The 64,722-nt window shown below is 42.6% G+C and overlaps 2 protein-coding genes across 2 annotated transcripts; both read right to left on the bottom strand.

Annotated features, from left to right (window-relative positions):
* Positions 1-27,509: 27,509 nt before the first annotated feature.
* On the bottom strand, positions 27,510-28,954 carry WFIKKN2 (WAP, follistatin/kazal, immunoglobulin, kunitz and netrin domain containing 2). Its single transcript, XM_075348003.1, is given in 2 exon segments — positions 27,510-28,759; positions 28,762-28,954. Coding segments are annotated over 2 exon segments (1,428 nt in total). The 5' UTR covers positions 28,940-28,954.
* A 13,588-nt stretch (positions 28,955-42,542) lies between these two features.
* LUC7L3 (LUC7 like 3 pre-mRNA splicing factor) lies at positions 42,543-51,850 on the bottom strand (the record flags this gene model as incomplete). The annotated part of the gene is made up of 10 exons (XM_075351482.1): positions 42,543-43,141; positions 44,090-44,268; positions 45,034-45,185; positions 45,303-45,583; positions 46,342-46,503; positions 46,767-46,871; positions 48,001-48,075; positions 48,194-48,338; positions 48,718-48,757; positions 51,778-51,850. Coding segments are annotated over 9 exons (1,179 nt in total), but the record flags the coding sequence as incomplete, so codon positions are not given.
* Positions 51,851-64,722: the final 12,872 nt, after the last annotated feature.

The raw sequence follows: 64,722 nt of genomic DNA, 5'->3' as shown, positions 1-64,722 counted from the left end.
CTGCTGATCTGTGTATCTAATCCTCTCCTGTGTGATACTGTCTGCTGAGCTGTGTATCTAATCCTCTCCTGTGTGATACTGTCTGCTGAGCCATGTATCTAATCCTCTCCTGTGTGATACTGTCTGCTGAGCTGTGTATCTAATCCTCTCCTGTGTGATACTGTCTGCTGAGCCATGTATCTAATCCTCTCCTGTGTGATACTGTCTGCTGAGCTGTGTATCTAATCCTCTCCTGTGTGATACTGTCTGCTGAGCTGTGTATCTAATCCTCTCCTGTGTGATACTGTCTGCTGAGCTGTTTATCTAATCCTCTCCTGTGTGATACTGTCTGCTGAGCCATGTATCTAATCCTCTCCTGTGTGATACTGTCTGCTGAGCCATGTATCTAATCCTCTCCTGTGTGATACTGTCTGCTGAGCTGTGTATCTAATCCTCTCCTGTGTAATACTGTCTTCTGAGCTGTGTATCTAATCCTCTCCTGTGTGATACTGTCTGCTGAGCTGTGTATCTAATCCTCTCCTGTGTGATACTGTCTTCTGAGCTGTGTATCTAATCCTATCCTGTGTGATACTGTCTGCTGAGCTGTGTATCTAATCCTATCCTGTGTGATACTGTCTGCTGAGTTGTGTATCTAATCCTCTCCTGTGTGATACTGTCTGCTGAGCTGTGTATCTAATCCTCTCCTGTGTGATACTGTCTGCTGAGCTGTGTATCTAATCCTCTCCTGTGTGGTACTGTCTGCTGAGCTGTGTATCTAATCCTCTCCTGTGTGATACTGTCTGCTGAGATGTGCATCTAATCCTCTCCTGTGTGATACTGTCTGCTGAGCTGTGTATCTAATCCTCTCCTGTGTGATACTGTCTGCTGAGCTGTGTATCCGATCTCTCCATGTTGACACCTCCAGTGTTTGGCTGTGTATCTAATCCTCTCCTGTGTGATACTGTCTGCTGAGCTGTGTATCTAATCCTCTCCTGTGTGATACTGTCTGCTGAGCTGTGTATCTAATCCTCTCCTGTGTGATACTGTCTGCTGAGCTGTGTATCTAATCCTCTCCTGTGTGATACTGTCTGCTGATCTGTGTATCTAATCCTCTCCTGTGTGATACTGTCTGCTGAGCTGTGTATCTAATCCTCTCCTGTGTGATACTGTCTGCTGAGCCATGTATCTAATCCTCTCCTGTGTGATACTGTCTGCTGAGCTGTGTATCTAATCCTCTCCTGTGTGATACTGTCTGCTGAGCCATGTATCTAATCCTCTCCTGTGTGATACTGTCTGCTGAGCTGTGTATCTAATCCTCTCCTGTGTGATACTGTCTGCTGAGCTGTGTATCTAATCCTCTCCTGTGTGATACTGTCTGCTGAGCTGTTTATCTAATCCTCTCCTGTGTGATACTGTCTGCTGAGCCATGTATCTAATCCTCTCCTGTGTGATACTGTCTGCTGAGCCATGTATCTAATCCTCTCCTGTGTGATACTGTCTGCTGAGCTGTGTATCTAATCCTCTCCTGTGTAATACTGTCTTCTGAGCTGTGTATCTAATCCTCTCCTGTGTGATACTGTCTGCTGAGCTGTGTATCTAATCCTCTCCTGTGTGATACTGTCTTCTGAGCTGTGTATCTAATCCTATCCTGTGTGATACTGTCTGCTGAGCTGTGTATCTAATCTTATCCTGTGTGATACTGTCTGCTGAGTTGTGTATCTAATCCTCTCCTGTGTGATACTGTCTGCTGAGCTGTGTATCTAATCCTCTCCTGTGTGGTACTGTCTGCTGAGCTGTGTATCTAATCTTCTCCTGTGTGATACTGTCTGCTGAGATGTGTATCTAATCCTCTCCTGTGTGATACTGTCTGCTGAGCTGTGTATCCGATCTCTCCATGTTGACACCTCCAGTGTTTGGCTGTGTATCTAGTCCTCTCCTGTGTGATACTGTCTGCTGAGCTGTGTATCTAATCCTCTCCTGTGTGATACTGTCTGCTGAGCTGTGTATCTAATCCTCTCCTGTGTGGTACTGTCTGCTGACCCATGTATCTAATCCTCTCCTGTGTGATACTGTCTGCTGAGCTGTGTATCTAATCCTCTCCTGTGTGATACTGTCTGCTGAGCTGTGTATCTAATCCTCTCCTGTGTGATACTGTCTGCTGAGCTGTGTATCTAATCCTCTCCTGTGTGATACTGTCTGCTGATCTGTATATCTAATCCTCTCCTGTGTGATACTGTCTGCTGAGCTGTGTATCTAATCCTCTCCTGTGTGATACTGTCTGCTGAGCCATGTATCTAATCCTCTCCTGTGTGATACTGTCTGCTGAGCTGTGTATCTAATCCTCTCCTGTGTGATACTGTCTGCTGAGCCATGTATCTAATCCTCTCCTGTGTGATACTGTCTGCTGAGATGTGTATCTAATCCTCTCCTGTGTGATACTGTCTGCTGAGCTGTGTATCTAATCCTCTCCTGTGTGATACTGTCTGCTGAGCTGTTTATCTAATCCTCTCCTGTGTGATACTGTCTGCTGAGCCATGTATCTAATCCTCTCCTGTGTGATACTGTCTGCTGAGCCATGTATCTAATCCTCTCCTGTGTGATACTGTCTGCTGAGCTGTGTATCTAATCCTCTCCTGTGTAATACTGTCTTCTGAGCTGTGTATCTAATCCTCTCCTGTGTGATACTGTCTGCTGAGCTGTGTATCTAATCCTCTCCTGTGTGATACTGTCTTCTGAGCTGTGTATCTAATCCTATCCTGTGTGATACTGTCTGCTGAGCTGTGTATCTAATCCTATCCTGTGTGATACTGTCTGCTGAGTTGTGTATCTAATCCTCTCCTGTGTGATACTGTCTGCTGAGCTGTGTATCTAATCCTCTCCTGTGTGGTACTGTCTGCTGAGCTGTGTATCTAATCCTCTCCTGTGTGATACTGTCTGCTGAGATGTGCATCTAATCCTCTCCTGTGTGATACTGTCTGCTGAGCTGTGTATCTAATCCTCTCCTGTGTGATACTGTCTGCTGAGCTGTGTATCCGATCTCTCCATGTTGACACCTCCAGTGTTTGGCTGTGTATCTAATCCTCTCCTGTGTGATACTGTCTGCTGAGCTGTGTATCTAATCCTCTCCTGTGTGATACTGTCTGCTGAGCTGTGTATCTAATCCTCTCCTGTGTGATACTGTCTGCTGAGCTGTGTATCTAATCCTCTCCTGTGTGATACTGTCTGCTGATCTGTGTATCTAATCCTCTCCTGTGTGATACTGTCTGCTGAGCTGTGTATCTAATCCTCTCCTGTGTGATACTGTCTGCTGAGCCATGTATCTAATCCTCTCCTGTGTGATACTGTCTGCTGAGCTGTGTATCTAATCCTCTCCTGTGTGATACTGTCTGCTGAGCTGTGTATCTAATCCTCTCCTGTGTGATACTGTCTGCTGAGCTGTTTATCTAATCCTCTCCTGTGTGATACTGTGTGCTGAGCCATGTATCTAATCCTCTCCTGTGTGATACTGTCTGCTGAGCCATGTATCTAATCCTCTCCTGTGTGATACTGTCTGCTGAGCTGTGTATCTAATCCTCTCCTGTGTAATACTGTCTTCTGAGCTGTGTATCTAATCCTCTCCTGTGTGATACTGTCTGCTGAGCTGTGTATCTAATCCTCTCCTGTGTGATACTGTCTTCTGAGCTGTGTATCTAATCCTATCCTGTGTGATACTGTCTGCTGAGCTGTGTATCTAATCCTATCCTGTGTGATACTGTCTGCTGAGTTGTGTATCTAATCCTCTCCTGTGTGATACTGTCTGCTGAGCTGTGTATCTAATCCTCTCCTGTGTGGTACTGTCTGCTGAGCTGTGTATCTAATCCTCTCCTGTGTGATACTGTCTGCTGAGATGTGCATCTAATCCTCTCCTGTGTGATACTGTCTGCTGAGCTGTGTATCTAATCCTCTCCTGTGTGATACTGTCTGCTGAGCTGTGTATCCGATCTCTCCATGTTGACACCTCCAGTGTTTGGCTGTGTATCTAATCCTCTCCTGTGTGACACTGTCTGCTGAGCTGTGTATCTAATCCTCTCCTGTGTGATACTGTCTGCTGAGCTGTGTATCTAATCCTCTCCTGTGTGATACTGTCTGCTGAGCTGTGTATCTAATCCTCTCCTGTGTGATACTGTCTGCTGAGCTGTGTATCCGATCTCTCCATGTTGTCACCTCCAGTGTTTGGCTGTTTCTCCCTCACATGTCTCTGGGTGAAGCCCGCACACAGCTAGGAGCAGCGAAAACATGAAAACGATTCTGGAGAACGGACTCAGTGACCTCCAGAAATGTCCGGACTGTGACTGACAGAACGCGTGACTGTGACTGACAGAACGCGTGACTGTGACTGACAGAACGCGTGACTGTGACTGACAGAACGTATGACTGTGACTGACAGAACGCGTGACTGTGACTGACAGAACGCGTGACTGTGACTGACAGAACGCGTGACTGTGACTGACAGAACGCGTGACTGTGACTGACAGAACGCGTGACTGTGACTGACAGAACGCGAGACTGTGACTGACAGAACGCGTGACTGTGACTGACAGAACGCGTGACTGTGACTGACAGAACGCGTGACTGTGACTGACAGAACGCGTGACTGTGACTGACAGAACGCGTGACTGTGACTGACAGAACGCGTGACTGTGACTGACAGAACGCGTGACTGTGACTGACAGAACGCGTGACTGTGACTGACAGAACGTGTGACTGTGACTGACAGAACGCGTGACTGTGACTGACAGAACGTATAACTGTGACTGACAGAACACGTGACTGTGAGTGACAGAACGCGTGACTGTGACTGACAGAACGTATAACTGTGACTGACAGAACGTGTGACTGTGACTGACAGAACGTATAACTGTGACTGACAGAACGTATAACTGTGACTGACAGAACGTGTGACTGTGACTGACAGAACGCGAGACTGTGACTGACAGAACGCGTGACTGTGACTGACAGAACGTGTGACTGTGACTGACAGAACGTGTGACTGTGACTGACAGAACGTGTGACTGTGACTGACAGAACGCGAGACTGTGACTGACAGAACGCGTGACTGTGACTGACAGAACGTGTGACTGTGACTGACAGAACGTGTGACTGTGACTGACAGAACGTGTCACTGTGACTGACAGAACGCGTGACTGTGACTGACAGAACGCGTGACTGTGACTGACAGAACGCGTGACTGTGACTGACAGAACGCGTGACTGTGACTGACAGAACGTGTGACTGTGACTGACAGAACGTGTGACTATGACTGACAGAACGCGAGACTGTGACTGACAGAACGCGTGACTGTGACTGACAGAACGCGAGACTGTGACTGACAGAACGCGTGACTGTGACTGACAGAACGCGTGACTGTGACTGACAGAACGCGTGACTGTGACTGACAGAACGCGAGACTGTGACTGACAGAACGCGTGACTGTGACTGACAGAACGCGTGACTGTGACTGACAGAACGCGTGACTGTGACTGACAGAACGCGTGACTGTGACTGACAGAACGCGTGACTGTGACTGACAGAACGCGTGACTGTGACTGACAGAACGCGTGACTGTGACTGACAGAACGCGTGACTGTGACTGACAGAACGCGTGACTGTGACTGACAGAACGTGTGACTGTGACTGACAGAACGTGTGACTGTGACTGACAGAACGTGTGACTGTGACTGACAGAACGCGTGACTGTGACTGACAGAACGTGTGACTGTGACTGACAGAATGTGTGACTGTGACTGACAGAACGTGTCACTGTGACTGACAGAACGCGTGACTGTGACTGACAGAACGTGTGACTGTGACTGACAGAACGCGTGACTGTGACTGACAGAACGCGTGACTGTGACTGACAGAACGTGTGACTGTGACTGACAGAACGTGTGACTGTGACTGACAGAACGCGAGACTGTGACTGACAGAACGCGTGACTGTGACTGACAGAACGCGTGACTGTGACTGACAGAACGCGTGACTGTGACTGACAGAACGCGTGACTGTGACTGACAGAACGCGTGACTGTGACTGACAGAACGCGAGACTGTGACTGACAGAACGCGTGACTGTGACTGACAGAACGCGTGACTGTGACTGACAGAACGCATGACTGTGACTGACAGAACGCGAGACTGTGACTGACAGAACGTGTGACTGTGACTGACAGAACGCGTGACTGTGACTGACAGAACGCGTGACTGACAGAACGCGAGACTGTGACTGACAGAACGCGTGACTGTGACTGACAGAACGTGTGACTGTGACTGACAGAACGCGTGACTGTGACTGACAGAACATGTGACTGTGACTGACAGAACGTGTGACTGTGACTGACAGAACGCGTGACTGTGACTGACAGAACGCGTGACTGTGACTGACAGAACGTGTGACTGTGACTGACAGAACGCGTGACTGTGACTGACAGAACGTGTGACTGTGACTGACAGAACGCGTGACTGTGACTGACAGAACATGTGACTGTGACTGACAGAACGCGTGACTGTGACTGACAGAACGTATAACTGTGACTGACAGAACGCGTGACTGTGACTGACAGAACGTGTGACTGTGACTGACAGAACGCGAGACTGTGACTGACAGAACGCGTGACTGTCACTGACAGAACGCGTGACTGTGACTGACAGAACGTGTGACTGTGACTGACAGAACGCGTGACTGTGACTGACAGAACGTGTGACTGTGACTGACAGAACGCGTGACTGTGACTGACAGAACGCGTGACTGTGAGTGACAGAACGTGTGACTGTGACTGACAGAACGTGTGACTGTGACTGACAGAACGTGTGACTGTGACTGACAGAACGTGTGACTGTGACTGACAGAACGTGTGACTGTGACTGACAGAACGCGTGACTGTGACTGACAGAACGTGTGACTCAGACATTTCGGTCGATCTCTCATAATCAATCAGATCTGTGACTTCTGTTATAGAAGCAATGAGATTTCTGTTCTTAATATTATACTGGAAACTTTACCTGGCAGCTGTGAACATTCCCCCGGCAGCTGTGAATATTCCCCCGGCAGCTGTGAACATTCCCCCGGCAGCTGTAAACATTCTCCCGGCAGCTGTGAACATTCCCCCGGCAGCTGTGAGCATTCCCTTGGCAGCTGTGAACATCCACCCGGCAGCTGTGAACATTCCCCCGGCAGCTGTGAGCATTCCCCCGGCAGCTGTGAACATTCACCCGGCAGCTGTGAACATTCCCCTGGCAGCTGCGAACATTCCCCCGGAAGCTGTGAACATTCCCCCGGCAGCTGTGAACATTCCCCCGGCAGCTGTGAACATCCACCCGGCAGCTGTGAACATTCCCCCGGCAGCTGTGAACATCCACCCGGCAGCTGTGAACATTCCCCGGCAGCTGTGAACATTCCCCCAGCAGCTGTGAACATCCACCCGGCAGCTGTGAACATTCCCCCGGCAGCTGTGAACATTCCCCCGGCAGCTGTGAACATTCCCCCGGCAGCTGTGAACATTCCCCCGGCAGCTGTGAACATTCCCCCGGCAGCTGTGAACATTCCCCCGGCAGCTGTGAACATTCCCCCGGCAGCTGTGAGCATTCCCCTGGCAGCTGTGAACATTCCTCGGCAGCTGTGAACATTCCCCCGGCAGCTGTGAACATTCCCTCGGCAGCTGTGAACATTCCCCCGGCAGCTGTGATCATTCCCCCGGCAGCTGTGAATATTCCCCCGGCAGCTGTGAACATTCCCCCGGCAGCTGTGAACATTCACCCGGCAGCTGTGAACATTCCCCCGGCAGCTGTGAACATTCCCCCGGCAGCTGTGAACATTCCCCCGGCAGCTGTGAACATTCCCCCGGCAGCTGTGAACATTCCCCCGGCAGCTGCGAACATTCCCCCGGCAGCTGTGAACATTCCCCCGGCAGCTGTGAACAGCTATTGATTGATAAAATAGAAATTAAAATAAAGGTTAAGTCCTGACTAGTGATGGCCAAACCCGGACTGTAAATTTTGGGGTCCGTACCGGATACCTAATATCCGTGCACGGACCCCAGGCCCGGAGTCCTCAGGGAAGTCTGTTACTTTTCAGGTTAAATCATTTTAAAAAACGGTGTGTGGTTCCACCCCCCTCAATTTTGATACCCACCCATGATAAAGCCAAAAGCTGGGAGCTAGTATACTCAGGCTGGTGAAGCACATGGTTATTGGGCCCCCCCCAGCCTAAAAATAGCAGCCTGCAGCTGCCCGGAAATGTCATATCCAATAAATGCGACAATCCTGGCACTTTACCCAGCTCTTCCCGATTACTCTGGTGCGGTGGCAATTGGGGTAATATTAAGGGTTAATGACAGCTCACAGCTGCCACTAAGCACTAGATTAGTAATGCGAGGCAAATATTAGACCCACCCCTATTACTATTACACACCTTCTTTTACCCCTTTATTAACCCCCAAAACACTCAGGTCTGAAATAATCCACACGAGGTTCCACAACGATCCCAGATCAGCTACATCCCGCAGACGCACAGAACATGACCGCCCACTGCGGCTGCAAGCAAAGAGTGACTGAACCACAGCTGACAGCGGTGACGTGACTCAGTTTATCTGCAGTTACAGCTGGGGGTTCCCAGGTAAACTGACCTCAGGTGACCTCATTGAACTCAGTGACCTCACCTTAGGTGTACAGAGTTCAATCAAACCTGTATCTCCTAGCAGAAAATCGTGTTTTTTTTGTGACCAAATACAGATTTGGAGCTGAAATTTCTACACCAAATTGCTACATCAAATCTGCATCTTCAGCATCAAAACTGCCTCGCATCTAGATGTGTTTTTTGTCAGAAGATGCAGATTTGGTGCAGGAATTTGGTGTATAAATTTCAGCACCATATCTGCATCTCTTGACAAAAAAAAAAATAGAATTTTTCTGCCAGGAGATGCAGGTCTTATGAAACTCAGTTCACCTAAGGTGAGGTCACTGAGTTCAATGAGGTCACCTCAGGTGAGTTCACCTGCAGTCACAGGTGGGGTACTGTTGGAACCTCTATCTGTGATCGCAGATAAACTGAGTGATGTCACCGCTTGCAGTTGTGGCTCAGTCAGTCTTTGCCTGAAGTCACAACGTGCGGTCATGTTCTGTGCCAGTGTACTGTGAATGCAGGATGTAGCAGAGCAGGGATCGTTGTGGGATCTCATGTGTATTACGTCAGAACTGGGTGTTTGGAGTTGATAAATTGGAGAAGGAGGGGTTTTTTTTCGTATTTTATTTCAAATAAAGGATTTTTTTGGTGTTTGTGTTTATTTATTTTCAGTGGGTGGTCCTCATAGATCCCTCACCATTACTAATCTAGGGCTTAGTGGCAGCTGTGAGCTAGCATTAATCCCTTATATTACCCCAATTGCCACAGCACTAGGGCAATTGGGATGAGCCAGGCAAATTGCCGGGATTGTCGCATCTAATAGATGTGACAATTCTGGTCAGTTGAAGGCTGATATTTTTAGGCTGAGGGAGCCCAATAACCATGGGCCTACCCAGACTGAGAATACCAGCCTCCAGCTGGCGACTTTATCATGGATGGTTATCAAAATTAGGAAGGACCGCTCGCCGTTTACTTTTTTTAAAAAAAAGAAAAGCTGCATAGCATTTTCTACCATCATTTCAAAGCACAATGTTCACGTCCCTATAGACTTATATAAAGGGGGATCAGCATTCGGTCCAGAACCAGATTTTTTTTGTTTAAATTTGAGCCACATAACCCGAATATCTGCAGATTCACCCCACTATAGTCCCTGACATTACAAAGAGTGCACATAAGGAGAAAAATCATCACGTATGGCAGCAAAGTAAACAGCTAAGAGGAAAGTCACATGTAACTATTCCTCCTATGTACAAGAATATAACTACTATAATACTGCCCCTATATACAAGAATATAACTGCTATAATACTGCCCCTATATACAAGAATATAACTACTATAATACTGCCCCCTATATACAAGAATATAACTAATATAATACTGCCCCTATTACAAGAATATAACTACTATAATACTGCCCCCTATATACAAGAATATAACTAATATAATACTGCCCCTATTACAAGAATATAACTACTATAATACTGCTCCTATGTACAAGAATATAACTACTATAATACTGCCCCTATGTACAAGAATATAACTACTATAATACTGCCCCTATGTACAAGAATATAACTACTATAATACTGCCCCTATGTACAAGAATATAACTACTATAATACTGCCCCTATATACAAGAATATAACTACTATAATACTGCCCCTATGTACAAGAATATAACTACTATAATACTGCCCCTATGTACAAGAATATAACTACTATAATACTGCCCCTATATACAAGAATATAACTGCTATAATACTGCCCCTATATACAAGAATATAACTACTATAATACTGCCCCCTATATACAAGAATATAACTAATATAATACTGCCCCTATTACAAGAATATAACTACTATAATACTGCCCCCTATATACAAGAATATAACTAATATAATACTGCCCCTATTACAAGAATATAACTACTATAATACTGCCCCTATATACAAGAATATAACTACTATAATACTGCCCCTATGTACAAGAATATAACTACTATAATACTGCCCCCTATATACAAGAATATAACTACTATAATACTGCCCCAATATACAAGAATATAACTACTATAATACTGCCCCTATATACAAGAATATAACTACTATAATACTGCCCCTATATACAAGAATATAACTACTATAATACTGCCCCCTATATACAAGAATATAACTAATATAATACTGCCCCTATTACAAGAATATAACTACGATAATACTGCCCCCTATGTACAAGAATATAACTACTATAATACTGCCCCTATATACAAGAATTTAACTACTATAATACTGTACCTATGTACAAGAATATAACTACTATAATACTGCCCCATATGTACAAGAATATAACTACTATAATACTGTCCCTATGTACAAGAATATAACTACTATAATACTGCCCCTATGTACAAGAATATAACTACTATAATACTGCCCCCTATGTACAAGAATATAACTACTATAATACTGCCCCTATATACAAGAATATAACTACTATAATACTGCCCCATATGTACAAGAATATAACTACTATAATACTGTCCCTATGTACAAGAATATAACTACTATAATACTGCCCCTATGTACAAGAATATAACTACTATAATACTGCCCCCTATGTACAAGAATATAACTACTATAATACTGCCCCTATATACAAGAATATAACTACTATAATACTGCCCCCTATATACAAGAATATAACTACTATAATACTGCCCCTATATACAAGAATATAACTACTATAATACTGCCCCTATGTACAAGAATATAACTACTATAATACTGCCCCTATGTACAAGAATATATCTACTATAATACTGCCCCTATATTCAAGAATATAACTACTATAATACTGCCCCCTATGTACAAGAATATAACTACTATAATACTGCTCCTATATACAAGAATATAACTACTATAATACTGCCCCTATGTACAAGAATATAACTACTATAATACTGCCCCAATGTACAAGAATATAACTACTATAATACTGCCCCCTATGTACAAGAATATAACTACTATAATACTGCCCCCTATGTACAAGAATCTAACTACTATAATACTGTCCCTATGTACAAGAATATAACTACTATAATACTGCCCCTATGTACAAGAATATAACTACTATAATACTGCCCCCTATGTACAAGAATATAACTACTATAATACTGCCCCTATGTACAAGAATATAACTACTATAATACTGCCCCCTATGTACAAGAATATAACTACTATAATACTGCCCCCTATGTACAAGAATATAACTACTATAATACTGCCCCTATATACAAGAATATAACTACTATAATACTGCCCCTATGTACAAGAATATAACTAGTATAATACTGCCCCTATGTACAAGAATATAACTACTATAATACTGCCCCTATGTACAAGAATATAACTACTATAATACTGCCCCCTATGTACAAGAATATAACTACTATAATACTGCCCCTATGTACAAGAATATAACTACTATAATACTGCCCCTATGTACAAGAATATAACTACTATAATACTGCCCCCTATGTACAAGAATATAACTACTATAATACTGCCCCTATGTACAAGAATATAACTACTATAATACTGCCCCTATGTACAAGAATATAACTACTATAATACTGCCCCTATGTACAAGAATATAACTACTATAATACTGCCCCCTATGTACAAGAATATAACTACTATAATACTGCCCCTAGGTACAAGAATATAACTACTATAATACTGCCCCTATGTACAAGAATATAACTACTATAATACTGCCCCCTATGTACAAGAATATAACTACTATAATACTGCTCCTATATACAAGAATATAACTACTATAATACTGCCCCTATATACAAGAATATAACTACTATAATACTGCCCCTATATACAAGAATATAACTACTATAATACTGCCCCTATATACAAGAATATAACTACTATAATACTGCCCCTATGTACAAGAATATAACTACTATAATACTGCCCCTATGTACAAGAATATAACTACTATAATACTGCCCCTATATACAAGAATATAACTACTATAATACTGCCCCCTATATACAAGAATATAACTACTATAATACTGCCCCTATGTACAAGAATATAACTACTATAATACTGCCCCTATATACAAGAATATAACTACTATAATACTGCCCCCTATGTACAAGAATATAACTACTATAATACTGCCCCTATGTACAAGAATATAACTACTATAATACTGCCCCTATATACAAGAATATAACTACTATAATACTGCCCCCTATATACAAGAATATAACTACTATAATACTGCCCCTATGTACAAGAATATAACTACTATAATACTGCCCCTATATACAAGAATATAACTACTATAATACTGCCCCTATGTACAAGAATATAACTACTATAATACTGCCCCTATATACAAGAATATAACTACTATAATACTGCCCCCTATGTACAAGAATATAACTACTATAATACTGCCCCTATATACAAGAATATAACTACTATAATACTGCCCCCTATATACAAGAATATAACTACTATAATACTGCCCCTATGTACAAGAATATAACTATTATAATACTGCCTCTATGTACAAGAATATATCTACTATAATACTGCCCCTATATTCAAGAATATAACTACTATAATACTGCCCCCTATGTACAAGAATATATCTACTATAATACTGCCCCTATATTCAAGAATATAACTATTATAATACTGCCCCTATGTACAAGAATATATCTACTATAATACTGCCCCTATATACAAGAATATAACTACTATAATACTGCCCCTATATTCAAGAATATAACTACTATAATACTGCCCCCTATGTACAAGAATATAACTACTATAATACTGCTCCTATATACAAGAATATAACTACTATAATACTGCCCCTATGTGCAAGAATATAACTACTATAATACTTCCCCTATGTACAAGAATATAACTACTATAATACTGCCCCCTATGTACAAGAATATAACTACTATAATACTGCCCACTATGTACAAGAATATAACTACTATAATACTGCCCCTATGTACAAGAATATAACTACTATAATACTGCCCCTATGTACAAGAATATAACTAGTATAATACTGCCCCCTATGTACAAGAATATAACTACTATAATACTGCCCCTATGTACAAGAATATAACTAGTATAATACTGCCTCTATGTACAAGAATATAACTACTATAATACTGCCCCTATGTACAAGAATATAACTACTATAATACTGCCCCTATGTACAAGAATATAACTACTATAATACTGCCCCCTATGTACAAGAATATAACTACTATAATACTGCCCCTATATACAAGAATATAACTACTATAATACTGCCCCCTATATACAAGAATATAACTACTATAATACTGCCCCTATGTACAAGAATATAACTACTATAATACTGCCCCCTATGTACAAGAATATAACTGCTATAATACTGCCCCTATGTACAAGAATATAACTACTATAATACTGCCCCCTATGTACAAGAATATAACTACTATAATACTGTCCCTAGGTACAAGAATATAACTACTATAATACTGCCCCTATGTACAAGAATATAACTACTATAATACTGCCCCCTATGTACAAGAATATAACTACTATAATACTGCCCCTATATACAAGAATATAACTACTATAATACTGCCCCCTATATACAAGAATATAACTACTATAATACTGCCCCTATATACAAGAATATAACTACTATAATACTGCCCCTATGTACAAGAATATAACTACTATAATACTGCCCCCTATATACAAGAATATAACTACTATAATACTGCCCCCTATGTACAAGAATATAACTAGTATAATACTGCCCCTATATACAAGAATATAACTAGTATAATACTGCCCCCTATATACAAGAATATAACTACTATAATACTGCCCCTATGTACAAGAATATAACTAGTATAATACTGCCCCCTATGTACAAGAATATAACTACTATAATACTGCCCCTATGTACAAGAATATAACTACTATAATACTGCCCCTATATACAAGAATATAACTACTATAATACTGCCCCCTATATACAAGAATATAACTACTATAATACTGCCCCTATGTACAAGAATATAACTACTATAATACTGCCCCTATGTACAAGAATATAACTACTATAATACTGCCCCCTATATACAAGAATATAACTACTATAATACTGCCCCTATGTACAAGAATATAACTACTATAATACTGCCCCTATGTACAAGAATATATCTACTATAATACTGCCCCTATATTCAAGAATATAACTACTATAATACTGCCCCCTATGTACAAGAATATAACTACTATAATACTGCTCCTATATACAAGAATATAACTACTATAATACTGCCCCTATATACAAGAATATAACTACTATAATACTGCCCCTATATACAAGAATATAACTACTATAATACTGCCCCTATATACAGGAATATAACTACTATAATACTGCCCCTATGTACAAGAATATAACTACTATAATACTGCTCCTATATACAAGAATATAACTACTATAATACTGCCCCTATATACAAGAATATAACTACTATAATACTGCCCCTATGTACAAGAATATAACTACTATAATACTGCCCCCTATGTACAAGAATATAACTACTATAATACTGCCCCTATGTACAAGAATATAACTACTATAATACTGCCCCTATGTACAAGAATATATCTACTATAATACTGCCCCTATATTCAAGAATATAACTACTATAATACTGCCCCCTATGTACAAGAATATAACTACTATAATACTGCTCCTATATACAAGAATATAACTACTATAATACTGCCCCTATGTACAAGAATATAACTACTATAATACTGCCCCTATATACAAGAATATAACTACTATAATACTGCCCCTATGTACAAGAATATAACTACTATAATACTGCTCCTATATACAAGAATATAACTACTATAATACTGCCCCTATGTACAAGAATATAACTACTATAATACTGTCCCCTATATACAAGAATATAACTACTATAATACCGCCCCTATATACAAGAATATAACTACTATAATACTGCCCCCTATATACAAGAATATAACTACTATAATACTGCCCCTATATACAAGAATATAACTACGATAATACTGCCTCTATGTACAAGAATATAACTACTATAATACTGCCCCCTATATACAAGAAAATAACTACTATAATACTGCCCCTATATACAAGAATATAACTACGATAATACTGCCTCTATGTACAAGAATATAAATACTATAATACTGCCCCTATATACAAGAATATAACTACGATAATACTGCTCCTATATACAAGAATATAACTACTATAATACCGCCCCTATATACAAGAATATAACTACTATAATACTGCCCCCTATATACAAGAATATAACTACTATAATACTGCCCCTATGTACAAGAATATAACTACTATAATACTGTCCCTATATACAAGAATGTAACTGCTATAATACTGCCCCCTATGTACAAGAATATAACTACTATAATACTGCACCTATATACAAGAATATAACTACTATAATACTGCCCCCTATGTACAAGAATATAACTACTATAATACTGCCCCCTATGTACAAGAATATAACTACTATAATACTGCCCTTATATACAAGAATATAACTACTATAATACTGCTCCTATATACAAGAATATAACTACTATAATACTGCCCCCTATCTACAAGAATATAACTACTATAATACTGCTCCTATATACAAGAATATAGCTACTATAATACTGCCTCTATGTACAAGAATATAACTACTATAATACTGTCCCTATATACAAGAATATAACTACTATAATACTGCTCCTATATACAAGAATATAACTACTATAATACTGCCTCTATGTACAAGAATATAACTACTATAATACTGCCCCTACGTACAAGAATATAACTACTATAATACTGCTCCTATATACAAGAATATAGCTACTATAATACTGCCTCTATGTACAAGAATATAACTACTATAATACTGCCCACTATGTACAAGAATATAACTACTATAATACTGTCCCTATGTACAAGAATATAACTACTATAATACTGCCCCTATATACAAGAATATAACTACTATAATACTGTCCCTATGTACAAGAATATAACTACTATAATACTGCCCCCTGTGTACAAGAATATAACTACTATAATACTGCCCCTATATACAAGAATATAACTACTATAATACTGCCCCCTGTGTACAAGAATATAACTACTATAATACTGCCCCTATATACAAGAATATAACTACTATAATACTTCCCCTATATACAAGAATATAACTACTATAATACTTCCCCTATATACAAGAATATAGCTACTATAATACTGCCTCTATGTACAAGAATATACCTACTATAATACTGCCCCTATATACAAGAATATAACTACTATAATACTGCCCCTATGTACAAGAATATAACTACTATAATACTGCCCCTATATACAAGAATATAACTACTATAATACTGCCCCCATGTACAAGAATATAACTACTATAATACTGCCCCCTGTGTACAAGAATATAACTACTATAATACTGCCCCCTATATACAAGAATATAACTTCTATAATACTGCCCCTATGTACAAGAATATAACTACTATAATACTGCTCCTATATACAAGAATATAACTACTATAATACTGCCCCTATATACAAGAATATAACTACTATAATACTGCTCCTATATACAAGAATATAGCTACTATAATACTGCCCCTATGTACAAGAATATAACTACTATAATACTGCCCCTATATACAAGAATATAACTACTATAATACTGCCTCTATGTACAAGAATATAACTACTATAATACTGCCTCTATGTACAAGAATATAACTACTATAATACTGCCCCTATGTACAAGAATATAACTACTATAATACTGCTCCTATGTACAAGAATATAACTACTATAATACTGCTCCTATGTACAAGAATATAACTACTATAATACTGCCCCTATATACAAGAATATAACTACTATAATACTGCTCCTATATACAAGAATATAACTGCTATAATACTGCTCCTATATACAAGAATATAACTGCTATAATACTGCTCCTATATACAAGAATATAACTGCTATAATACTGCTCCTATATACAAGAATATAACTACTATAATACTGCCCCTATATACAAGAATATATCTACTATAATACTGCCTCTATGTACAAGAATATAACTACTATAATACTGTCCCTATGTACAAGAATATAACTACTATAATACTGCCCCCTGTGTACAAGAATATAACTACTATAATACTGCTCCTATATACAAGAATATAACTACTATAATACTGCCCCCTGTGTACAAGAATATAACTACTATAATACTGCTCCTATATACAAGAATATAACTGCTATAATACTGCTCCTATATACAAGAATATAACTGCTATAATACTGCTCCTATATACAAGAATATAACTGCTATAATACTGCTCCTATATACAAGAATATAACTACTATAATACTGCCTCTATGTACAAGAATATAACTACTATAATACTGCCTCTATGTACAAGAATATAACTACTATAATACTGCTCCTATATACAAGAATATAACTACTATAATACTGCTCCTATATGCAAGAATATAACTGCTATAATACTGCTCCTATATACAAGAATATAGCTACTATAATACTGCTCCTATATACAAGAATATAGCTACTATAATACTGCCTCTATGTACAAGAATATAATTACTATAATACTGCTCCTATGTACAAGAATATAATTACTATAATACTGCCCCCTATGTACAAGAATATAACTACTATAATACTGCCCCTATATACAAGAATATAACTACTATAATACTGCTCCTATATACAAGAATATAACTGCTATAATACTGCTCCTATATACAAGAATATAACTGCTATAATACTGCTCCTATATACAAGAATATAACTACTATAATACTGCCCCTATATACAAGAATATATCTACTATAATACTGCCTCTATGTACAAGAATATAACTACTATAATACTGTCCCTATGTACAAGAATATAACTACTATAATACTGCCCCCTGTGTACAAGAATATAACTACTATAATACTGCTCCTATATACAAGAATATAACTACTATAATACTGCCCCCTGTGTACAAGAATATAACTACTATAATACTGCTCCTATATACAAGAATATAACTGCTATAATACTGCTCCTATATACAAGAATATAACTGCTATAATACTGCTCCTATATACAAGAATATAACTGCTATAATACTGCTCCTATGTACAAGAATATAACTACTATAATACTGCTCCTATATACAAGAATATAACTACTATAATACTGCTCCTATATGCAAGAATATAACTGCTATAATACTGCTCCTATATACAAGAATATAGCTACTATAATACTGCTCCTATATACAAGAATATAGCTACTATAATACTGCCTCTATGTACAAGAATATAATTACTATAATACTGCTCCTATGTACAAGAATATAACTACTATAATACTGCCCCTATATACAAGAATATAACTACTATAATACTGCCCCCTATATACAAGAATATAACTACTATAATACTGCTCCTATGTACAAGAATATAACTACTATAATACTGCCCCTATATACAAGAATATAACTACTATAATACTGCTCTTATATACAAGAATGTAACTGCTATAATACTGCTCCTATATACAAGAATATAACTGCTATAATACTGCCTCTATGTACAAGAATATAACTACTATAATACTGCCCCTATGTACAAGAATATAACTACTATAATACTGTCCCTATGTACAAGAATATAACTACTATAATACTGCTCCTATGTACAAGAATATAACTACTATAATACTGCCCCTATATACAAGAATATAACTACTATAATACTGCCCCTATGTACAAGAATATAACTAATATAATACTGTCCCTATATACAAGAATATAACTACTATAATACTGCCCCTATATACAAGAATATAACTACTATAATACTGCTCCTATATACAAGAATATAACTACTATAATACTGCCCCTATATACAAGAATATAACTACTATAATACTGCCCCTATATACAAGAATATAACTACTATAATACTGCCCCTATGTACAAGAATATAACTACTATAATACTGTCCCTATATACAAGAATATAACTGCTATAATACTGCCCCTATGTACAAGAATATAACTACTATAATACTGTCCCTATATACAAGAATATAACTGCTATAATACTGCCCCTATGTACAAGAATATAACTACTATAATACTGCCCCTATATACAAGAATATAACTACTATAATACTGCCCCTATGTACAAGAATATAACTACTATAATACTGTCCCTATATACAAGAATATAACTGCTATAATACTGCCCCCTATGTACAAGAATATAACTACTATAATACTGCCCCTATATACAAGAATATAACTACTATAATACTGCCCCTATGTACAAGAATATAACTACTATAATACTGTCCCTATATACAAGAATATAACTGCTATAATACTGCCCCCTATGTACAAGAATATAACTACTATAATACTGCACCTATATACAAGAATATAACTACTATAATACTGCCCCCTATATACAAGAATATAACTACTATAATACTGCCCCTATATACAAGAATATACTACTATAATACTGCTCCTATGTACAAGAATATAACTACTATAATACTGCCCCCTATGTACAAGAATATAACTACTATAATACTGCCCCCTATGTACAAGAATATAACTACTATAATACTGCCCTTATATACAAGAATATAACTTCTATAATACTGCTCCTATATACAAGAATATAACTACTATAATACTGCCCCCTATGTACAAGAATATAACTACTATAATACTGCCCTTATATACAAGAATATAACTACTATAATACTGCCCCTATGTACAAGAATATAACTACTATAATACTGCCCCCTATGTACAAGAATATAACTACTATAATACTGCCCCCTATGTACAAGAATATAACTACTATAATACTGCCCCTATGTACAAGAATATAACTACTATAATACTGCCCCTATATACAAGAATATAACTAGTATAATACTGCCCCTATATACAAGAATATAACTACTATAATACTGCCCCTATATACAAGAATATAACTACTATAATACTGCTCCTATATACAAGAATATAACTACTATAATACTGCCCCCTATGTACAAGAATATAACTACTATAATACTGCCCTTATATACAAGAATATAACTACTATAATACTGCCCCTATGTACAAGAATATAACTACTATAATACTGCCCCTATGTACAAGAATATAACTACTATAATACTGCCCCCTATGTACAAGAATATAACTACTATAATACTGCCCTTATATACAAGAATATAACTACTATAATACTGCTCCTATATACAAGAATATAACTACTATAATACTGCCCCCTATCTACAAGAATATAACTACTATAATACTGCTCCTATATACAAGAATATAGCTACTATAATACTGCCTCTATGTACAAGAATATAACTACTATAATACTGCCTCTATGTACAAGAATATAACTACTATAATACTGTCCTTATATACAAGAATATAACTACTATAATACTGCTCCTATATACAAGAATATAACTACTATAATACTGCCTCTATGTACAAGAATATAACTACTATAATACTGCCCCTATGTACAAGAATATAACTACTATAATACTGCTCCTATATACAAGAATATAGCTACTATAATACTGCCTCTATGTACAAGAATATAACTACTATAATACTGCCCCTATGTACAAGAATATAACTACTATAATACTGTCCCTATGTACAAGAATATAACTACTATAATACTGCCCCTATATACAAGAATATAACTACTATAATACTGTCCCTATGTACAAGAATATAACTACTATAATACTGCCCCCTGTGTACAAGAATATAACTACTATAATACTGCCCCTATATACAAGAATATAACTACTATAATACTGCCCCCTGTGTACAAGAATATAACTACTATAATACTGCCCCTATATACAAGAATATAACTACTATAATACTTCCCCTATATACAAGAATATAACTACTATAATACTTCCCCTATATACAAGAATATAGCTACTATAATACTGCCCCCTATGTACAAGAATATAACTACTATAATACTGCCCCTATATACAAGAATATAACTACTATAATACTGCCCCTATGTACAAGAATATAACTACTATAATACTGCTCCTATATACAAGAATATAACTACTATAATACTGCCCCTATATACAAGAATATACCTACTATAATACTGCCCCTATATACAAGAATATAACTACTATAATACTGCCCCTATGTACAAGAATATAACTACTATAATACTGCTCCTATATACAAGAATATAACTACTATAATACTGCCCCTATATACAAGAATATAACTACTATAATACTGCTCCTATATACAAGAATATAGCTACTATAATACTGCCCCTATGTACAAGAATATAACTACTATAATACTGCCCCTATATACAAGAATATAACTACTATAATACTGCCTCTATGTACAAGAATATAACTACTATAATACTGCCCCCTGTGTACAAGAATATAACTACTATAATACTGCCCCCTATATACAAGAATATAACTTCTATAATACTGCCCCTATGTACAAGAATATAACTACTATAATACTGCTCCTATATACAAGAATATAACTACTGTAATACTGCCCCTATATACAAGAATATAACTACTATAATACTGCTCCTATATACAAGAATATAGCTACTATAATACTGCCCCTATGTACAAGAATATAACTACTATAATACTGCCCCTATATACAAGAATATAACTACTATAATACTGCCTCTATGTACAAGAATATAACTACTATAATACTGCCTCTATGTACAAGAATATAACTACTATAATACTGCCCCTATGTACAAGAATATAACTACTATAATACTGCTCCTATGTACAAGAATATAACTACTATAATACTGCCCCCTATGTACAAGAATATAACTACTATAATACTGCCCCTATATACAAGAATATAACTACTATAATACTGCTCCTATATACAAGAATATAACTGCTATAATACTGCTCCTATATACAAGAATATAACTGCTATAATACTGCTCCTATATACAAGAATATAACTGCTATAATACTGCTCCTATATACAAGAATATAACTACTATAATACTGCCCCTATATACAAGAATATAACTGCTATAATACTGCTCCTATATACAAGAATATAACTGCTATAATACTGCTCCTATATACAAGAATATAACTACTATAATACTGCCTCTATGTACAAGAATATAACTACTATAATACTGCCTCTATGTACAAGAATATAACTACTATAATACTGCCCCTATATACAAGAATATAACTACTATAATACTGCTCCTATATACAAGAATATAACTGCTATAATACTGCTCCTATATACAAGAATATAACTGCTATAATACTGCTCCTATATACAAGAATATAACTGCTATAATACTGCTCCTATATACAAGAATATAACTACTATAATACTGCCCCTATATACAAGAATATAACTGCTATAATACTGCTCCTATATACAAGAATATAACTGCTATAATACTGCTCCTATATACAAGAATATAACTACTATAATACTGCCTCTATGTACAAGAATATAACTACTATAATACTGCCTCTATGTACAAGAATATAACTACTATAATACTGCTCCTATATACAAGAATATAACTACTATAATACTGCCCCTATATACAAGAATATAACTACTATAATACTGCTCCTATATACAAGAATATAGCTACTATAATACTGCCCCTATGTACAAGAATATAACTACTATAATACTGCCCCTATATACAAGAATATAACTACTATAATACTGCCTCTATGTACAAGAATATAACTACTATAATACTGCCTCTATGTACAAGAATATAACTACTATAATACTGCCCCTATGTACAAGAATATAACTACTATAATACTGCTCCTATGTACAAGAATATAACTACTATAATACTGCTCCTATGTACAAGAATATAACTACTATAATACTGCCCCCTATGTACAAGAATATAACTACTATAATACTGCTCCTATATACAAGAATATAACTGCTATAATACTGCTCCTATATACAAGAATATAACTGCTATAATACTGCTCCTATATACAAGAATATAGCTACTATAATACTGCCCCTATGTACAAGAATATAACTACTATAATACTGTCCCTATATACAAGAATATAACTACTATAATACTGCTCTTATATACAAGAATATAACTGCTATAATACTGCTCCTATATACAAGAATATAACTGCTATAATACTGCCTCTATGTACAAGAATATAACTACTATAATACTGCCCCTATGTACAAGAATATAACTACTATAATACTGTCCCTATGTACAAGAATATAACTACTATAATACTGCTCCTATGTACAAGAATATAACTACTATAATACTGCCCCTATATACAAGAATATAACTACTATAATACTGCCCCTATGTACAAGAATATAACTACTATAATACTGCCCCTATGTACAAGAATATAACTACTATAATACTGTCCCTATATACAAGAATATAACTGCTATAATACTGCCCCTATGTACAAGAATATAACTACTATAATACTGCCCCTATATACAAGAATATAACTACTATAATACTGCCCCTATGTACAAGAATATAACTACTATAATACTGTCCCTATATACAAGAATATAACTGCTATAATACTGCCCCCTATATACAAGAATATAACTACTATAATACTGCCTCTATGTACAAGAATATAACTACTATAATACTGCCCCCTATATACAAGAATATAACTACTATAATACTGCCCCTATGTACAAGAATATAACTACTATAATACTGTCCCTATGTACAAGAATATAACTACTATAATACTGCTCCTATGTACAAGAATATAACTACTATAATACTGCCCCTATATACAAGAATATAACTACTATAATACTGCCCCTATGTACAAGAATATAACTACTATAATACTGTCCCTATATACAAGAATATAACTGCTATAATACTGCCCCTATGTACAAGAATATAACTACTATAATACTGCCCCTATATACAAGAATATAACTACTATAATACTGCCCCTATGTACAAGAATATAACTACTATAATACTGTCCCTATATACAAGAATATAACTGCTATAATACTGCCCCCTATATACAAGAATATAACTACTATAATACTGCCTCTATGTACAAGAATATAACTACTATAATACTGCCCCCTATATACAAGAATATAACTACTATAATACTGCCTCTATGTACAAGAATATAACTACTATAATTCTGCCCCTATGTACAAGAATATAACTACTATAATACTGCCCCTATATACAAGAATATAACTACTATAATACTGCCCCTATATACAAGAATATAACTACTATAATACTGCCTCTATGTACAAGAATATAACTACTATAATTCTGCCCCTATGTACAAGAATATAACTACTATAATACTGCCCCCTATGTACAAGAATATAACTACTATAATACTGCCCCTATGTACAAGAATATAACTACTATAATACTGCACCTATGTACAAGAATATAACTACTATAATACTGCCCCCTATATACAAGAATATAACTACTATAATACTGCCCCCTATATACAAGAATATAACTACTATAATACTGCCCCTATGTACAAGAATATAACTACTATAATACTGCCCCTATATACAAGAATATAACTACTATAATACTGCCCCTATATACAAGAATATAACTACTATAATACTGCCTCTATGTACAAGAATATAACTACTATAATTCTGCCCCTATGTACAAGAATATAACTACTATAATACTGCCCCTATATACAAGAATATAACTACTATAATACTGCCCCTATATACAAGAATATAACTACTATAATACTGCCTCTATGTACAAGAATATAACTACTATAATTCTGCCCCTATGTACAAGAATATAACTACTATAATACTGCCCCCTATGTACAAGAATATAACTACTATAATACTGCCCCTATGTACAAGAATATAACTACTATAATACTGCACCTATGTACAAGAATATAACTACTATAATACTGCCCCCTATATACAAGAATATAATTACTATAATACTGCCCCTATATACAAGAATATAACTACTATAATACTGCCCCTATGTACAAGAATATAACTACTATAATACTGCCCCTTATATACACGAATATAACTACTATAATACTGCCCCCTATGTACAAGAATATAACTACTATAATACTGCCCCCTATATACAAGAATATAACTACTATAATACTGCCCCCTATGTACAAGAATATAACTACTATAATACTGCCCCTATATACAAGAATATAACTACTATAATACTGCCCCCTATGTACAAGAATATAACTACTATAATACTGCCCCCTATATACAAGAATATAACTACTATAATACTGCCTCTATGTACAAGAATATAACTACTATAATTCTGCCCCTATGTACAAGAATATAACTACTATAATACTGCCCCCTATGTACAAGAATATAACTACTATAATACTGCCCCTATGTACAAGAATATAACTACTATAATACTGCACCTATGTACAAGAATATAACTACTATAATACTGCCCCCTATATACAAGAATATAACTACTATAATACTGCCCCTATATACAAGAATATAACTACTATAATACTGCCCCCTATATACAAGAATATAACTACTATAATACTGCCCTATATACAAGAATATAACTACTATAATACTGCCCCTATGTACAAGAATATAACTACTATAATACTGCCCCTTATATACACGAATATAACTACTATAATACTGCCCCCTATGTACAAGAATATAACTACTATAATACTGCCCCCTATGTACAAGAATATAACTACTATAATACTGCCCCTATATACAAGAATATAACTACTATAATACTGCCCCCTATGTACAAGAATATAACTACTATAATGCTGCCCCCTATATACAAGAATATAACTACTATAATACTGCTCCTATGTACAAGAATATAACTACTATAATACTACCCCCTATGTACAAGAATATAACTACTATAATACTGCCCCCTGTGTACAAGAATATAACTACTATAATACTGCCCCCTGTGTACAAGAATATAACTACTATAATACTGCCCCCTATGTACAAGAATATAACTACTATAATACTGCCCCCTATATACAAGAATATAACTACTATAATACTGCCCCCTATGTACAAGAATATAACTACTATAATACAGCCCCTATATACAAGAATATAACTGCTATAATACTGCCCCTATATACAAGAATATAACTACTATAATACTGCTCCTATGTACAAGAATATAACTACTATAATACTGCTCCTATGTACAAGAATATAACTACTATAATACTGCCCCCTATATACAAGAATATAACTACTATAATACTGCCCCTATGTACAGGAATATAACTACTATAATACTGCCTCCTATATACAAGAATATAACTACTATAATACTGCCCTCTATATACAAGAATATAACTACTATAATACTGCCCCCTATGTACAAGAATATAACTGCTATAATACTGCCCGGTATGTACAATAATAGAGAATCGGTGGGACACTTTCACATCGGGCGGTGGTTTCTCTTTAATTCTCAGTGGACATTAGTAATCTCAGATACATCACTCCTGTAGACTCACGCGCTCATGACATAAATCATGGCTGCCCCAATATTTCCTTGAGGAGGTCACAAGTCTTATTGTGGATGACTTCCCGGAGTTTCCGCACCCGGCGTGCACTTGACATGCCCACAAAGCTGTGCGGCTGCAGGACGGCCATGCCGTTGTGCGCGTCCCCCATGATGATGAGCTGCCCGGTGACAGAGGTGACGTTGGGGCAGGGACAGCTCCAGTCTATGTTGAGCAGGGTGATTTCTAGCGGCTGCTTTCCCAAAAACTTGAGTCCCATATTCTCATCTTTCAGGATTTCCTCCACTGAGATGAGAGCGTGTCCCGATTCCGGGTCCTCGGTCAGCTCCAGTATTCGCCCCAGGATGGCAAAGTCGCTCTTGCAGAAGCTCGTCACCAGCTTCTGCCGAGGTTTACAAACTTTGCACTTTTGGTTTTTGGGGAACGGGCAAGACTCCTCGCACATTTCTTTGCTTTCAAAATTGTTCTCGTTGCCACCGCACCCTCCGTAGATGAAGGATTGGCACTGGCTCAGGAGCCTGTTGAATGCCCATCGGGGCTCGTACGCTTTGCACGGACCTTGGAGGGCGGGATAGTTACAGATGTTGACCGGTCCGTTCATACACGTCAACATGCAGGACTCGTAGGTCTCGAAATGGTTCATGTTGGTGTTACAATTTCCGTACACAAAGATGAAACAATTGTTCTTCTTGGCATCAAAATACCATCGCGTCTGCTCTTCTCCACAGTCTTCGCTGTCCGGGGGCTTTAGACATTCATCCGTCGGAAAAAAAGCTTTATTTTCGGATTCCTCCTTGGTGGGTGGCTCTTTGACGGACAAAGGGAAGTTGATCTTGATGAGGCCCCCGCTGTTTTTGGCCGTACATACGTAGACCCCGTTGTCTTGGAGTTGAGTGTTATAGATGACTAGTTGGGCAATGTTGGTGACCACAATGTTGGCCACCACGTGGTTGGGTCTCATGACTACGTTTTCCTTTCCTTGCTTCTCCCAGGTTATTTCCGGTTTGGGTTTTCCACTAACGTCGCAATGAAAGCTGACCGTGTCTCCGACGTTGACCGTTTTGTGAGTCGGGTTGTTCATCAGAGTTGGAGGAACCACGTTGACTACGGCCGTTTCGGCTGACGGGATGGTTGGGTTGATGGTGGTTTCTGACGGGAGAGGACTAGTATGTGGCCAGGTGAGGTGATACTTGCAAGTGACTACGGTCAACGAGATCCCCTTGGAGCAAGCTTCGGCGTCCATGAAGCATTTGTTGTGTAGGTGAGACCGTCGGAGGCGCAGGTGAAACTCGGCTCCTTCTCGCATCGGTCTTTGCACTTGCAGATGGGTTGCCCGTCCCAAATATCACACTGGGAACCTTGTTGGGAGCACATGAAAAGGTCGCACGTAGCCTCTTTGGGCATCCCTACGGGGACCTTTCCTTCCTTCACATCCATGTATCGGGCGGCAACACAACTCTTGGTTCCGCAGACATTAGGACAACATTTTTCATAGGTTTCACATTCCTATCGAATAAAAAATATAGAAAAATATAAAAAATAAAATATTTGAAAAATAAGAAAAAAACACACTCCCTTAACATAGCAAACAGCTGTATCTTGGCTCAGAAATATCATTTTCCACCCTTAATATAAAGGCAGTGTGGATAGTATAGACAAAAGAGTAGTCAGGAAGCCGGGGACGGGTAAAAGGGGGGCACGTAGGATCACAAGGAGTAAACAGAGGTGTAGTCAGGTCACAATCTGAGGGTCAGAATACCAGGAGTGCATGTAATAGATTCAGGGAGAAAACAGAGACGTGGTCAGGTCACAATCCGAGGGTCAGAATACCAGGAGAGCATGTAATCATTTCAGGGAGAAAACAGAGACGTGGTCAGGTCACAATCCAAGGGTCAGAAGACCAGGAGTACATGTAATAGATTCAGGGAGAAAACAGAGACGAGGTCAGGTCACATCTGACGGTCAGCATACCAGGAGTGCATGTAATAGATTCAGGGAGAAAAACAGAGACGTGGTCAGGTCACAATCCAAGGGTCAGAAGACCAGGAGTACATGTAATAGAATTCAGGGAGAAAACAGAGACGAGGTCAGGTCACAAATCTGACAGTCAGCATACCAGGAGTGCATGTAATAGATTCAGGAGAAAACAGAGATGCGGTCAGGTCACAACCCGAGGGTCAGAATACCAGGAGAGCATGTAATCATTTCAGGGAGAAAACAGAGACGTGGTCAGGTCACAATCCGAGGGTCAGAAGTCCAGGAGAGCATGTAATAATTTCAGGGAGAAATAGAGACGTGGTCAGGTCACAATATGACGGTCAGCATACCAGGAGTGCATGTAATAGATTCAGGGCGAAAACAGAGATGCGGTCAGGTCACAATCCAAGGTCAGAATACCAGGAGTGTATGTAATAGATTCAGGAGAAAACAGAGACGTGGTCAGATCACAATATGACGGTCAGCATACGAAGAGTGCATGTAATGATTCAGGGAGAAAACAGAGATGCGGTCAGGTCACAATCCGAGGGTCAGAAGTCCAGGAGAGCATGTAATCATTTCAGGGAGAAAACAGAGACATGGTTCAGGTCACAATCCGAGGGTCAGAATACCAGGAGTACATGTAATAGATTCAGGGAGAAAACAGACGTCGTCAGGTCACAATCCGAGGGTCAGAAGTCCAGGAGTGCATGTAATAGATTCAGGGAGAAAACAGAGACGTGGTCAGGTCACAATCTGAGGGTCAGAATACCAGGAGAGCATGTAATCATTTCAGGGAGAAAACAGAGACGTGGTCAGGTCACAATCCGAGGGTCAGAAGTCCAGGAGAGCATGTAATCATATCAGGAGAAAACAGAGACGTGGTCAGGTCACCATCCGAGGGTCAGAAGTCCAGGAGAGCATGTAATCATTTCAGGGAGAAAACAGAGACGTGGGTCAGGTCACAATCCGAGGGTCAGAAGTCCAGGAGAGCATGTAATCATATCAGGGAGAAAACAGAGACATGGTCAGGTAACGTTATGAGGTTAAAAGGCAGGAGGTCACGGAGCGGGCAGAGAGGAGTCAAATAACAGTCCGGGGTCAGAAAACCAAGATGAGAACACTAAATAGAGACAGGAGCCAACAGCACAACTGCAGAATCAAGAAAAATAACTGGCAAGGTTCTGGGAGAGCAATTACTAGGCAGGTGGAACACCTGAGTAATCAGCACCCACATGGAACCCTGCTCTGTCAGTCAAGTTGCTGGCTCAGTAACTCAGGAAAATGCAGCAGAGCATCTGCAAAGCCAAGGAATCATGTCACTGCCAGGTCTGAAGTCGCAGCAGAGCATCTTCTATTCTGAAAGATGCTCTGCACAGATGGATCGTGACGAGCAGATTGTACCCACCTGGTCAGTTTCGCACTCTCTTTGGCAGGTGCTCTGGGCGTCCACCCAAAGGTTTGGGTTCATATCGTTAGGACATAAGCCGGGATGGGAGTACCTCATGTGGGGTACGGCAAGCCCCCCTCGCAGAAGTAAAAAGAGAAGAATCACAATTCGGGTCCCCGTACTTCTCGCCTCCATCCAGGTCGTAACGAATGACCGACGCATTTCAGGTCTCGTTCTTGAATTTTAAGGCTTAAAACCATAAAAAAAGATGCTCTGCCCACTGTAAAGTGCTGCCAGTAATGCCGCCAGCTCCGATCTGCACTGGATTAACGCTCTTATCATTCAGTCTTTGTTGCGCGCAGGCGGCGGGTGTATATTTACTGTACGATTTATTCCGGCGCTCCATTAATTAATTCGGGAAATCTTGATTTTTATAGGACAATACGTCTTTCTGTCCAAGGTTTTAGTCTGTGAATTTCGGAGACAAAAAAAAAAAAAATTCTGGAAAGACTTAAAAGGATTGGGCGACCCCGCCACGTTATTAATTGTTCTGTTCACGGGTGAACAGCCTCAGATTTATGTAATATGACGAAACCAAATACGACGACCGTCGGGTAATTACACAAAACATTTGAGCCTAATTGGGGGAGACACATTTGCATAGGACTGCTCATTATTCAGGGCGACACAGAAACTTTACATATCAAATTAAAAGCTTATAAAATTCCTTGGCAGCATTATTCCGCGTAAGAACGTTGTCCTTTGTTTAGATCTCGGCCGAAACCTTAAAAGGAGGAAAAGTCTTAATGAATGGGCTGCCTCAGAAATCCACTATTTTTACAGCCGTAATTTCTCTGTCTGAGCCGATTAGGCAAATCCAAAACACAGACCGGTTACTGTCAGCGCCGCGAATCCAGACAGCCAATAAGGTGCTGTATAGCCAAAGATAAAGACATCCCCACGACCACACCGCAGCACGGCCGCACCGCGAAAAAGAGGAAAATGGGGACTCTCGTCTCGGAGACTCTTAGAGACGAACCACTACGAATGTAGAAACTTTCAGTCCTGATGCAAACCAAAAGAGTTTAGGATACCAATTTTTCTAATTTTGGCTAGTAAAGGGTTATAGCTAGGGATGAGGCTAGGTGTAGGGATAGGGTTAGAGCTAGGAATGAAGCTAGGTGTAGGGATAGGGTTAGAGCTAGGGATGAAGCTAGGTGTAGGGATAGGGTTAGAGCTAGGAATGAAGCTAGGTGTAGGGATAGGGTTAGAGCTAGGAATGAAGCTAGGTGTACGGATAGGGTTAGAGCTAGGAAATGAAGCTAGGTGTAGGGATAGGGTTAGAGCGAGGAATGAAGCTAGGTGTAGGGATAGGGTTAGAGCTAGGAATGAAGCTAGGTGTAGGGATAGGGTTAGAGCTAGGAATGAAGCTAGGTGTAGGGATAGGGTTAGAGCTAGGAATGAAGCTAGGTGTAGGGATGGGTTAGAGCTAGGAATGAAGCTAGGTGTAGGGATAGGGTTAGAGCTAGGAATGAAGCTAGGTGTAGGGATGGGGTTAGAGCTAGGAATGAAGCTAGGTGTAGGGATAGGGTTAGAGCTAGGAATGAAGCTAGGTGTAGGGATAGGGTTAGAGCTAGGAATGAAGCAAGGTGTAGGGATAGGGTTATAGCTAGAAATGAAGCTAGGTGTAGGGATAGGGTTAGAGCTAGGAATGAAGCTAGGTGTAGGGATAGGGTTATAGCTAGGAATGAAGCTAGGTGTAGGATAGGGTTAGAGCTGGGAATGAAGCTAGGTGTAGGGATAGGGTTTATAGCTAGGAATGAAGCTAGGGTGTAGGGATAGAGTTAGAGCTAGGAATGAAGCTAGGTGTAGGGATAGGGTTAGAGCTAGGAATGAAGCTAGGTGTAGGGATAGGGTTAGAGTTAGGAATGAAGCTAGGTGTAGGGATAGGGTTAGAGCGAGGAATGAAGCTAGGTGTAGGGATAGGGATAGAGCTAGGGATGAAGCTAGGTGTAGGGATAGGGTTAGAGCGAGGAATGAAGCTAGGTGTAGGGATAGGGTTAGAGTTAGGAATGAAGCTAGGTGTAGGGATAGGTTAGAGCGAGGAATGAAGCTAGGTGTAGGGATAGGGTTAGAGCTAGGGATGAAGCTAGGTGTAGGGATAGGGTTAGAGCGAGGAATGAAGCTACGTGTAGGGATAGGGTTAGAGCTAGGAATGAAGCTAGGTGTAGGGATAGGGTTATAGCTAGGAATGAAGCTAGGTGTAGGGATAGGGTTAGAGCTAGGAATGAAGCTAGGTGTAGGGATAGGGTTATAGCTAGGAATGAAGCTAGGTGTAGGGATAGGGTTAGAGCTAGGAATGAAGCTAGGTGTAGGGATAGGGTTAGAGCTAGGATGAAGCTAGGTGTAGGGATAGGGATATAGCGAGGAATGAAGCTAGGTTGTAGGGATAGGGTTAGAGCTAGGAATGAAGCTAGGTGTAGGGATAGGGTTAGAGCTAGGAATGAAGCTAGGTGTAGGGATAGGGATAGAGCTAGGAATGAAGCTAGGTGTAGGGATAGGGTTATAGCTAGGAATGAAGCTAGGTGTAGGGATAGGGATATAGCTAGGAATGAAGCTAGGTGTAGGGATAGGGTTAGAGCTAGGATGAAGCTAGGTGTAGGGATAGGGTTAGAGCTAGGAATGAAGCTAGGTGTAGGGATAGGGTTAGAGCTAGGAATGAAGCTAGGTGTAGGGATAGGTTAGAGCTAGTGATGAAGGTAGGTGTAGGGATAGGGTTAGAGCTAGGAATGAAGCTAGGTGTAGGGATAGGGTTAGAGCTAGGAATGAAGCTAGGTGTAGGGATAGGGTTATAGCTAGGAATGAAGCAAGGTGTAGGGATAGGGTTAGAGCTAGGAATGAAGCAAGGTGTAGGGATAGGGTTATAGCTAGGAATGAAGCTAGGTGTAGGGATAGGGTTAGAGCTAGGAATGAAGCTAGGTGTAGGATAGGGTTATAGCTAGGAATGAAGCTAGGTAGTAGGGATAGGGTTAGAGCTAGGAATGAAGCTTGGTGTAGGGATAGGGTTAGAGCTGTGAATGAAGCTAGGTGTAGGGATAGGGTTAGAGCTAGGAATGAAGCTAGGTGTAGGGATAGGGTAGAGCGAGGAATGAAGCTAGTGTAGGGATAGGGTTAGAGCTGTGAATGAAGCTAGGTGTAGGATAGGGTTAGAGCTAGGAATGAAGCTTGGTGTAGGGATAGGGTTAGAGCTAGTGATGAAGCTAGGTGTAGGGATAGGGTTAGAGCTGTGAATGAAGCTTGGTGTAGGGATAGGGTTAGAGCTGTGAATGAAGCTTGTGTAGGGGATAGGGTTAGAGCTGTGAATGAAGCTTGGTGTAGGGATAGGGTTAGAGCTAGGAATGAAGCTAGGTGTAGGGATGGGGTTAGAGCTAGGAATGAAGCTAGGTGTAGGGATGGGGTTAGAGCTAGGAATGAAGCTAGGTGTAGGGATAGGGTTTAGAGCTAGGGATGAAGCTAGGTGTAGGGATAGGGTTAGAGCTAGGGATGAAGCTAGGTGTAGGGATAGGGTTAGAGCTAGGGATGAAGCTAGGTGTAGGGATAGGGTTAGAGCTAGGGATGAAGCTAGGTGTAGGGATAGGTTTAGAGCTAGGAATGAAGCTAGGTGTAGGGATAGGGTTAGAGCTAGGAATGAAGCTAGGTGTAGGGATAGGGTTAGAGCTAGGAATGAAGCTAGGTGTAGGGATAGGGTTAGAGCTAGAATGAAGCTAGGTGTAGGGATAGGGTTAGAGCTAGGAATGAAGCTAGGTGTAGGGATGGGGTTAGAGCTAGAATGAAGCTAGGTGTAGGGATGGGGTTAGAGCTAGGAATGAAGCTAGGTGTAGGGATAGGGTTAGAGCTAGGGATGAAGCTAGGTGTAGGGAGAGGGTTAGAGCTAGGGATGAAGCTAGGTGTAGGATAGGGTTAGAGCTAGGAATGAAGCTAGGTGTAGGGATAGGGGTTAGAGCTAGGAATGAAGCTAGGTGTAGGGATAGGGTTAGAGCTAGGAATGAAGCTAGGTGTAGGGATAGGGTTAGAGCTAGGAATGAAGCTAGGTGTAGGGATGGGGTTAGAGCGAGGAATGAAAGTAGGTGTAGGGATGGGGTTATAGCTAGGAATGAAGCTAGGTGTAGGGGATAGGGTTAGAGCTAGGAATGAAGCTAGGTGTAGGGATAGGGTTAGAGCTAGGAATGAAGCTAGGTGTAGGGATAGGGTTAGAGCTAGGAATGAAGCTAGGTGTAGGGATAGGGTTAGAGCTGTGAATGAAGCTAGGTGTAGGGATAGGGTTAGAGCTAGGAATGAAGCTTGGTGTAGGGATAGGGTTAGAGCTGTGAATGAAGCTAGGTGTAGGGATAGGGTTAGAGCTAGGAATGAAGCTAGGTGTAGGGATAGGGTTAGAGCGAGGAATGAAGCTAGGTGTAGGGATAGGGTTAGAGCTGTGAATGAAGCTAGGTGTAGGGATAGGGTTAGAGCTAGGAATGAAGCTTGGTGTAGGGATAGGGTTAGAGCTGTGAATGAAGCTAGGTGTAGGGATAGGGTTAGAGCTGTGAATGAAGCTTGGTGTAGGGATAGGGTTAGAGCTAGGAATGAAGCTAGGTGTAGGGATAGGGTTAGAGCTAGGAATGAAGCTAGGTGTAGGGATGGGGTTAGAGCTAGGAATGAAGCTAGGTGTAGGGATAGGGTTAGAGCTAGGGATGAAGCTAGGTGTAGGGATAGGGTTAGAGCTAGGGATGAAGCTAGGTGTAGGGATAGGGATATAGCTAGGAATGAAGCTAGGTGTAGAGATAGGGTTAGAGATAGGGTTAGAGCTAGGAATGAAGCTAGGTGTAGGGATAGGGTTAGAGCTAGGAATGAAGCTAGGTGTAGGGATAGGGTTAGAGCTGTGAATGAAGCTTGGTGTAGGGATAGGGTTAGAGCTGTGAATGAAGCTAGGTGTAGGGATAGGGTTAGAGCTAGGAATGAAGCTTGGTGTAGGGATAGGGTTATAGCTAGGAATGAAGCTAGGTGTAGGGATAGGGTTAGAGCTAGGAATGAAGCTTGGTGTAGGGATAGGGTTAGAGCTGTGAATGAAGCTTGGTGTAGGGATAGGGTTAGAGCTAGGAATGAAGCTAGGTGTAGGGATAGGGTTAGAGCTAGGAATGAAGCTAGGTGTAGGGATAGGGTTAGAGCTAGGAATGAAGCTAGGTGTAGGGATGGGGTTAGAGCTAGGGATGAAGCTAGGTGTAGGGATAGGGTTAGAGCTAGGGATGAAGCTAGGTGTAGGGATAGGGTTATAGCTAGGGATGAAGCTAGGTGTAGGGATAGGGTTAGAGCGAGGAATGAAGCTAGGTGTAGGGATAGGGTTAGAGCTAGGAATGAAGCTAGGTGTAGGGATAGGGTTAGAGCTAGGGATGAAGCTAGGTGTAGGGATAGGGTTAGAGCTAGGAATGAAGCTAGGTGTAGAGATAGGGTTAGAGCTAGGAATGGGATTAGAGGTAGGGAAGACGGTCATAGCTAGGAATAGGGTTAGAGCTAGGAATGAACCTAGGTGTAGTGATAGATTAGAGCTAGGGATAGGATTACAGCTAGGAAAGGGATTAGAGGTAGGGAAGAAGGTCATAGCTAGGGATAGGGTTAGAGCTAGGAATGAACCTAGGTGTAGGGATAGGGTTAGAGCTAGGAATGAAGCTAGGTGTAGGGATAGGGTTAGAGCTAGGGATAGGATTACAGTTAGGAATGGGATTAGAGGTAAGGAAGAAGGTCATAGCTAGGGATAGGGTTAGAGCTAGGAAAAGGTTAGAGCTAGGAAAGGGATTAAAGGTAGGGAAGAAGGTCAAAGCTAGGGATAGGGTTATAGCTAGGGATAGGGTTACAGCTAGGAAAGAGATTAGAGGTAGGAATGTGGGTCATAGCTAGGGATAGGGTTAGAGCTAGGGATAGGGTTAGAGATAGGAATGGCACTAGAGGTAGGGAAGGGGGTTATAGCTAGGGATAGGGTTATAGCTAGGAATGGGTAGAGAATGGGGTTAGAGCTAGTGAAAGGCTTAGAGCTAGGAATGGGACTAGAGGTATGGAAGGGGTTAATAGCTAGGGATAGAGTTAGAACTAATGCTAATGAAAGGATTTAGAGCTAGGGATAGGTTAGAGCTAGGGATAGGTTAGAGCTAGGGATAGGTTAGAGCTAGGGATAGTGTCAGAACTAGGGAATGGGGTTAGAGGTAGGGATAGGGTTAGAGCTAGGAATGTAAATAGGGGTAGGAAATGATTTAGAGCTAGGGATAGGGTTAGAGCTAGGAATGGGTAGAGAATGGGGTTAGAGCTAGTGAAAGGCTTAGCGCTAGGAATGGGACTAGAGGTATGGAAGGGGTTAATAGCTAGGGATAGGGTTAGAACTAGCGCTAATGAAAGGATTTAAAGCTAGCAATGGTTTAGAGCTAGGGATAGGTTAGATCTAGGGAAAGGGGTTAGAGCTAGGGATAGGGTTATAGCCAGGAATGGGTAGAGAATGGGGTTAGAGCTAGGAATGGGACTAGAGGCATGGAAGGGGGTTATATCTAGGGATAGAGTTAGAACTAATGCTAATGAAAGGATTTAGAGCTAGGGATAGGTTAGAGCTAGGGATAGGTTAGAGCTAGGGATAGTGTCAGAACTAGGGAATGGGGTTAGAGGTAGGGATAGGGTTAGAGCTAGGAATGTAAATAGGGGTAGGAAATGATTTAGAGCTAGGGATAGGGTTAGAGCTAGGAATGGGACTATAGGTAGGGAAGAGGGTCATAGCGAGAGATAGAGTTAGAACTATCACTAATGAAAGGATTTAGAGCTAGGGATAGGTTAGAGCTAGGGGTAGGGTTAGAGCTAGGAATAGAACTAAGAAAAGAGCTAGGGATAGAGCACTAAGGATAGGGCTTGAGCTAAAAATAGAGCTAGGGGTATGGTTAAAGCTAGGCAAAGGGTTAGGGCTAAGGATAGAGTTAGAGCTAGGAATAGGGTTAGAGGTAAGGATAGGGTTAGAGCTAGGAATAGGACTAGAAGAAGGGAAGGGGGTTATAACTAGGGATAGGGTTAGAACTAGAAGTAGGGGCTAGTGCTAGTGAAGGGGTTTAGAGCTAGGGATAGGTTAGAGCTGGGGAAAGGAGTTAGAGCTAATGATATGGTTAGTGCCAAGGATAGGGCTAGGCAAGGGGCAGGGGAAAAAAAATTAAAGCTACAAATAGGGCTAGAGAAAGGGAGTTATAGCTAGGGATAGGGTTAGGCAAGGGATAGAACTCAAGCTATAAATAAGGTTGAAGCTAAGAATACAGTTAGCGGTAGGGTTAGAGCTAGTAATAGGGTTGGCGCTAAAGATGGGATAAGAGCTAGGGATAAAGCTTGGGATAGGGTTAGGCATTAAGCATGGGAAAGGAGTTAAAGCTACAGATAAAGTGAGAGCCAGGAAATGGGACTAGGGATAGAAAAAGGGGTTATACCTACATATAGGGTTAGAACTTGAAACAGGACTAGTACTAGCAAAAAGGATTAGAGCCAGGGATAGGTTAGAGCTAGGGAAACGGTTGAACACTTCTACTTCTTTGAGAGCAAGTGAAAAATGTTGCTGAAATCTGGTCAGTTTGCGGTGGGAGTGGAATCTTTTTCCTTGCGGCAACGCTTTGCTGCTCCATATTGTTCAAATATTTTCAAAATTAAACTCCTCATGTGAATAGGCTGAAGATACAGCAGCAGTAGCACTTGCAAGATCCAAGTCCTCATCTGAGGAGGCTGAAGATACAGCAGCAGTAGCACTGGCAAGATCCAAGTCCTCATCTGAGGAGGCTAAAGATACAGCAGAAGTAGCACTAGCAGGATCCAAGCCCTCATCTGATGAGGCTGAAGGCACGGCAGCAGTAGCATTAGCAGGATCCAAGCCCTCATCTGATGAGGCTGAAGGCACGGCAGAAGTAGCATTAGCAGGATCCAAGCCCTTATCTGATGAGGCTGAAGATATGGCAGCAGTTGCACTGGCAGAATCCAAGTCCCCTTACTCTTGGCAATCCTGCAGCCCACTCATCCTAACTGCTACCTCTGTCAGAGCTTCTTTTCTTTTAGTAAGCTGTTGATCATCCAGCAATATACGACTTGGGTCCATATACACAGCTGCCAGAAGAATTGTATTTTCTAGTAGCAGTTTATCTCTCCATTTCATTGAAGCAGCAATGCCACCTGCGATTAAAATTCCACTCTGGGACAGGCAAAATAGCAAGTTTTCCACTCCTTTATATAAATGCCAGGAGTTAAATCCTCAGCTTGTATTTTTTAGTCACTGTAAATGGGTGATGAAGCAATTCCTTCAATTCAGCCACCTGTCCACTTTGACCTTCATTTAGTGTTATCTGAGGGTTGGCCATGTGTACAAGAAAGGATTTCAGCTTAAGCAACTGCTCAATCATTAAATAAGTGCTGCCCCACAGAGTGGCTTGATCAACAATTTCCCCTTTTTTAGCAAGATGGAATCAATTTTAGGGGTTCTGGCAGCAATAACCAATTTCCTAATTTTGCCAATCAGAGTTGCAGCATGTCCCTCCTACAGCCATTATAGGACATTTCATAACTTTCCCAAATTCTTATGAAAACATATTCATCACATACTGCAGTGAACCGCTGTACCCAAAATATTACATATATTAGGAGTCAGAGTCAGTCCATTTTATACCAACTCCACAGCCCTGTAACATCGCCCTCTTCAGGTCACAACAGATTTTCCCTCGGACTCAGGTGTCTGGGCTCGGCCCTTCCAGGACTTTCATTCTTTTCTGGAGAAGCCCTTATTTTTGATGGATTTGTAGGTCATTGTGCTGAAATGTGAAATTCATCTTCATCTTTTTAGCAGAGGCCTGAAGGTTCTGTAGCAAAATTGCCTGATATTTGGATCGGTTCATAATTCCCTCCACCTTGACTATGGGCCCAGTTACAGCTGCTGAAAAACACAGTCTTAAAGCACAATGCTGCTCCCACCATGCATCACTGTGGGGATTATGATCTTCTGTGGTTGCACAGTGAGGATGTTGCACCTTTTGGAATTAGGACCAAAAAAACACCATGGCCTCATGAGACAGAACATTTCTTCCATGGAGGTTTTGGCAGAACACAGCCGTGATTGGATATTTATCTCTCTTAGAAAAGGCTTCCGCCTTACCCCTCTTCCAATGTGACATGGCGTCCGCAATCTATTCCAGCCAAAAATAGCACTCCTTCCCTTCCGAGCGCCCAAACAGTAGATTCCCACCACATATGGGGTATCCCTGTACTCCGGAGAAATTGCACAACAAATTCTACGGTCTCTTTTCCCCTACTACCCTTGTGAAAATGAAAAAATTGGGATTAAAGCGACATTTTTGTGGTGAAAATTTATTTTCACAGCTTTCAGGTTATAAAATTCTGTGAAGCCAAAGTGCTCACCACACATATAAATTCCTTGAGGGGTCTAGTTTCCAAAATGGGGTCACATGTGGGGGAACTCCACTGTTTAGGCACCTCAGTGGGTCTCTGCGAACGATTCCAAACAATTTTGAGTTCAAGGAGTCAAATGGCGCTCCTTTCCTTCAGTGCGCCCAAACAGTTGATTTCCACCACAGATGGGGTATTAGGAGAAATTGTACGGTGCACTGAAAATACCAAACCTCAAACAGAGGGTGTTCAGAATTGAAAAATTTGGGTCAGGAAGATGAAATCAGGGTGAAGGGGTTAATTAATGAGGGACGTCCAGGTCTAGGTAGGCCTCTTCTTGATATCTGCAGTGCCTCATAGTAGATCTGATGCTTTCGAATAGTTTTTGATCCCTTCTCCTGCCTCGATCACGATTTTCGTATTACAGCCTTATGACTAATCTGGTTCCTTCCATAATCACAGTCACAAGGGCTGCAGGGTTACTACGGGCCAAAATAACTCCCAGTGAAAGCCTATATGCAATATTGAACAGATCGGGCTCTCACGAGGGAAAATCTATTTCCCAGAGGACCTGAACCCCATGTTCCTGGCACTCGGAGACTCCCACTTTTGACAAGTGATCCATAAATTCCCAGGAGGAGCAGCAGAGAAACAGCTAGTGGTACAACACGCACATTGCCAGTCCGTAACCGTCAGACCAGACCCTTCGGAACCTCCTCTTCCGATTGGTTGAGAATTTTATGACAATTGTCTCCTGAGAGGATGGAACTTACTGTTTGGGCGCATGGCTCAAAAGGGACAGAGCACCATTTGAATATTTGGAACACAATTTTTCCTGGAATAGATAGCACACACCATGTCCCATAGGAGGAGCCCCTGAGATGCTAAATTAAGTGAACCCCCCCTCCCCCTTTTAGTGGGAGCAATTTTCATAAAATTTTGAATCACATTTATCCTGTGCTCTGAGCTGAGCACTTACATCTGAATCTCCAAATGATGTGATTCCCACTGAACTCGAGGAATCCATTCACTATAATGAGGCAGCAGAATTACTCTGGACTCCGTCAGGCCTCTGTCCAGCCGTGTCCGTCTTTTCAGAAGAGTGGCCGACCGGACTTTTATGAACAATTTAGAAGGATAGAGCTGGCTAATAGGCCGGAGTAACACGGCTGCCTCATTATAGGAAATCTCTGTCAGAGGATTTATCCAAATCACATATGTTAGAGACTTACATGGAACCCCCGATGTAAGACCCGAGCGTAGAGCGCAGGATGAATGTGAGCCGGGCCTGGCTGTCACTTAATGCCAAGCTCCCGCCAGCGATCATGTGGCCATCACTCCTGTGCCCGCAGAAAAGACATGAACACTCACCCACATTTTTTTGATAACCAGTTAAGGTAAAGCTGACAGCGGGAACTCATATCAGGATGGGAAGGTTCATTTTTAATTGGTCCCTTCCCAACCTAAAAATAGCAGCCCACAGTCACCCCAGAAGTGTTCCAGCTCTTCCCGATTGCCCTGGTGCGGTGGCAATTAGGGTAGTTGTTTATAGGGTTGATGACAGCTGTGTAGCGTCAGCTAGCATCAAACCCAGGGTGTTCGTAATGGAGAGGAGTCTATCATACAGCCCCATTACTAACCCAGTGAATTAAAAAGGTGGGGGGGGGGGGGGGGAATCTGACAACCCATGGCATTCTCACGACATCCGCCGATTTTCTAGCATAACCCATGCATCCTCGTACTGAGAAGGTCACTTCATTAGGTCCCTCCCGCTCAGGCTGGGTGCTGCGATACCCGGCAACTGTGACAATAGGTGATGCAGTCTGTAATGTTATCGCTCATCATCGTTCTCACCGAGTCACACAAGGCAGCGTGAGACCCAGAATATTTTTGTTTGAGTGTTATCTTTCCGACTTACTGGGTTATTAATAGGGGGTATCTGATAGACCCCTCTCCATTACTAACCCCTGCGCTGTTAATTCACAACTGACAACGCCAAAAGACTTACCACCGCACCAGGGAAGAGCCAGAATTGGAGCATCTAATGGATGCGCCACTTCTGGGGCAGCTGCGGGCTGCTATTTTAAGGCTGGGAAGGGCCAAATAACTATGGACCTTCCCAGCCTGATAAATCCAGCCCCCAGCTGCCTGCTTTAACCCTTTCTCGGTTTACCGTGGTGTAGCCAATCACTTAAGCCCGAGTTCCCAACTGCTTGAAAAACGAGAGACGCGGAAACAAACAGTAACAAGTTTATTTGAAAAAAAAAAAGCATGTAATACCAAGCCAAGTAACAACAGCGCACATTTACAGGAGGATTCAGAGGATGCGTTTATTGGATAATCTACAGCTACTCGTAAAAAAAAAAATAAAAAAAAATTAAAAAATAAAACGTTCAAACATTTTTTTTTTTTAATTTCATTATGTTTTTTTTTTTTTTTTTTTTCCTTTTTTAAATTCTCCCTCCACCCCAAGTCCACAAAATAAAATAAAATTTTTAAACCGATATGCAAGGCGGGTTTTTTCATATGTGCCTGCACCGGTCATAAATAATTTTTTTACATTGTGTCCTGACACCTCCAGGACCGGACATCAACAAAAAACAGATCGGTGGCTAAAAACTTCAGCTCTTAACTTAAGAACCAGCTAATTTTTTTTTTATTTTTTTTGTGTGTGTGTAAAGGGATTTTTTTTGTGTATTTTTTTTTAATTCTCAATACAGGTTTCGGTCACCTCATATAAAGAAGGTCTTCAATTAAGACATCTTGGGGTGGGGGAGGTGGAGAGAGAGAAGGGTGGTCTCTTAATCTTCGGCACGTCGTCGTCGTCGTTGTCCTGTCTGGCAAAATGCGCAAAAAAATAAAAAAAGGAAAAAAAATATATAATTAGTTCATTGCAAATAAAAAAAAAAAAGTACACACCGATCACATGCAAAAAAAGACGGAAAAAAGGAGAATCGTCTCCAATAATGGATGACTATTTTTTTTCGGCAAAGGCCAAAAAATAATAAAAAAAAACAACTATACTGTGCTACAATGTCGCTGCCCCTACTTTGTAAAACGTTAAACACATACCTTGCACTGAATTTAATACTTTTTTTTTTACAGAATTTTTGTAATACTGCATCCCTAGACACAGTCGAAAGAAAATCACCAAAACGGTTAAAAACCGGCATAAAAAATAAAAAAAAAAAATAAACATTGCAGTTTTGCTTGACAGACACATATATAGATATTACGCGAGTACGGAACAGCATTCAATACATGGATTATTTTGGTAGAGAAAGGAGTACCTGTCGAGAGTACCTGATTAGTATGACTCAATCCTTGATTTTTAATTTTCAGGGGCCCCGCTTACAACACCAACGCTGAGTGAGGTATGGCAGAGAGGTGAATTTATTCATTAACCCTACACTTCCAGCAATCCAATGCTCTCGAGTTACAGAACAGACCGCATTAGTGTGCAAGGCAAACCACTCCAAACAGCTGTCACAAAAAACATCCGCTTCATTTTTTGGTTTTTTTAAACTCCAGCCATATTTTTTTTATTTTTTTTTAATTAATTTGCGCCTCTTGGAATTAAATCTTACGACTACACATTTGCTGCATTTATGACAAAAAGCATCAAGAGCACAACAGGTTGGGTAAGTGGCGCAGATGTGGGAGGAGAGGGCACTACAAATACAGAAAGTGATGGTATACCTCCACAGTCTCTTCATCTGTGCATCCTTACGCTGCACCGTTACATTACAACATAAGAGCTATGGGCGGGGGCAGCGAGCACTTACCTGTCACTGACCAGAGGACTAATCAGATCAGTTTTAATTGGACTGAGTGTCACCTTCAGATTTTACGCCCTCGTTGGCCCCGTTCACTGAGGTCGGTGCCGACGACTCCTTAGAGTCGGATTTGCGGGAGTCGCTCTGCCCGTCCCGGCTGCTTTTTTTGTCGTCGGAGCTTCTTTTGTCTGGGGAGATGAAGAACGTAAAGTTACAGCCTTGTGCGTGTGAAGCCCCTTCACAAGATCTCACACCAAGCCCACATCATTCCCTGCAGATGAAGGCCGAATTATCTAGCCATCATCTGCCTCCAACAGCCATGGATGGAGCAGAGCGCCGTGCTGACATGATTGCAGGCCAATGTGCAGAAGACCCCCTGCGCTGGTCCTGACAGCAGAAGACCCCCTGCGCTGGTCCTGACAGCAGAAGACCCCCTGCGCTGGTCCTGACAGCAGAAGACCCCCTGCGCTGGTCCTGACAGCAGAAGACCCCCTGCGCTGGTCCTGACAGCAGAAGACCCCCTGCGCTGGTCCTGACAGCAGAAGACCCCCTGCGCTGGTCCTGACAGCAGAAGACCCCCTGCGCTGGTCATGACCACTGGGAACTGCACAAGACCCCTGTGCTTGTCATGAGAGTGGGGGGACTGCAGAAGACCCCTCTGCTGGTCAGGACAGCGCTCCTGTGAAAGCTTGCTGGGCTGGGCTCAGACGTTACAGCCACAATGTGTCCAATAAAAGCTGAAAGCTCAGCAGAGGGGTCTACAAACGACAACAGCCAAAAGCAAAGCCTTACATTTAATCCACCTTCAGCTGCCGCTGTTTGCCAATGGTCGCAGTTATCAGCCGCGTAGAGCTGGCAGCTTACATGATATTTAGTGACCTGGTGAGATACGGGGGGCCCGGCCCGAGAGAGCAGAGATCGCTACTAAATCCACTTCAGCCTCCACTACAAACCTTGTTCCTTTGACCTCCGCTCTCGGTCTCGGCTTCTGCTTCGGTGCTTGTAAGTTTTGCGGTCTCTGCTTTTTGATCGGCGCTTGTCTCTGCTGCGGGACCGATGCTTCCGGTCCATTCTGTTGTGACTTCGGCTCCGCTGGCGTTCACGGCTACGTGGAGAACACAAGGGGCGATCAGACATTGAACACGGCAAAAAGCACATGGAGGGGTGGGGGGGGGGGGGTGACAGATAAGAGGCGGCCTCTGTCTGGCAGGATAGGACTGACCTGCTTCTCCTCCGGTCCCTGCTCCGCGATCTCTTGTGGTCACGGGACCGGCTGCTCCTTCTTTCGGAGGCTCGGCTGGAGTTGCGGCTGTGCGAGCGGCTTCTTTTGCGCTTGTCCCTGTCCCGGTTTCTGTCTTTGTCTCGCTCTTCCTCCTCCCGGCGGCGTTTTTTCTCTTTTTCTTCTTTCTCGCGTTCCTTCTCTTTCTCTCGGTCTTTTTCTTCTTTCTCCTTTTTTAACTTATCGTCCCTTTCGGGCTCGTCTGTTTTTTTCCTGAGTTTTTCCTTGAGCAAAAAACACAAAAAACAAAACAAAATAAGACTTGTAATCCAAAGCATCCTCCGGGGACCTGCACCCCCTGACCTCCGGGGACCTGCACCCCCTGACCTCCGGGGACCTGCACCCCCTGACCTCCGGGGACCTGCACCCCCTGACAGCCAGGGACCCACACCCCTGACCTCCGGGACCTGCACCCCCTGACAGCCGGGGACCTGCACCCATACACAGACCTCACCCATCCTAAGAGTCCACCGCCCTCTACAGGCAGCCCTGGGGACCTGCACCCCCGACCTCCAGGACCTGCACCCATACACAGACCTCGCCCCTCCTAAGAGTCCACCGCCCTCTACTGGCAGCACTGGGGACCCACACCCCTGACCTCCGGGGGACCTGCACCCCCTGACCTCCGGGGGACCTGCACCCCCTGACCTCCGGGGGACCTGCACCCCCTGACCTCCGGGGGACCTGCACCCCCTGACCTCCGGGGGACCTGCACCCCCTGACCTCCGGGGGACCTGCACCCCCTGACCTCCGGGGGACCTGCACCCCCTGACAGCCGGGGACCTGCACCCATACACAGACCTCACCCATCCTAAGAGTCCACCACCCTCTACTGGCAGCACTGGGGACCTGCACCCCCGACCTCCAGGACCTGCACCCATACACAGACCTCGCCCCTCCTAAGAGTCCACCGCCCTCTACTGGCAGCACTGGGGACCTGCAGGCCTCGCTGCTCCCCTTTTCCTGCCCCGTCGCCCCTCACCTTTAACTCCTCCACCGTGTTCTTTATTTTGGCGTAGCCCATGTGCTGTTTCCCCATGAGATGGTCGTCCACCCGGGACTGAGCGTCTCCCACAATCAGGAAGGCGCCGCAGACCTCGCACACCTCCATCTGCTTCTCCTGAGCCGCAAAGCTTTCAATAGTCTGGGGAAGAAAAAGAGAACAAATATATTTACACCCGTGAGGCTTCATTGTGACCGGACGTGCCCGGTCTATACGAGAGCGAATCCTTCCACCCGTTCCCCTAAACCAGCTCCAACCTAACCCCAGACGGACTCCATGGGGGAGAGGAAAGCAGCCGGAGAATCGCCCGTCAATCAGACGGACTCCTCCGCAATCCGCTCCCGCTGCCCTCGTCCTTCCTCAGTGAAGACCACCACCGAGCCCTCCATAACCCTCCGACTCACCGATGTCGTAGAATTCAGAAGTTCCCGTTCCTCCTTTAGCTGCTCGACGAGTTTCATCATCCCCTGCGCTTCCTCCACTTTTCCTTCAGTCCCGAGCTCCTCTATCTGCAAAGAAAAACGTTCACCGGTGAATACAACGGCCGCCCGGAGCGAGGAGGAAAAGCGGGTGTTTGGTTCCGGACCCAAAACACAGACTGGCCTGTTTGTCCAGTTGCTGTCCAGGTTTCGCATATGAATAAAGTTTGTTGAAAGGTTGCAGAGCAGCCAATAAGCAAGATTTTTCCGGTTTGATAGCTAGCATGAGTAGAACAGCAGCGACAGGCTGCAGCCCGCACCCGTGAGCTTTACTGAGGCTGGATAGCAAAATAGAGGATAAACATAAAAGGCGTAGGGTTCCCCTTTATTTTTCATAACCAGACACAGTAAAGCAAACAGATTTGGACGAGTATTAACCGGATGGGAGGAGCCATGGATATTGGGCCCCCCCTCTTAAAAATAGCAGCCTGCAGCTGCCCAGAATTGAAACATCACATTAGGAGTGCCAATCCTGGTGCTTTACCCGGCTCGTCCCGACTGCCCTGGTGTGGTGGCAATATAAGGGGTTAATGACAGCTGCCATCATGCCCTAGATTACTAATGGGTGAGGGTGTATGAGAACCCCCATTCATAAAACGCAAACATTGAAATTAAGCCTCTGGGTGCGGCAGAGCTGAGGATCTTCATGGGACCTTGTGTGGATTACATCGGATCTGAAAAGGTGTTTTGGGGGTTAAAAAAGGGGTGAAAGAGGGTGCATGTATTTTATTTCACATAAAGAATTTTATTTAGTAATTGGGGGGGGCGGTTATTGCAGCTGTTTTTATTTTTACAAAATCTCGGCTGTCATTAACCTCTTCCATTACCCCGATTGCCACCGCACCAGGACAAATGGATGAGCCGGGTAAAGCGCCAGGATTGGCACATTAATGTAATGTGCCAATTCTGGACAGCTGCGGGCTGCTATTTTTAGGCTGGGGGGACAATATCCATGGCAGCTCGTATCCAGATAACGGCTCACCTGCACGATTCAGGACAGGGGCGGGGGCACACATCCTGGCAGATCTTCAATGTCACTGTCAGATGTGGAAGTGAGGGACGATGGACAAACCCTTTAACTTCAGAGACTATCTAATGTTTGATCTCTGCCTCCAGCCAGTGACCGCAAGCAGAGACCGTAGTGAGCGGTGTAAGTTACCTGCAGCAGCAAGGCTTCGATTTTATCTGTCAATACTTGGACTTTCTCCTCGTTCTTCCCGGCCGGCCCAACAGACTGTGGAAGAGACGGATAAAAGGTAAGAGGAGCGCTATACCGGGGGGCAGAGACCCAACAGGAGGGAGGAGCTGGACTGTGCAGGGACCGCGATTCCATCCTCCGGGCAGATACTCACACCAGATGCCTGCTGACTCTGGGACAGGGCCAACCGTGCGTGACCCCTGCGAATCCTGCGCTCCACCTCGGCCAGTAAGCTCTGCAAGTACCGCAGGAATTCCCGCTCATATCCCACCTTCATGAACCGCGAGCTCTTCTCATACCTAGGATGTAAAACAAGCGGTAGGTGAGCCAACGGCGGAGGCAGGTGAGCCAACGGCGGAGGCAGGTGAGCCAACGGCGGAGGCAGGTGAGCCAACGGCGGAGGCAGGCGAGCCAACGGCGGAGGCAGGCGAGCCAACGGCGGAGGCAGGCGAGCCAACGGCGGAGGCAGGCGAGCCAACGGCGGAGGCAGGCGAGCCAACGGCGGAGGCAGGCGAGCCAACGGCGGAGGCAGGCGAGCCAACGGCGGAGGCAGGCGAGCCAACGGCGGAGGCAGGCGAGCCAACGGCGGAGGCAGGCGAGCCAACGGCGGAGGCAGGCGAGCCAACGGCGGAGGCAGGTGAAAAGCAGAAATGGAACGCAAAGGATGGCGACACTCACTGTTTCCGCAGGTTCTCATCGTGGATCTTCTCACAAGGACCTTAGATTAATGGAGAAGGAAATATCAGTCATTACCAGACCTAAAATTAGTGTCACTGGATGTGAGGTCTGTGTGTCTCTCCCAGTAATATAGGCTGGATGTGAGCTCTGTGTGTCTCTCCCAGTAATATAGGCTGGATGTGAGGTCTGTGTGTCTCTCCCAGTAATATAGGCTAGATGTGAGGTCTGTGTGTCTCCCCCAGTAATATAGGCTGGATGTGAGGTCTGTGTGTCTCCCCCAGTAATATAGGCTGGATGTGAGCTCTGTGTCTCTCCCAGTAATATAGGCTGGATGTGAGCTCTGTGTGTCTCTCCCAGTAATATAGGCTGGATGTGAGGTCTGTGTGTCTCTCCCAGTAATATAGGCTGGATGTGAGGTCTGTGTGTCTCCCCCAGTAATATAGGCTGGATGTGAGGTCTGTGTGTCTCTCCCAGTAATATAGGCTGGATGTGAGGTCTGTGTGTCTCTCCCAGTAATATAGGCTGGTTGTGAGGTCTGTGTGTCTCCCCCAGTAATATAGGCTGGATGTGAGGTCTGTGTGTCTCCCCCAGTAATATAGGCTGGATGTGAGGTCTGTGTGTCTCTCCCAGTAATATAGGCTGGATGTGAGCTCTGTGTGTCTCTCCCAGTAATACAGGCTGGATGTGAGGTCTGTGTGTCTCTCCCAGTAATACAGGCTGGATGTGAGGTCTGTGTGTCTCTCCCAGTAATATAGGCTGGATGTGAGGTCTGTGTGTCTCTCCCAGTAATATAGGCTGGTTGTGAGGTCTGTGTGTCTCCCCCAGTAATATAGGCTGGATGTGAGGTCTGTGTGTCTCCCCCAGTAATATAGGCTGGATGTGAGGTCTGTGTGTCTCTCCCAGTAATATAGGCTGGATGTGAGCTCTGTGTGTCTCTCCCAGTAATATAGGCTGGATGTGAGCTCTGTGTGTCTCTCCCAGTAATATAGGCTGGATGTGAGCTCTGTGTGTCTCTCCCAGTAATATAGGCTGGATGTGAGCTCTGTGTGTCTCTCACAGTAATATAGGCTGGATGTGAGCTCTGTGTGTCTCTCCAGTAATATAGGCTGGATGTGAGGTCTGTGTGTCTCTCCCAGTAATATAGGCTGGATGTGAGCTCTGTGTGTCTCTCCCAGTAATATAGGCTGGATGTGAGGTCTGTGTGTCTCTCCCAGTAATATAGGCTGGATGTGAGGTCTGTGTGTCTCTCCCAGTAATATAGGCTGGATGTGAGGTCTGTGTGTCTCTCCCAGTAATATAGGCTGGATGTGAGGTCTGTGTGTGTCCCCCAGTAATATAGGCTGGATGTGAGGTCTGTGTGTCTCTCCCAGTAATATAGGCTGGATGTGAGCTGTGTGTGTCTCTCCCAGTAATATAGGCTGGATGTGAGGTCTGTGTGTCTCTCCCAGTAATATAGGCTGGATGTGAGCTCTGTGTGTCTCTCCCAGTAATATAGGCTGGATGTGAGATCTGTGTGTCTCTCCCAGTAATATAGGCTGGATGTGAGGTCTGTGTGTCTCTCCCAGTAATATAGGCTGGATGTGAGGTCTGTGTGTCTCTCCCAGTAATATAGGCTGGATGTGAGCTCTGTGTGTCTCTCCCAGTAATATAGGCTGGATGTGAGCTCTGTGTGTCTCTCCCAGTAATATAGGCTGGATGTGAGCTCTGTGTGTCTCTCCCAGTAATATAGGCTGGATGTGAGGTCTGTGTGTCTCTCCCAGTAATATAGGCTGGATGTGAGGTCTGTGTGTCTCTCCCAGTAATATAGGCTGGATGTGAGGTCTGTGTGTGTCCCCCAGTAATATAGGCTGGATGTGAGGTCTGTGTGTCTCTCCCAGTAATATAGGCTGGATGTGAGCTGTGTGTGTCTCTCCCAGTAATATAGGCTGGATGTGAGGTCTGTGTGTCTCTCCCAGTAATATAGGCTGGATGTGAGCTCTGTGTGTCTCTCCCAGTAATATAGGCTGGATGTGAGGTCTGTGTGTCTCTCCCAGTAATATAGGCTGGATGTGAGGTCTGTGTGTCTCTCCCAGTAATATAGGCTGGATGTGAGCTCTGTGTGTCTCTCCCAGTAATATAGGCTGGATGTGAGGTCTGTGTGTCTCTCCCAGTAATATAGGCTGGATGTGAGGTCTGTGTCTCTCCCAGTAATATAGGCTGGATGTGAGGTCTGTGTGTGTCTCCCAGTAATATAGGCTGGATGTGAGCTCTGTGTGTCTCTCCCAGTAATATAGGCTGGATGTGAGCTGTGTGTGTCTCTCCCAGTAATATAGGCTGGATGTGAGGTCTGTGTGTGTCTCCCAGTAATATAGGCTGGATGTGAGCTCTGTGTGTCTCTCCCAGTAATATAGGCTGGATGTGAGCTGTGTGTGTCTCTCCCAGTAATATAGGCTGGATGTGAGGTCTGTGTGTGTCTCCCAGTAATATAGGCTGGATGTGAGCTCTGTGTGTCTCTCCCAGTAATATAGGCTGGATGTGAGCTGTGTGTGTCTCTCCCAGTAATATAGGCTGGATGTGAGGTCTGTGTGTCTCTCCCAGTAATATAGGCTGGATGTGAGCTCTGTGTGTCTCTCCCAGTAATATAGGCTGGATGTGAGCTCTGGGTGTCTCTCCCAGTAATATAGGCTGGATGTGAGGTCTGTGTGTCTCTCCCAGTAATATAGGCTGGATGTGAGGTCTGTGTGTGTCTCCCAGTAATATAGGCTGGATGTGAGCTCTGTGTGTCTCTCCCAGTAATATAGGCTGGATGTGAGCTGTGTGTGTCTCTCCCAGTAATATAGGCTGGATGTGAGCTCTGGGTGTCTCTCCCAGTAATATAGGCTGGATGTGAGCTGTGTGTGTCTCTCCCAGTAATATAGGCTGGATGTGAGGTCTGTGTGTCTCTCCAGTAATATAGGCTGGATGTGAGCTCTGTGTGTCTCTCACAGTAATATAGGCTGGATCTGCTATCACAGGCTCATGAAATCCACAAGGAGGCGCTCTTGTAAGCAGCACTGCACCCAGTTGTGGCCCGTTACTTACCCAAATCAGACCTGGTGTTTGTGAACAGCTCGGCTGGACAGAACTCGCACAGAAAGTGTTTACAGACCTGCAGGGGAGAGGAGACATGATCAGCAGGGAGCAGGAATTAAAGGGATGCTCCTCTCCCCCATAACCCCAAGTATCAGGCAAAAGTGGGCCTCGGTTATCGTTTGCTTATCACATAATGGAAATACTCTGATTCGGACCCAACCCCCCACTTTAAACTTCATACTATAAATATCTGGCATTATGCAGCATGTTGTCCCCCCGCCAGGCTGCAAATGTCAGAGGGCAGCTGGGGAGCGGGCACCACCGAGGGGATCTGCAGGACTGGACGCCGACCAGACGCACAAAGTCAGTGCCCAATGCTGGGAGATGTAGTTCTACAGATCCAGTAACATCACAGCTGCACTGAGCCAAGACCCCCCAACTATACCCTGCCCAGACGCCAGCAAAGGAGCTACACCGGGGGCGCTGGCCTGACCATGTGACCTGTACTGCCACCTTCATGTACAACACACTGGAGACCCCCGGACCCCGATGTGGAGCTGCATCACATCTGTGGGTCTGATCATCACAGGTGACAGCGCTCCTCCACCCCGAATATTATCAGCGCCCCCGGAGCCCGCTGCTCTCATCATCTGCTTCTATATAAAAAAGGACAATTAACCCATTCAGGAACAGAGTATACTGTCATCCTCACCTGAAAACCTACCGCTGCATAGGAACAACGAAAGAGCGAATGCACCGCACACAGGATACATTACACCAACAGTACTATACTGCAGAGCTGCACTCACTATTCTGCTGGTGCAGTCACTGTATATACATTACTGATCCTGAGTTACCTTGTGTATTATACTCCAGAGCTGCACTCACTATTCTGCTGGTGCAGTCACTGTGTACATACATTACTGATCCTGAGTGACCTCCTGCATTATACTCCACAGCTGCACTCACTATTCTGCTGCTGCAGTCACTGTGTACATACATTACTGATCCTGAGTTACCTCCTGAATTATACTCCAGAGCTGCACTCACTATTCTGCTGGTGCAGTCACTGTGTACATACATTACTAATCCTGAGTTACCTCCTGTATTATACTCCAGAGCTGCACTCACTATTCTGCTGGTGCAGTCACTGTGTACATACATTACATTACTGATCCTGAGTTACCTCCTGTATTATACTCCAGAGCTGCACTCACTATTCTGCTGGTGCAGTCACTGTATATACATTACATTACTGATCCTGAGTTACCTCCTGCATTATACTCCAGAGCTGCACTCACTATTCTGCTGCTGCAGTCACTGTGTACATACATTACATTACTGATCCTGAGTTACCTCCTGTATTATACTCCAGAGCTGCACTCACTATTCTGCTGGTGCAGTCACTGTATATACATTACATTACTGATCCTGAGTTACCTCCTGTATTATACTCCAGAGCTGCACTCACTATTCTGCTGGTGCAGTCACTGTGTACATACATTAATGATCCTGAGTTACCTCCTGTATTATACTCCAGAGCTGCACTCGCTATTCTGCTGGTGCAGTCACTGTATATACATTACATTACTGATCCTGAGTTACCTCCTGCATTATACTCCAGAGCTGCACTCACTATTCTGCTGGTGCAGTCACTGTGTACATACATTACTGATCCTGAGTTACCTCCTGTATTATACTCCAGAGCTGCACTCACTATTCTTCTGGTGCAGTCACTGTGTACATACATTACTGATCCTGAGTTACCTCCTGTATTATACTCCAGAGCTGCACTCACTATTCTGCTGGTGCAGTCACTGTGTACATACATTACTGATCCTGAGTTACCTCCTGAATTATACTCCAGAGCTGCACTCACTATTCTGCTGGTGCAGTCACTGTGTACATACATTACTGATCCTGAGTTACCTCCTGTATTATACTCCAGAGCTGCACTCACTATTCTGCTGGTGCAGTCACTGTGTACATACATTACATTACTGATCCTGAGTTACCTCCTGTATTATACTCCAGAGCTGCACTCACTATTCTGCTGCTGCAGTCACTGTGTACATACATTACATTACTGATCCTGAGTTACCTCCTGTATTATACTCCAGAGCTGCGCTCACTATTCTGCTGGTGCAGTCAATGTGTACATACATTACTGATCCTGAGTTATCTCCTGTATTATACTCCAGAGCTGCACTCACTATTCTGCTGCTGCAGTCACTGTGTACATACATTACATTACTGATCCTGAGTTACCTCCTGTATTATACTCCAGAGCTGCACTCGCTATTCTGCTGGTGCAGTCACTGTATATACATTACATTACTGATCCTGAGTTACCTCCTGCATTATACTCCAGAGCTGCACTCACTATTCTGCTGGTGCAGTCACTGTGTACATACATTACTGATCCTGAGTTACCTCCTGTATTATACTCCAGAGCTGCACTCACTATTCTTCTGGTGCAGTCACTGTGTACATACATTACTGATCCTGAGTTACCTCCTGTATTATACTCCAGAGCTGCACTCACTATTCTGCTGGTGCAGTCACTGTGTACATACATTACTGATCCTGAGTTACCTCCTGAATTATACTCCAGAGCTGCACTCACTATTCTGCTGGTGCAGTCACTGTGTACATACATTACATTACTGATCCTGAGTTACCTCCTGTATTATACTCCAGAGCTGCACTCACTATTCTGCTGCTGCAGTCACTGTGTACATACATTACTGATCCTGAGTTACCTCCTGTATTATACAACAGAGCTGCACTCACTATTCTGCTGGTGCAGTCACTGTACATTACTAATCCTGAGTTACCTCCTGTATTATACTCCAGAGCTGCACTCACTATTCTGCTGGTGCAGTCACTGTGTACATACATTACATTACTGATCCTGAGTTACCTCCTGTATTATACTCCAGAGCTGCACTCACTATTCTGCTGGTGCAGTCACTGTATATACATTACATTACTGATCCTGAGTTACCTCCTGTATTATACTCCAGAGCTGCACTCACTATTCTGCTGCTGCAGTCACTGTGTACATACATTACATTACTGATCCTGAGTTACCTCCTGTATTATAATCCAGAGCTGCACTCACTATTCTGCTGGTGCAGTCACTGTATATACATTACATTACTGATCCTGAGTTACCTCCTGTATTATACTCCAGAGCTGCACTCACTATTCTGCTGGTGCAGTCACTGTGTACATACATTACTGATCCTGAGTTACCTCCTGTATTATACTCCAGAGCTGCACTCGCTATTCTGCTGGTGCAGTCACTGTATATACATTACATTACTGATCCTGAGTTACCTCCTGCATTATACTCCAGAGCTGCACTCACTATTCTGCTGGTGCAGTCACTGTGTACATACATTACTGATCCTGAGTTACCTCCTGTATTATACTCCAGAGCTGCACTCACTATTCTTCTGGTGCAGTCACTGTGTACATACATTACTGATCCTGAGTTACCTCCTGTATTATACTCCAGAGCTGCACTCACTATTCTGCTGGTGCAGTCACTGTGTACATACATTACATTACTGATCCTGAGTTACCTCCTGTATTATACTCCAGAGCTGCACTCACTATTCTGCTGCTGCAGTCACTGTGTACATACATTACATTACTGATCCTGAGTTACCTCCTGTATTATACTCCAGAGCTGCGCTCACTATTCTGCTGGTGCAGTCAATGTGTACATACATTACTGATCCTGAGTTATCTCCTGTATTATACTCCAGAGCTGCACTCACTATTCTGCTGGTGCAGTCACTGTGTACATACATTACTGATCCTGAGTTACCTCCTGAATTATACTCCAGAGCTGCACTCACTATTCTGCTGGTGCAGTCACTGTGTACATACATTACATTACTGATCCTGAGTTACCTCCTGTATTATACTCCAGAGCTGCACTCACTATTCTGCTGCTGCAGTCACTGTGTACATACATTACATTACTGATCCTGAGTTACCTCCTGTATTATACTCCAGAGCTGCGCTCACTATTCTGCTGGTGCAGTCAATGTGTACATACATTACTGATCCTGAGTTATCTCCTGTATTATACTCCAGAGCTGCACTCACTATTCTGCTGGTGCAGTCACTGTGTACATACATTACTGATCCTGAGTTACCTCCTGTATTATACTCCAGAGCTGCACTCACTATTCTGCTGGTGCAGTCACTGTGTACATACATTACTGATCCTGAGTTACCTCCTGTATTATACAACAGAGCTGCACTCACTAGTCTGCTGGTGCAGTCACTGTACATTACTGATCCTGAGTTACCTCCTATATTATACTCCAGAGCTGCACTCACTATTCTGCTGGTGCAGTCACTGTGTACATACATTACTGATCCTGAGTTACCTCCTGTATTATACTCCAGAGCTGCACTAACTATTCTGCTGGTGCAGTCACTGTGTACATACATTACATTACTGATCCTGAGTTACCTCCTGTATTATACTCCAGAGCTGCACTCACTATTCTGCTGGTGCAGTCACTGTGTACATACATTACTGTTCCTGAGTTACTTCCTGTATTATACTCCAGAGCTGCACTCACTATTCTGCTGGTGCAGTCACTGTGTACATACATTACATTACTGATCCTGAGTTACCTCCTGTATTATACTCCAGAGCTGCACTCACTATTCTGCTGGTGCAGTCACTGTGTGCATACATTACTGATCCTGAGTTACCTCCTGTATTATACTCCAGAGCTGCACTCACTATTCTGCTGGTGCAGTCACTGTGTACATACATTACTGATCCTGAGTTACCTCCTGTATTATACAACAGAGCTGCACTCACTATTCTGCTGGTGCAGTCACTGTACATTACTGATCCTGAGTTACCTCCTATATTATACTCCAGAGCTGCACTCACTATTCTGCTGGTGCAGTCACTGTGTACATACATTACTGATCCTGAGTTACCTCCTGTATTATACTCCAGAGCTGCACTAACTATTCTGCTGGTGCAGTCACTGTGTACATACATTACATTACTGATCCTGAGTTACCTCCTGTATTATACTCCAGAGCTGCACTCACTATTCTGCTGGTGCAGTCACTGTGTACATACATTACTGTTCCTGAGTTACTTCCTGTATTATACTCCAGAGCTGCACTCACTATTCTGCTGGTGCAGTCACTGTGTACATACATTACATTACTGATCCTGAGTTACCTCCTGTATTATACTCCAGAGCTGCACTCACTATTCTGCTGGTGCAGTCACTGTGTGCATACATTACTGATCCTGAGTTACCTCCTGTATTATACTCCAGAGCTGCACTCACTATTCTGCTGGTGCAGTCACTGTGTACATACATTACTGATCCTGAGTTACCTCCTGTATTATACTCCAGAGCTGCACTCACTATTCTGCTGGTGCAGTCACTGTGTACATACATTACTGATCCTGAGTTACCTCCTGTATTATACTCCAGAGCTGCACTCACTATTCTGCTGGTGCAGTCACTGTGTACATACATTACTGATCCTGAGTTACCTCCTGTATTATACTCCAGAGCTGCACTCACTATTCTGCTGGTGCAGTCACTGAGTATATACATTACATTACTGATCCTGAGTTACCTCCTGTATTATCCTCCAGAGCTGCACTCACTATTCTGCTGCTGCAGTCACTGTGAACATACATTACTGATCCTGAGTTACCTCCTGTATTATCCTCCAGAGCTGCACTCACTATTCTGCTGGTGCAGTCACTGTGTACATACATTACTGATCCTGAGTTACCTCCTGTATTATACTCCAGAGCTGCACTCACTATTCTGCTGGTGCAGTCACTGTGTACATACATTACTGATCCTGAGTTACCTCCTGTATTATACTCCAGAGCTGCACTCACTATTCTGCTGGTGCAGTCACTGTGTACATACATTACATTACTGATCCTGAGTTACCTCCTGTATTATACTCCAGAGCTGCACTCACTATTCTGCTGGTGCAGTCACTGTGTACATACATTACATTACTGATCCTGAGTTACCTCCTGTATTATACTCCAGAGCTGCACTCACTATTCTGCTGGTGCAGTCACTGTGTACATACATTACTGTTCCTGAGTTACTTCCTGTATTATACTCCAGAGCTGCACTCACTATTCTGCTGGTGCAGTCACTGTGTACATACATTACTGATCCTGAGTTACCTCCTGTATTATACTCCAGAGCTGCACTCACTATTCTGCTGGTGCAGTCACTGTGTGCATACATTACTGATCCTGAGTTACCTCCTGTATTATACTCCAGAGCTGCACTCACTATTCTGCTGGTGCAGTCACTGTGTACATACATTACTGATCCTGAGTTACCTCCTGTATTATACTCCAGAGCTGCACTCACTATTCTGCTGGTGCAGTCACTGTGTACATACATTACTGATCCTGAGTTACCTCCTGTATTATACTCCAGAGCTGCACTCACTATTCTGCTGGTGCAGTCACTGTGTACATACATTACTGATCCTGAGTTACCTCCTGTATTATACTCCAGAGCTGCACTCACTATTCTGCTGGTGCAGTCACTGTGTACATACATTACTGATCCTGAGTTACCTCCTGTATTATACTCCAGAGCTGCACTCACTATTCTGCTGGTGCAGTCACTGTGTACATACATTACTGATCCTGAGTTACCTCCTGTATTATACTCCAGAGCTGCACTCACTATTCTGCTGGTGCAGTCACTGTGTACATACATTACTGATCCTGAGTTACCTCCTGTATTATACTCCAGAGCTGCACTCACTATTCTGCTGGTGCAGTCACTGTGTATACATTACATTACTGATCCTGAGTTACCTCCTGTATTATCCTCCAGAGCTGCACTCACTATTCTGCTGGTGCAGTCACTGTGTACATACATTACTGATCCTGAGTTACCTCCTGTATTATCCTCCAGAGCTGCACTCACTATTCTGCTGGTGCAGTCACTGTGTACATACATTACTGATCCTGAGTTACCTCCTGTATTATACTCCAGAGCTGCACTCACTATTCTGCTGGTGCAGTCACTGTGTACATACATTACTGATCCTGAGTTACCTCCTGTATTATACTCCAGAGCTGCACTCACTATTCTGCTGGTGCAGTCACTGTGTACATCACTGTGTACATACATTACTGATCCTGAGTTACCTCCTGTATTATACTCCAGAGCTGCACTCACTATTCAGCTGGTGCAGTCACTGTGTACATACATTACATTACTGATCCTGAGTTACCTCCTGTATTATACTCCAGAGCTGCACTCACTATTCTGCTGGTGCAGTCACTGTGTACATACATTACTGATCCTGAGTTACCTCCTGTATTATACTCCAGAGCTGCACTCACTATTCTGCTGGTGCAGTCACTGTGTACATACATTACTGATCCTGAGTTACCTCCTGCATTACACTGCACAGCTGCACTCACTATTCTGCTGGTGCAGTCACTGTGTACATACATTACATTACTGATCCTGAGTTACCCCCTGTATTATACACCAGAGCTGCACTCATTATTCTGCTGGTGCAGTCACTGTGTACATACATTACTGATCCTGAGTTACCTCCTGTATTATACTCTAGAGCTGCACTCACTATTCTGCTGGTGCAGTCACTGTGTACATACATTACATTACTGATCCTGAGTTACCTCCTGTATTATACTCTAGAGCTGCACTCACTATTCTGCTGGTGCAGTCACTGTGTACATACATTACTGATCCTGAGTTACCTCCTGTATTATACTCCAGAGCTGCACTCACTATTCTGCTGGTGCAGTCACTGTGTACATACATTACTGATCCTGAGTTACCTCCTGTATTATCCTCCAGAGCTGCACTCACTATTCTGCTGGTGCAGTCACTGTGTACATACATTACATTACTGATCCTGAGTTACCTCCTGTATTATACTCCAGAGCTGCACTCACTATTCTGCTGGTGCAGTCACTGTGTACATACATTACTGATCCTGAGTTACCTCCTGTATTATACTCCAGAGCTGCACTCACTATTCAGCTGGTGCAGTCACTGTGTACATACATTACATTACTGATCCTGAGTTACTTCCTGTATTATCCTCCAGAGCTGCACTCACTATTCTGCTGGTGCAGTCACTGTGTACATACATTACATTACTGATCCTGAGTTACCTCCTGTATTATACTCCAGAGCTGCACTCGCTATTCTACTGGTGCAGTCACTGTGTACATACATTACTGATCCTGAGTTACCTCCTGTATTATACTCCAGAGCTGCACTCACTATTCTGCTGCTGCAGTCACTGTGTACATACATTACTGATCCTGAGTTACCTCCTGTATTATACTCCAGAGCTGCACTCACTATTCAGCTGGTGCAGTCACTGTGTACATACATTACATTACTGATCCTGAGTTACCTCCTGTATTATACTCCAGAGCTGCACTCACTATTCAGCTGGTGCAGTCACTGTGTACATACATTACATTACTGATCCTGAGTTACCTCCTGTATTATCCTCCAGAGCTGCACTCACTATTCTGCTGGTGCAGTCACTGTGTACATACATTACTGATCCTGAGTTACCTCCTGTATTATACTCCAGAGCTGCACTCACTATTCTGCTGGTGCAGTCACTGTGTACATACATTACTGATCCTGAGTTACCTCCTGCATTACACTGCACAGCTGCACTCACTATTCTGCTGGTGCAGTCACTGTGTACATACATTACTGATCCTGAGTTACCTCCTGTATTATCCTCCAGAGCTGCACTCACTATTCTGCTGGTGCAGTCACTGTGTACATACATTACATTACTGATCCTGAGTTACCTCCTGTATTATACTCCAGAGCTGCACTCACTATTCAGCTGGTGCAGTCACTGTGTACATACATTACATTACTGATCCTGAGTTACCTCCTGTATTATACTCCAGAGCTGCACTCACTATTCTGCTGGTGCAGTCACTGTGTACATACATTACTGATCCTGAGTTACCTCCTGCATTACACTGCACAGCTGCACTCACTATTCTGCTGGTGCAGTCACTGTGTACATACATTACTGATCCTGAGTTACCTCCTGTATTATCCTCCAGAGCTGCACTCACTATTCTGCTGGTGCAGTCACTGTGTACATATATTACATTACTGATCCTGAGTTACCTCCTGTATTATACTCCAGAGCTGCACTCACTATTCAGCTGGTGCAGTCACTGTGTACATACATTACATTACTGATCCTGAGTTACCTCCTGTATTATACTCCAGAGCTGCACTCACTATTCTGCTGGTGCAGTCACTGTGTACATACATTACTGATCCTGAGTTACCTCCTGTATTATACTCCAGAGCTGCACTCACTATTCTGCTGGTGCAGTCACTGTGTACATACATTACTGATCCTGAGTTACCTCCTGCATTACACTGCACAGCTGCACTCACTATTCTGCTGGTGCAGTCACTGTGTACATACATTACTGATCCTGAGTTACCTCCTGTATTATACTCCAGAGCTGCACTCACTATTCAGCTGGTGCAGTCACTGTGTACATACATTACATTACTGATCCTGAGTTACCTCCTGTATTATCCTCCAGAGCTGCACTCACTATTCTGCTGGTGCAGTCACTGTGTACATACATTACATTACTGATCCTGAGTTACCTCCTGTATTATACTCCAGAGCTGCACTCGCTATTCTACTGGTGCAGTCACTGTGTACATACATTACTGATCCTGAGTTACCTCCTGTATTATACTCCAGAGCTGCACTCACTATTCTGCTGCTGCAGTCACTGTGTACATACATTACTGATCCTGAGTTACCTCCTGTATTATACTCCAGAGCTGCACTCACTATTCAGCTGGTGCAGTCACTGTGTACATACATTACATTACTGATCCTGAGTTACCTCCTGTATTATACTCCAGAGCTGCACTCACTATTCAGCTGGTGCAGTCACTGTGTACATACATTACTGATCCTGAGTTACCTCCTGTATTATACTCCAGAGCTGCACTCACTATTCAGCTGGTGCAGTCACTGTGTACATACATTACATTACTGATCCTGAGTTACCTCCTGTATTATCCTCCAGAGCTGCACTCACTATTCTGCTGGTGCAGTCACTGTGTACATACATTACTGATCCTGAGTTACCTCCTGTATTATACTCCAGAGCTGCACTCACTATTCTGCTGGTGCAGTCGCTGTGTACATACATTACATTACTGATCCTGAGTTACCTCCTGTATTATACTCCAGAGCTGCACTCATTATTCTGCTGGTGCAGTCACTGTGTACATACATTACTGATCCTGAGTTACCTCCTGTATTATACTCCAGAGCTGCACTCACTATTCTGCTGGTGCAGTCGCTGTGTACATACATTACTGATCCGGAGTTACCTCCTGTATTATCCTCCAGAGCTGCACTCACTATTCTGCTGGTGCAGTCGCTGTGTACATACATTACTGATCCTGAGTTACCTCCTGTATTATACTCCAGAGCTGCACTCACTATTCAGCTGGTGCAGTCACTGTGTACATACATTACTGATCCTGAGTTACCTCCTGTATTATACTCCAGAGCTGCACTCACTATTCTGCTGGTGCAGTCACTGTGTACATACATTACTGATCCTGAGTTACATCCTGTATTATACTCCAGAGCTGCACTCACTATTCAGCTGGTGCAGTCACTGTGTACATACATTACATTACTGATCCTGAGTTACCTCCTGTATTATACTCCAGAGCTGCACTCACTATTCAGCTGGTGCAGTCACTGTGTACATACATTACTGATCCTGAGTTACCTCCTGTATTATACTCCAGAGCTGCACTCACTATTCTGCTGGTGCAGTCACTGTGTACATACATTACTGATCCTGAGTTACCTCCTGTATTATACTCCAGAGCTGCACTCACTATTCTGCTGGTGCAGTCACTGTGTACATACATTACTGATCCTGAGTTACCTCCTGCATTACACTGCACAGCTGCACTCACTATTCTGCTGGTGCAGTCACTGTGTACATACATTACTGATCCTGAGTTACCTCCTGTATTATACTCCAGAGCTGCACTCACTATTCAGCTGGTGCAGTCACTGTGTACATACATTACATTACTGATCCTGAGTTACCTCCTGTATTATCCTCCAGAGCTGCACTCACTATTCTGCTGGTGCAGTCACTGTGTACATACATTACATTACTGATCCTGAGTTACCTCCTGTATTATACTCCAGAGCTGCACTCACTATTCTGCTGGTGCAGTCACTGTGTACATACATTACTGATCCTGAGTTACCTCCTGTATTATACTCCAGAGCTGCACTCACTATTCTGCTGCTGCAGTCACTGTGTACATACATTACTGATCCTGAGTTACCTCCTGTATTATACTCCAGAGCTGCACTCACTATTCAGCTGGTGCAGTCACTGTGTACATACATTACATTACTGATCCTGAGTTACCTCCTGTATTATACTCCAGAGCTGCACTCACTATTCAGCTGGTGCAGTCACTGTGTACATACATTACATTACTGATCCTGAGTTACCTCCTGTATTATCCTCCAGAGCTGCACTCACTATTCTGCTGGTGCAGTCACTGTGTACATACATTACTGATCCTGAGTTACCTCCTGTATTATACTCCAGAGCTGCACTCACTATTCTGCTGGTGCAGTCACTGTGTACATACATTACATTACTGATCCTGAGTTACCTCCTGTATTATACTCCAGAGCTGCACTCACTATTCTGCTGGTGCAGTCACTGTGTACATACATTACTGATCCTGAGTTACCTCCTGTATTATACTCCAGAGCTGCACTCACTATTCTGCTGCTGCAGTCACTGTGTACATACATTACTGATCCTGAGTTACCTCCTGTATTATACTCCAGAGCTGCACTCACTATTCTGCTGGTGCAGTCGCTGTGTACATACATTACATTACTGATCCTGAGTTACCTCCTGTATTATACTCCAGAGCTGCACTCACTATTCTGCTGGTGCAGTCGCTGTGTACATACATTACTGATCCGGAGTTACCTCCTGTATTATCCTCCAGAGCTGCACTCACTATTCTGCTGGTGCAGTCACTGTGTACATACATTACTGATCCTGAGTTACCTCGTGTATTATACTCCAGAGCTGCACTCACTATTCTGCTGGTGCAGTCGCTGTGTACATACATTACTGATCCGGAGTTACCTCCTGTATTATCCTCCAGAGCTGCACTCACTATTCTGCTGGTGCAGTCGCTGTGTACATACATTACTGATCCTGAGTTACCTCCTGTATTATACTCCAGAGCTGCACTCACTATTCAGCTGGTGCAGTCACTGTGTACATACATTACTGATCCTGAGTTACCTCCTGTATTATACTCCAGAGCTGCACTCACTATTCTGCTGGTGCAGTCACTGTGTACATACATTACTGATCCTGAGTTACATCCTGTATTATACTCCAGAGCTGCACTCACTATTCAGCTGGTGCAGTCACTGTGTACATACATTACATTACTGATCCTGAGTTACCTCCTGTATTATACTCCAGAGCTGCACTCACTATTCAGCTGGTGCAGTCACTGTGTACATACATTACTGATCCTGAGTTACCTCCTGTATTATCCTCCAGAGCTGCACTCACTATTCTGCTGGTGCAGTCACTGTGTACATACATTACATTACTGATCCTGAGTTACCTCCTGTATTATACTCCAGAGCTGCACTTACTATTCTGCTGGTGGTCACTGTGTACATACATTACTGATCCTGAGTTACCTCCTGTATTATCCTTCAGAGCTGCACTCACTATTCTGCTGGTGCAGTCACTGTGTACATACATTACTGATCCTGAGTTACCTCCTGTATTATACTCCAGAGCTGCACTCA

Source organism: Anomaloglossus baeobatrachus, chromosome 5 (assembly GCF_048569485.1).
Source record: "Anomaloglossus baeobatrachus isolate aAnoBae1 chromosome 5, aAnoBae1.hap1, whole genome shotgun sequence".
Lineage (NCBI taxonomy): Eukaryota > Metazoa > Chordata > Amphibia > Anura > Aromobatidae > Anomaloglossus > Anomaloglossus baeobatrachus.
This window is presented reverse-complemented; position numbering and strand designations above follow the sequence as displayed.